Raw genomic sequence first — 70,500 nt, 5'->3', positions numbered from 1 at the left:
AGGAGATACATACAAAGTGTAACCTATGGTGGTCTTATGAGTCTGAATGCTTAGTTGAGCCTATGTTTAGTTGAGTGTTTGATTGACAAACCAAAGAAGACCTCCCAGTGGGCATTAAAGATAAAATCCAAAAGGAAGGAATAGCAAATTGAATGTAGCATTTTTTTTTAAATGGTGATACAGTATGACCAAATAGAACTTATGCCAGGAATGTAAGGATGGCTCAACATTTGGTAATCTAGTAAAAGAATTTATCACATGAATTACTGAAAAGATAATTCATGATCCTGACAGGAACTGAAAAGACATTTGATAAAATTCAGCTATCATTTCTAATAACTTGCTAGAAATTCAAAACTATTCCCTAATATGAAATCAATAGCAAGTATGATATTTAAATGGAAAATATTGGAAGCATTCCCAGTAAAATGAAGAAAATAGCAGCAATGCTTATTACTACAAAAAAAGAAAGAAGGAAGGAAGGAAGGAAAGAAAACAGAAAGAAAAAAGAAACAAGACATGGTATTCTAAAGGAATTGATTGCAGCATCAGGGATCAGCAAACTTGGGCTGGCTGCCTGTTTTGTTTTTGTTTTGTTTTGTTTTTTGCCTGTTTTTCTTTTAAATAAAGTTTTATTGGGACAAAGCCATACTCATTGATTTACATTACATCTATAGCTACTTTTTTGTTACAACCAAAGAGTTCAATAGTTGCAAACAGAGACCATATGGTTTACAAAGTTCAAAATATTTACTCTCTGGATGTTAAAGAAAAAGTATAAGGAGAACCATTATTTTCAATTGGAAACATCAACTTAAGAAAAAGACTAAAGAGAATCAGCTGAAAATCATTAGAACTAAATACCATTAGAATATCATTAGAACTAATAAGGGGTTCAGTAGTTGGTGGGTATAAGATAAAGATATAAACATTAATGAATCTATTCTGTTAGATTGCATCATTTGGCCCTAATTCCTCAGTCCTCCCCATAGCCAAGTTCTTTGCCATGTAATTGTTCAGTGTGCCCTCGCCATGGGCAAGGTGACCTTCCTCACTGATCACTGATCAGCTCTACGGCTTGCTTTGGCATTGGGATGTTGGCAGAAGTGATGCAACAGAGGCTTGAGATGAAACTGAGCATTGGCCTTACTCCTCTTATACTTCCTCCACTACCGTGAGCATAATGTTTCTGGATTATCTCACTGGTCTTGTGTTTGTGAGAGCTGAGATGCTCCGACCAAAACAGCTGTATCTAGAGTCTATCTTCAGGCCCAAAGCCATACTTTGATATACTGATTGCATTCAGTGGACTTGAAATAAAGTCTATATAGTTGGGTCAGCAGAAATAGAGATTGATATATGGCATAGCGGACAAGAGCACAGGCTCTGGGATCAGATAAATCCAGTTCAAGTTGCTAGCTGTGTGATTAAGGCAAACCTCTTAGCCTCTCTGAACTTTAACATCTGTAAAGTGGGGCTAATAAAGACTGTGCAGAAAGCCAAGAGATATAATATATATATAGTATGTAATATATTGTCTTGCATATAGTAAGGGTTCAGCAAATTCTAGTGCCTTCCCCAATGTGATCCAAAACAGGAGTTCTCATCCTTTCTAAATTAGATGTACACCAATAAAGTGTCCACTGCAAGCAGGGGAGGGCAGGGTCCCACAGTCTCTAAGAAACATAGGGGCAGGTTTCAGCTGATAATGGGCTGTATCAGTGGGAAAATGTAAAAAGTGCATTTACAAGGATGGCCTGGATCGTTACTCACTGGCGGTGAGGAGGAGCAGAAGCCGAGAAGAGAGGAATGAGCCCAGATCTTGGAGCTCTGGAAATTGCTTGGAAGCTAAACTCAGAGCAGTGGACCCCGGGGCCATGGGACCCAGAATGTGCGTCGGAGGAATGTGAGGGGAGAGGTCCAGAGCACCCACCTAGAAATCACCCTTCCTGGGGGAGAATCCCCTGTAGGGATAAGTGCATCCAGTGGGGCTTGCCCCTCATGGTTGGTTGGGAAATAATGACTTCGAAATAACTATTTGATTAAGAAATTAGTGCTTGAGGATTCTCATAACTAGTTATCTCCTGGCTCTTTAGAGGAAAAGGCAGAATGGGTTTTACTTAGAAATTTTGTGTCTTCTTTTGTGTGTCATTTCATGCTGTGGCTTCCTAGAACAAATAACCATGTTGTTTTATTCCTAGAGCTATAATCCATGACACATGGGTGTTTAATCACAAAACAAAAATGTCAAACTTTATCTTTGAAACAAAATAAATGGTTGAGTATTGTATTTTCTCATGTATTGTAAAATATGTTATCTACACTGAATCTTGGTAAGCATCCCACTCTCCAATCTTCTTGATATTTAAAACAGGTGAGTAACTAATTTCTGAGCTTGGTGTATTTCCTCTGTAGGAGATCATTTGCTTACTCACATTCTGGTATCACAATAAATCCTGAAAGCTAAACCTCAAAAGCTGTAGACTTTGCTAGATAAACATCTGTTGTTGTAATCGTGTTTTAAACTGCAGAGCTGCCATTTAAATATTCTTAATTCTTTTCATTTTTATCACTGAGTGGCTGGGAAGGTAGAAAAGAACTGTAAAGAAGAGTCACCTAACTCTCTCCCTCTCCCTGTTTCTTCCTCAACACAGTCAGAGTTCCCACACTTGACATGCCTTCTTCGTGTAGTGACTGTGAGAACTGGAAGGGAGAAGAGATTGAAAAGCTCTCCAAAGTTCTGAAGGGACTGCCCCGCAGGAGGGTGTATTTTGTTGATTGCTTACTCCCACTTCAAATGCTTTCCTTACTCAGATTTTGTGAATGTTATACCTGTTCTTTGTTACTGATCTACTGGGAACATGTCTTGGTCATTTTATAAATAATATACATTAAATACATTTTTACAAAATTAAAGTCATTCATCTTCCATTCACTTAACCAGCAATTCCTGAGCGCTTAGTATAGACCGTGCCCTGGAAATACAATAATAAACCGGAGTCCAGCATCATATCCTTCACATGGAACTCAGTCCTACTTCGAGGAATAGACGCAAGACAGGATCGTGCAGATTGCAATGTCTACTGTGGTCATGGAGGGCCTCATGGAGGAGGTGGCATTTGAGTTGAAGCCTGAAGGATGAGAACAAGCCATACATGGAAGAGCTGAGGAAGAATATTCCAGGCAGAGCTTAGCAAGAACAAAGGCCTGGTGGATGGAAATAGAAAGCAACCAATGTGACTAGCGGGTGGGAGGTAAGAGGAAGAGCAGAATATGAGCATAGTCTGGACCAGACCAGATCACATTTCCAAGTGGAAATGTGGTTCCCTCTTGAGGAAGCATCGCAAATTGAATACCCCTGACCTTCTATGAGGTGGGACTGAGTTATCCGCCCCAGATTCCTGTCTGGGTGAGTGTTGGAGATACGTGGATGCTTGGAAAGGCTAGGTAACCTGCCCAAGGAGCACTGGTGTCACTGATGACATCTCCCTGCAACAGTACTTGGGGGTAGATACGAGGGTGGGTGACCCAAGGCCGGTTGGTCAGGCCAGGATTTGGCCCAGAGAGAAAGGAATGTTAATTCACCCACTTTTCTCCTGACTTCAATATGTGGGTCTCTTCCCATAAACCGGGACCTACCTGAGATACCGTTGATGGTAGGTACCTGACTAAACCAAGAGAAGACCTTCGGCTCATGGGGCCAGGAAGCTCAGGAGATGATGGGCCTCCAGCATTTCAGAGAACATGGCAGCTGATGATTCCAGAGCTTCCCCTGCCCTGCCCTCCGGGGGAATAACCGGAAGGGCAATGGGAAGAGAGACCCTCAGGCCATTAACTCCTAGCTTGACATTTCCCGGGAGGGGATGCTCATAGATGATGTCTGCTGAAAACGTGGAATGTGCCGTGGGAAGTACGCCAGGCGCAGACAGTAAGTCTGACATCTACCAGACAGTAAACATGTTAGGCTGTTCTTTGTTAATTATTTTTCATTCAACCCTTCAAAAAGGTTAAAAATGATTCTTGATTTGTAGGAATTACACTGGATCTGGCCAAGTGGCTATGGTTGGTTGACGTCTACACTGGACTACATGGTCCCATCAAACATCAAACTTAAGCTCTGAGGAAACATTTCTTTCAATCTTTACAAGACTCTTCTGAGGTAGACCTTACATGACAACCGCAATCCCATCCCCCTCCGCATCCTCCACATCCACATCCTTGTTTTACAGTCAGGAACTAGAAGGATCAGAGGCCAAGCAACTTACCCACATCCATATGGCCAGCAAGTGATAGATGACTGGACCCCAGGCAGTCTGACTGGAGGGTCACGGGTGTTAACCACCACACTCTCTCATCCCCCGCTGACAAATGGACATATGGCTTTGGACGAGCCTACTCTTCTTTCCGGGTTTAGCCTCTATCTGTACAGTACGAGGGGCAGCACACTGTTTTCCTCAGGGTGAGAGGAACACCTGAGGCGATGGGAAGTGACTTCCATGCCTCACGTGCTCGGCATTAAATAATACTGATCTACACAATGAGAAGGGGATGGCTTTTCAAGTCTCTTTTGGGTCTTCCAATGATGTTAGGGAAAAAAGGTTCAATCGGATGCTGGCACATCTCTGACATTTCTCTAGTACATGCCAATTTCCATTTCTAGAAGAGATATCCATTTTTACTGAGCTTCAAGATGCAGGGTCTCCCGCAGGCAGTGATATCTAGCTAGAATTTAGTACCGCTATTGTGGTCTCATTGTCACCGTCTATCGTTGCTCTCATGATTTTATTTTTCTTGGTTTTTTATGATTATTTCTATTTCTGTAAAGTGTTTGCGTTGCTATTGCTACAATTCTCTTGTCCGTTCCTGCATAGTTATGGCCTCAGAAGCTCTTGCCATCACGTCCACGCTCAAATTGCAATAAGGGTGTAAGGGCAGGTCTCAGCTGCTTTTGCCTCCTGTTAACTGGAAAAGCTAAAGAATTCTGGAGGCACTGCATTGATCAGAACATGCCATGTGGCCCCCTGCAGCAGCATAGCAGAGAGACTGAAAAAGTGGGTGTTTGACTGCGTCCATTTCCACCCCGAGCTAGTGAGGGTTCTATCAGCAAGCAAAGGGCATCGCTACCAGACTCTGTCATCAAAGTGCTTGCCGTAGGCTGCTAGGCCTCTGCAACTTCTTCTTAGTGCCTGCAGACTACAGGCGTGGAGCTGCAGGAGGCTTTGGGCAAGTTGCAAAAAGCCCATTTCTTTTTCCCTTGTTTGCTCCCGAGAGACCTCCCTTCCCCATAATCCGTCACTACTCCTAAGGAATGGCATGAACGGGACAGCAATGTTACCACACTCAGCACTGGTGACAAAATCCTATGAGTTGGTCCCACTCGCTAGTATGGCTCAAAGTGCTAAGTGAAAGAATCCCACTTTCTCAGTCTCTAGTGTGTGGAAGATGCATTTTCTTAAGCCCACACACCTCCAGACACATGCCCCAGAAACGAGATGGGAAACCTTATAAAATCATAGTTTTTGTGTATCTTTCTTACAATTTCAAAAACTGCTTTTCACATTAATGTCTTGAATCAACAAGCATTTAGTGACAGCCCACTGTTCCTCAGGGGCCTGCCCAGGTGTTGAAGAGGTAAGGGTGAACTGGATACATAGGGGGCATACATCCTGGGGGAGAGGCAGACAAAAAACACGCAAAGAAGCAGGAGAGCAGGGGTATGAGCTGAACCTGGGAGCCAGCCTTCTGGGCTTCAATATGAAATTTGTTTCCTGGCTGTGTGGCTTTGGACAAATTATTTGCGTCTCTATGCCTCAGCTTCCCCATGTATAAAACAATGGGGATAGTCATAGTACTTATTTCATAGGGCGACAGTGAGACAACTTTCTGGCTCATAGTGATAAAAACAGCCTCATCCAAGGGCCAGGAAGCTAAGATACAGTGTTTTAAAAGATTAAAAAAGGGCTCAGGTCATGATCTCAAGGTAGTGCAATTGAGCCCCACTTCGGGCTCCACACTTAGCAGGGAGTCTGCTGGAGATTCTCTCTCCCTCTGCACTTCCCCTTACACACACGCACACTCTCTCTCTCTCTCAAATAAATAAATAAATCTTAAAAAAAATAAAAGATAGGGGCGCCTGAGTGGCACAGTCGTTAAGCGTCTGCCTTCGGCTCAGGGCGTAATCCCAGCGTTCTGGGATCGAGTCCCACATCGGGCTCCTCCACTAGGAACATGCTTCTTCCTCTCCCACTCCCCCTGCTTGTGTTCCCTCTCTCGCTGGCTGTCTCTCTCTGTCAAATGAATAAATAAAATCTTTTTTTTTTTTTAAAGATTTTATTTATTTAGTTGACAGAGATAGAGACAGCCAGCGAGAGAGGGAACACAAGCAGGGGGAGTGGGAGAGGAAGAAGCAGGCTCATAGCAGAAGAGCCTGATGTGGGGCTCGATCCCGTAACGCCGGGATCACGCCCTGAGCCGAAGGCAGATGCTTAACCGCTGTGCCACCCAGGCGCCCCCTTTTAAAAAATAAATAAATAAAAGATAAAAAATGGGGATGACAAATTAGTATCTACCTCATTTGGTGGCGGTATGTAGTACATGGCTTAATTCCCATCCAGGGCTTAAAATGGTGCCCTGTAGGCAGTAAGTGCTCAATAAATGTTAGCGCTTCCCCTGTTTCAAGCACCGAGTGTTGACTGGGTGCTGTGCCGTGCTACATCATTTCCCTGAAGACACTAAGGAATCCTCCAGGCCCATTTTAACAGACACTGTTGCTACAGTCTTGCAGGTACAGCTGAAGAGTTCCTCGTTTAAAGGATACTCGCACAAAATTGCATTTGTATGAGGTGGAGAATCTGGCCCCAGGCATGAAAAACACTGCTCAGATTTGCGACTAAAAGTATAGTAAGATTAAGGCTGCGATGACTTCACCAGCGTGAGCTTGCAAAACCCTGACAGAGCAGCTCGCAGGCACGATTTCTCATTCTCCCGCCCCCTCCTGGCCCTTCATTAGAATACCCCTGACTGGCTAATATATCAGCATTTCCAATAAAGTAAAAAGGGGAAAATACAGACCTGGGCTTTCATGGAAAATATTCTAACTCTCACAACTAGAGTATCTGCCTTAAAAAAAAAAAAAGTACGGTTTTAAGATCTTTAACTTTTCCTTCAGCATCTCGGTACCCAACTTTTTGAAAAGCATCTTTTCTGGGGAATGACATTTCTTAGCACAATGTCACATAGTTTTTGCCAAGTGACTCAGTTAGATGTATACATACTTTTTTTTCAGTGTCAAGTGACCCAACCTTACGTAGAAAAAGTGGGCACCTGGTATCAGTTTGATGTCAGGGTTTTTCCAGGTTTGCAAGGGAGCTTTAAATACGACTCGATTTCAAGGCATCGGCAAGCCAACTTGCACCTCTGTGTCAAGATGACCCTGCCCACCGTGGTCCTTGCCTCTGTCCTGCTCCTCTGCTCCGCGACCAGCCAGAAGTGTACGACCTTTACAGAGATCCTAGACGTCACGTACCTCATTGACAAACTGCAGGTAAGTTGCGGGGGGGAGGGGGGGGCGCCAGCGCCGAAGACAACTATTGCAAATTTAGGTGAAACATTAAGAATCAAAAACTCACCACCCATTATGGGCTCTTGTTTTTCTACTTACTTTAGGAAGATTCAGCTTCAAAATGCAACTGCACCGGCACCAGTGTGAGTCAATGCTCTTTTAAGAACTTTTCAAACTTATTTTCATGTTTGCATCTGACATCTCCACTCTGGAATTTTTCTTTTGCAGGTGACCAGTTGTTTGTGTCTGCCCATTCCTTCTGTAAGTAGACTGAAAGAATATAATCTTGACGTTGTATTCTTTAAACGTTTTCAAGTAAAAACGAATTGCTCTATTTGGTATTTTAAGTAAGAAAATGTTACTCGATTGTAATTGTTACAGTTCAGTGTTCCCTTTCAAAAGCAGGCTCCTGAAATTCTATACCATATACATCACTTTGTATTTAGTCGGCTTTATGCCCTTTCAGAGTTTGAACACTACTCAACACTTTAAAAAGAATCTTGTGTGTCTTTTTTGATTAGTGGCCATGCATACAATTAAATCACACTGGAGCTGAGAATATCAGAATATAGCTTGTATCATATTGCTTACTGATTTATTTCCTAAAACTCTAGGGTTGCAAAACGAGTACGTAAAATTAACTCTTCTTTCCTCTTGCATAAATTATCCAGGTGCTGCTATACCTTCTCTCCCCTTGCCTCCCTTCCTATTTGTCTTTTTAGCTGGTCTAGTCTTGAGCAGTTTGAGTGCTGGGAGGTTAGGGTGTCTAAGGCAGAGGGAAAGTGGATGTAGGCAAAGACGAAGTGTGGCAGGAACTTTTCTGGTTTAGGTGAGGAGGGAGGTGCCTCCTGCATTATTCTCATCCCAGGCAAGGCCTGGGAGAATCTAAGCTTCTCACCTTAGCTGGGGTCAGATGTCACACCCCATTGTGGTGCATCCCTTAGATGAGACGAGTGTGGGGTGCCTTCTGAGGAGGGACCACGCATCTATGACCCAGGCCAGCCCCTCAGTTTATGGTCCACGATTTTAGCTACTGCTGAAACACCAGCTCTATTCAATTGACACATCCCAGGAGACTGGTGTGAGAAGGGATTTCCTTTCTCTCTACTTTGGAACTTACTACTACAGGACATAGAACAGACGAACATCAGGTGCAAAGGAGACTAGGACTAGTTGTTTTCCAGCATCCATAGGCTTTGTGTTCCTTGGATGGAGCATACTGGAAATCTCCAAGGAGTGTCACTGAGGAAAAAGAGCCTCTCCTTGAAGTACTGAAGATCATTTCCTAGACTGGGAAGGGACCTGTCTAAAAATAGTACCAGTTCAGGTTACATGGGTTAAATTAAAATAGTGTCTGAAAGCATTCTCTTTGTGAATCTTCTCACTGTGGTCTTCAGGGTGTTTCTTTTAATAAATTCGTTTTATTTACCAGGACAACTGCACCACGGTATGCTTCCAGGAAGGTCTGTCCCAGATGACCAACTCCACAGCGGAAACAAGATATCCCCTGATTTTCAATCGAGTAAAAAAAACAGTCTTAAAGAACAAGTGCCAGGTGAGTTTGTTTTTATCTGTGATATGCTCTGCTTAGCTGTTTTTATGCGAGGGTCAATGACAACTCTATTGAAATGAAAAAGGATGGTAAAGTGGGAACTAGTAGTTCAAGGTCAATAAGAGACCTCTAAGAAATTTACTCAGAATGACAGTAGTAAATTGAGATCTGCCCCAGATCGCCCATTATTCCCTCTAGTTTAAAAAAATACATCCATGTTGCCATTCACTTCTTTCCATCCTATTGAATAATGAAAGCATCTGTCCTGATTGTAGTAAGAGACTGAAATCCAGAGGATCAGAGCTGTGCCTGGAAGGATACTAAGTTACACTAGGGCATGTTCTCTTCTTCAGCATAGGCCCTGGTACCTGGAGGGAAAGGAGCCCGGAATTCTTCGGGAATTAGCATCTCCACAGGTGTCCCCAGAAGGCTGAGAGCCCTTCCTTCAGCTCCTTAACTGAGCTACTTACCATCAGCAGCGTGTAGTTCTAAATGCTTAGAATTTACTGTTTCATTACAATAACATTTCAGTAACAATTGTTTCAATGATCATTTATCACCCTCACTTTATGAGAGGAGGAAACAGATGATCAGTGAGCTTAGCCAATTTGCCTAAGGCTAGATACTTAATAAGATAATAAGAGTTGAGATCAGAAGTCTGGTCTATCTGACCCCAAAATCCCACTCTTAGCCACGACCCTGGAAGGACAACCAAATAGGATAATAAAATGTTAGGACTCAAAGAATCCTGAGTTTTTCTCTAATGAGATTTAGGACCATTTGATAGGGGTGTGTGTTTGTGTGTGTGTCACCCCTGAAACAGTAGCAGAAAGTCAGCCATTTACACTGTCTACACAACATGCTAGCCCTGGACCTTCCCATGCATTTGCTCTCTGTCTCACGCCCCTGCTGCCTGCACACCCCGCCCCACCACACCCCTACCCCACCTCAGGGCTGCAAGCAGGGTGGTTCTAGGTCCACACTGTTTTAGTCACTCTGTCTTTGCTAACTTTTCTCCCCACAGTTGTTTTCCTGTGAACAGCCATGTAACCAAACCACAACAGGCAACACGCTGACGTTTCTGCAGAGACTCCGGGAAGTTCTCCAGAAACAAAGGGCAATGGACAAAGTATGAAGATGAAATATTATTTATGCTATTTATTGAATGAAAAAAACCTCCTCTTTAAGTTGGGGCTATTAAAAAATCAAGTAAAGGTCATGCTAAATCAAACTCAGCTGTAACAACTTGTTTAAAATCATATGTCTTTATTTTGGAATAAATATATATGAAGAAAACACAATCTGGTCTCTAGGTGCTTATTCGCGTTCCTTGCTGCTCAGGAAAAGAGCAAGCTACGAACACCGTTAAGGGACTGAATGGATCAAGGACTCCTGTAATAAAAAGATTCCTTATCCTGAACAGACTGGGAGTCCCACTGGCCATGCCTGGTGACATAGAGGGGGCAGTCTGAGGGCTGCTCTTAGGGAGGTTCAGGGCATGCCTGCCGGACCCCTCCCTGTGGGTGCTGGGGGAGGGATGCTCAGGGCACTGCCAAGGAGTGCAGGCCACTGAGAAACCACCCATGTACCTGAAACGGGAGAAGCCAGTGTGGTAAGCCCAGGAGGTGGGAGCCTGCCCAGGAATGTGGGCACCAACACCCAGAAGACAGCAAAGTACTTGAAGCAAAGCCGGGGGAAGACCCACAGGGCAGACCCTCTGAGTCAGGTCAACCTTAGAATCGATAGTCATTTATTCACCCCAAAGACCTTCCTCTAGTACCTGCCACATGCTGGCTGAGTGCCCGGCTGGGGTGCAGAGCCTGATGGGGGCTATTCCAAAGGGATCCTTGGACTAGGTTGTTGCCTTGGCATGGTGTGGCTGTCTCTGACTGTACATTTGATCTGTCAGCTTGACCAGGCCACAGGGTGCCCAGCTACTTAACTAAACATTGCTTCTGGGTGTGTCCGAGGGTGTTTCTGGATGAGATTAGCATTTAAGTGGGTGGACTGAGAAGCTTTGCCCAGTGTCAGTGGGCCTCATGCAAATCCACTGAGGGCCTGAGAAGGCAGAGGAAGTGTTGGCTCTCTGTCTGACAGCAAGAGCTAGGACATTCTTCTGCACTTGGACTGGGACTTACACCATCAGCTCCCTGGCTCTCAGGCCTCTGGACTCGTATGATTACCACACCAGCTGCTTTCCCGGCTTGGAGCTTGTAGACAGCATCATGGGACTGCTCAGCCTCCTTAATCACATGAGCCAATTCCTTCTTATCTATCTGGGTATCTGTCTCTCCAGCCTATTGGTTTGATTTCTCGGGAGAACCCTGACTAAGAAACTATCTGTCTGACTCTAATATTCAACCTGCCACTTTCCCCAAGACCCCAGAGACTGTCTTCCATTCCACAGTACTTACTGCCTTCTAAGATGCTCTGGCATTTCTGACATTCCCATGTCTGTCTCTCCCTGCCCAGATGCCAGCCCCCTGAGGGCAGAGAACTTCGTTAGCTCACCCTTGTTGCCCAGATGCCTATTCTGAGCCTGTACTCCTCCTACACCAGAGCAGAAACTCCATAAATACGGACTGACTGAATGAAAGACATCCGAGATGCAGAATATGAACTGGTCTGGAGGTTAGGAACGTCTCACCTGGGGAAGAGATGGCAACACACTACAGATGCTCAGAAAGGTGAGGTCCCTTCACAGAGCTCCGGGCTGGCCCCAAGCTGGGGGTTCACACGACCTGGCCACCTGGGAGGGGGTCGCCCGCTGGCAGCTTCCTGCCTGGCCTGCCTGGCTCTGTGTGATTGGCAGGGTGGAAGCAGGGTTAAGGCGAGGGGTTGTGCTGGCCTGACAATCACAATCACCCTCTCCCCCATGACCTGAAGGGTGAGAGGCTTGAGAAGAGCATACAGGAGTCTACCGTGGGGAGTATTTTTCCAGGTACTGTCAAAATTAGAACTGCTTCTCCTCCCTATTGAGCTAGAGCACTCTGGGTACTTTTGATCACAATAATACAGGAAGGTCAGAGCATCAAGAGTTCCTCAAGGAGCTTTGTTTGGCTTTTTTTTAAATCGGTTATGATGCCAAGCAATAGCAGAACTGACCTGTACCTTATTCTACTTTTTTAAAAAGATTTATTTATTTTAGAGAGAGAGAGAGAGAGTGCAGGGAGGGGGTGAAGGAAGAAAGAGAGAGACTCTTAAGCAGACTCTGTGCTGAGCATGGAGCTAGACCCAGAGCCCGGCACAGAGCCCGGCACAGAGCCCGGCACGGAGCTCGATCTCACGGCCCTGAGCTCACAACCTGAGTCACCGACACCAAGAGTCGGATGCTTAACCACCTGCACCACCCAGGTGCCCCGGGGGTGACCTGTACTTTAAACGGCCAAAGGTAAGGTTCTCTGATACTCTAAGCAGCCCTGATCCCGGAGTCGGGCAGACCCTTTAGGGATGGGCACAAGTTCGGTGCTGCACCTGCAGCCAAGACCCTCCTATCTGGGGGAGATGGAGAAGGAGTTTTAGTGAGGAGTGCCTTGGTCAGGGGAGCCCAGGCTATCTTCTGGGGTGCAGAAATTGTGGGTCCATGGGGACATCCAATTGTAATTGTCTTAATCTGAGTTTGCACGGAAACAAACAAGTTTCTCAGTGATTTATTTATAGTGACATGTATATGAAAGGGCAAAAGTTGGATTTTCTCAGTCAGGAGACTTTCAAGAGACCCATGGTTTTAGCTTTTTCCTCTCTCAGTGACAAAGGTATTTTGTAGTGTACACAGACCTTAAGACAAATAGACAGTCATCACAGCCTGTCACAACAGGTACCCACCTGCTTCCCAAGAGAAGTGAGAAGCATCATGTAGCAGTGGTGGGCGGGCGGGCAGGTGGGCCGGGGGCATAGGTTCTGCCAAGGAGAATTTCTGAGCATCTCCCATAAGAGTAGGGTACCAGACTTCATGTTCCACTATTACTGTTTATAGTAGTGTTTCCCAGCATCTGCCACATGATTTCTTCCCTGACACTGGAAGTCCTGAGCTAAGTGTCTTTAGCGTCCTTCCTCTTTCTGCACAGGGCTCCCCAAGCTGGGGCCTGTTCCTGCCAGGCGCCCTGAGCACAGAATCCAGGTGTGGCTATCTGGCCTGGCTCCCTAGGTGGTCTGGGGATTCCCATGCACAAGGCACCAAGGAAAAAGGTCTATCTGGCTAGTACATACATTATTATCTATTCATATTAAGCGTGTAATTACTAAGCACTTACTCTGTATGCACTAAACATGCATTATCTCATTTAATCCCCTAATAAGCACGGGAAGTAGGGATTATTATTTCTGTTTTATAAGTAAGGAAATCGAGGCTCTGAATGGTTAAAGACTTTCCCAAAGCCCTATACCTAGTGAGACCTAGAGCACGACCCCTGTACCAGTGTCTCATCCCAAACCTACTGCTCTCTGCCCTCTGTTCTTTTCTTATTTTGTGTGTATCAGGCGTGTTTCCTCTGACTACAGTCTGAGGGTAAAACAGATTCATAACAATATAGGTCCACACTCCCTGATTGCAAAACCTGAGGACCAGATGGTTTTCAGAATTGAAACCATTTAGCTTTCTAGAAAGGGACACATAGCTCACGTGCCATCAGTTACGTAATCCCCAGAGCAGGGCCTGGAGCAGGATTCCGTAATGAAATACATTAATATTCTGAAAACACACACACACACACACACACACACACACACGAGCAATCACAGAAAGTAGTCTGGTTTTGTAGCCAAATGAGTCTCAACAAATCTTGGGCTTTCAGAACTGTTTGGATTTCAGAATCGCAATATTTCCCTAGTTCTGACCCCAGTTACAGAAGGCGGACACTCTCCCCCAAGGACTCATCTGGGGCCGGGCTGGGCATCTCCAGGCGGCACAGAGTCTTCTGTAGCTCCCTGGATGGCCGCCGCGTGGCCTCCCGGGTCTTGGCCACAGGGCCTCCTCTCGTCCCCTCCACTTGGGCTTTCTGAATGGCCCCAGATACACGTTGCCCAGTGTGGTTTACAGCCTGCGGCAACGGGGGCTGCCACCTCGGCAGAACTCACCCCGTGCGGGGATCAGAGCGAGGACAGATGCTGGCGGCTAGTGATGGTTTCAGAACACAGCCTGGGGACACAACCGGCTGCCAGAGAAGATGGGCCCGGATGAGCTGCCGTCCCCTGTCACAGATGAGTCACCAGTGTAGCCTGGTGGTTTCCCTCAGCTGTTCTGCAAAAGTCTCATAACCCACAGGATACACCCTTGCAGGCCAGCTCAGCCCAGAGCTCTCAGCGCCTGTGATGAGGTGCACAGCAATTACTCTCCTGCCTCTGTCAGGCGAGTTGAGATTTATCTGAAAAGCACCTCGGAGAAAGCAGAAGGAACATGTATTGAGTGCTTACTGTGTACCAAGTACTCTGCTAAGCATGATTTATGGAATACCTAGTTGGATCTCTACAAGAACCTCATGAGGTAGATATATAATTTTTGTATATAATTATTCCCAGTGCACAGATGGGGAAACTGAGGCCCAGAGAAGTTAGTATAACTTGCCCAGGGCACACGACTCACAAGAAGTGAAGCCAAGGTTCCGACTCACATAACTGGCTCTAGAGCCACATCTTACATCTAACCAACAGGAGGATGGAAGCTCTCAACACAGCCATCTGCCGTGTCCAGGTTGCCCAGCCCCAGGTAGAGTTGTTTCCAGAAGAGTCCAGTCCAGGGCACAATGATACGGACCAAAGCCAAGCCCATAGGTTACTGGCCATGACCAGTCTCCATCTGTCTGTCTGTCTATTTGCCCATCCATCCAATTATGAAGCAGGAAGATATGGTGAAGGCTCAAGCCTACCATTCCTTTCCTAGCCTGCTCCCTCACCTAGTCTAGACCAAGAACTCTCTTCCGCTGCAAAGGGAGCCCTCAGAAGAAATGTAAAGACCATCCGCCCACTTCAAATGTATAATTCAGTGATTTTTAGTGTCATTACAGGGCCGTGTGACCATCACCACAGTCTAAATTCCAGAACACTTTCTTCACTCCCAAAAGAAACCCTGTACTCATGAGCAGTCATTCCCTATTCTCCCTTCCCCCAGCCTTATCAACCAATAATCTACTTTATAATTCGCCTCTTCTGAATTTTTCCTATAAATGGAATCATACAATACGTGTTTTTCTATAACTGGCTTCTTTCACTTAGCATGATGCTTTCATTCATGTTGTAGCAGAGATCAACACTTCACTTCTTTATTGTTAAATCATGTTCTGTTGTGTGGGTATACTGTATTTTATTTATCCATCCATCAGTTGAGAGACATTTGGGTTGATTCCACTTTTCGGCCATCATATGGTAATTCTTTTTTTTTTTTCTTCAGAGAGGAAGAGAGAGAGGGAGGGGAGAGGGGCAGAGGGAGACGGCTCCATGCCCAGTGCAGAGCCTGATGCAGGGCTCGATCTCACAACCCCGAGATCATGACCTGAGCCAAAAGCAAGAGACGCTTAATTGAACCACCCAGGCCCCCTATGTCATATGGTAACTCTATTTAACTTTTTGAGGAACTGCCAAACTGTTTTCCAAAGTGGCTGCACATCTTACATTTCCATCAGCAGTATATGAGGGTTCCAGTTTTTCCACATTCTTGTCAGTGATTGATATTTTCTGTCTTTTCAATTATAGCCATCCCAGCAGGTATGTGGTGGTATCTCATTGTAGCTTTGGTTTGTATTTCCCTAATAAGTAGTGATCCATCTTTTCATGTGCTCATTGGCCGCTTGTGTATCTTCTTTGGAGAAACATCTATTCAAATACTTAGCCTATTTTTTGGGGGGGTCATTTGTCTTTTTATTGTTAAACTGTAAGAGTTCTTTGTATATTCTGGATAGAAGTCCCTTATCTGATATAAGATTTGCAAATATTTTCTCCCATTTGGGGTTGTCATTTTATTTTATCAATGGGATCATTTGTAGCACAAAAGTTTTTAACGGTGGTCCAGACTGTCTATATTTTTTTTGTCACTTGTCCTTTTCACTTTTGTCACTTGAAACCTCCGCCAAATGCCAGTTCATAAAGATTTATTCCTATATTTCCTTCTGTGAGTTTTATAGTTTTACCTCTTACGTCTAGGTCTATGAGCCATCTTGAGTTTATTTTCATATATTGTGTGCAATAAGGTCCCAATCTCGTTCTTTTGGTTTGTGGATGTACAGTTGTCCCAATACCACTTGTTGGAAAGACTCTTCTTTCTCCACTGAATTGTCTTGGCACCCTTCTCAAAAACCATTGACCATAGATGTAAGGGTTTATTTCTGGACTCTCATACATATCCCATTAATCCATGTATCTCTCCTAATGCCAGCACTACACTGCCTTGATTACCGTAGACTTGAAGGAGGGAAGTGTGGGTCTTCCAATGTTATACTTCTTTATCAAGACCATTTCGGCTATTCCGTATCCTTTGCACTTCCATATGAATTTCAGGATCAGTTTGTCAATTTCTGTACCCCTCCCCCCCAAAAATGCCAACTGGGATTTTGAGAGGGGTTGGGTTAAATCTGTAGATCAATTTGGGGACTATTGCCACCTTAACAATATTTAGTCTTCTGACCCATGACATAGAATATTTTTCCATTTATTTAGATCTTTAAAAGTTTCTCTCAACAAGGCTTTGTACTTTTCAGTGTATAAATCTTACGCTGCTTCTGTTAAAATATGGCTAGATATATCTTTCTTCAAATGACATTATAAATGGAATTGTTTCTCTTAATTTCATTTTGGGAATGTTCATCACTAAGGTATAGAAAAATGAATGATTTCTGTTGTTGATCTTGTATCCTGAAATCTTGCTGAAAGTGTTCATTGGTTCTAATATTTTTTCAATGGATTCCTTAGGATTTTCTATGTACAAGATCATATCATCTGCACATGAGGTAATTTAGTTCTTCTTTTCAATCTGGATGCCTTTTATTTCATTTCATTGCCAGTGGCCCTGGCTAGAACTTCCATACAATGTGGAATGGAAGTGGTGAGAGTACCCCTCCTAGTCTTGTTCCCAGTCTTCTTGGGAAAACATCTAGCCTTTCACCACTGAGTGTGGTGTTGGCTGCGGACTTTTCATAGATGCCCTGTATCAGGTTGAGGAAATTCCCTTATATTCTGTTTGTTGAGTGCTTTTATCACGAACGAGTATTAGATGGATGTCAGAGAGGACAGAATGACAGCAGATACTGGTGAGGGCTCCACCCGTAGGGGAGCCGAGGGACAGCAGTGACAGGACTCCGGAGAGGGGTGAGGACCTGAGAATGGAGGGCTTCTGGATTTCTTGTCCTGGGAGACAACATTCTGAAAAGAGAATGCCTCCTGCCATCTAGCACATGGTGTGGTGCAGGGAGCCCCAGCAATAGGCCTGATGTAGGCTCTTGAGTAGTCCCAGAGGACAGAGAGGGGCCAGGGGCTTGGCAGATGTGGCTGTGCATGGACCATGTGGACAAGACCAGACAGGAATAAAAATGCTACCACAAAAGCCACCGTGGAGGGACGGCCATGCCCCTGGATTAGACGGGAAGAATGCCAGCATAGGATGGGGCACCTCCCAAGAGCCAGGAGCCTCTCCCTGTACCCCAAACCCCCCAAATCTAAAGTCATCCCCAGGAGAGGGAGGAGAAGGAGAAAATCCTGAACTGCCTGCCTTTAACTTGAAGTTTCTGAGTTTTACCATGAAATGGCAAAATTACTCTTTACTGCCATCAGATGGAATGGAGGCCCGAAAAAAACTAAATTTAAAGAAAGATTTTAAAAGGCTTCATGTATTTGTTGTACACCCGAGGGTACGGTGGAATCATTCAGCAGACAGCAGTGAAGCAGGCAGTGAGTGGCAGGTGCTGGGCTCAACACACAGGTAGGATACAGGGGCGTCTTCCAGAACATATGGGTATGGACGCGCAGGCCTAGCTGGTCCCAGCGCTGCTGGGAGGCAGGAGGCACAGGAGCTGGGGACGGGCCCTAGACTGGCAGGGGTGGCTGATCTCAGAGCATTACGGCCCCTCCCCACTCTCAGCCATAGGAGAGAAGCAGCGATTCTCTCGATGGTGTTTCTAGCTCTCAGGGACTCATGGGCTGGACTCCTCTGCTGGACCAATGTTTCCTGGAAAGCCCTTTGATGTCAGCCTGACAGCATGGGGCACTGGAAGTGAGCATCCTGAAGGGCTTGCCTCCATGGTTCATCAGACATCCTGGGCGTCAGAAGAACCACATCAGTATCTGTATCCACCCTACCCCAAGCATGTGCATTGGATGTCCATTTGGAGGTCCAAAGGCCTAGGGGCGAGGCACCTGTGGTTCTAGGAGTTTCACCTGTAGAGACGAGGTCTAAGAAACATCACTGAAGCCACTCTATGTTGCAAACAACCCAGACTCACAGAAAGGAAGGGAGGTCAAACCAAGAAACCGGAAAAATCAAATAAACAATCTCCTCCCCTGCCTTCTCAAACTCCCGTTTTTTTAACTTTATAATTTACAAAACCATGTTTGCATTTGATTCTTACTGAAGCCCTAGTAGGTAAATAATGAAGACTCATTGTTAAATCCCCCATTTTACAGATGAGAAAACTGAGGCCCAGTGTAGGCAAAATTGGGCCAAGCTCACAAAGGTAGTCAATGATAGTCTGCACCTGGAATGCAAGGTGGAATTTTCTCTTGTCTGAGGTTCGTTACACCACAGAGAAGTAAAAAGACAACAACAAGGTAGATGGCGAGATCCCGAAAACAGGAAGAGAAATGTCACGGGGCTCAGATGCTCTCACCACAGAGGACCCTGGTCACAAGCTACCAGAAGCTGACGTCTGTGGACGGTTCTGTTGACCTCTGCTGCCACCACGTGGTGATTCTGCAGTTCCTCAGCCGAGAGAGCCTTCGGGTGACTGATTCTTTCGGTAGTGCAGAAGGCAACAGAAAAATCAAGGAAAATACTCTCAAAGGGGAAAGGAAAAAAATCTAAGGACATTTTCCCCACTGAGATTTAAGCTAAGAATGGCAATCTGTGTGCGGGTTCTGCGGGACGGTAGTGGTTGCCCAGGGCCCTACTCTGGGGATTCCAAAGCGGCATTTAGTGCGTCTGGAAAAGGCTCTATGACTGATCAGGGATGCCCATTGTCGGCGCAGAAGTGAAAGTGACGTCATGGACACGTGCCACAGCACAGCAAAAGAGCAGTGGCCCTCGCATGTGGTTCTAGAGAGAGAGAAAATTCAGAATAATGAAACCATTCTGGAAACCAGACTGTGGACAAAATATTTTATTGTGTTTTGTTCTCCACCAGACAATAAGACCCAGAGAATGTCCGTTCCAGCATGCTCGATGCCACCGCCTCCGAAGTGCCTCTCAGCACCTGCCACCACTCCCATGGGGAGGCCCTTACAAGGCTTCCTGTCCCTCCACTGCGCCCTCCCTGCCCACCTGTTGCAGCTGGGCAAGGAGAGGCCTGACTGCCCTCCTAGGTCTCCCTTCTCACCTGCACAGAGGGGCTCTGTGGGCCAGCGCCATCCGCAGGGATCTAAACAGAGAGAAGAATGAGGGTGGCCAGTGTCCCCTGGGAGCCAGGCAGAAATATCTGATTCAGAAATGACTTGAAGAGGTTATTGGTGTTTTTATTCGGAAGTGTGGCGACAATGGAGCTCCTCCAGGAACTCCCAGCGAGCACACAGCTGGCGTGGGGGCAGGGTCCCCGTTACCCTGCTTTGTCCCACAGGCCAGGACGGATCAATAAGCTGGTGTCAGTCAGTGGTGCTCCACTCCCTACCCGGGCAGCAGCTGAGTGGCCCCGGCCAGGAGGGAAGGGCCAGAGTCCTCGGAACGAGGAAAGAAGGGATTCTGAGGTCAGTGCCGATGGCTGAATGCCCACCCGGCCCAGAGCATGAGTGGAAGGGCAGCCTTCCTTCTCTTCAGTAAATTCACTCCCATGGGTTTCCTAGATGGCTGCCTTCAGTGGTAGCAAAATGAGGCTGTGGTCAGAAGACCCCAGCTCTGGCCAGGGGACACTGGCCCTGGGGAAAAAGGATGAAAAAATAGGGTTTTCATCTAACCAGGGTTATCAGTCAGCAAGGCCTAAGGGTCAACAATCCCCTGAGAAAATCGTTTCTGTGAAGCAACCGTTGGCAGAGTCTCACCAGGAGAACAGATGAGAAGGGAGAGGAGGTTGTCTGGGGTTATTCCTAAATGTTCAAAAAAAGGGTATTACAGGAAGAATGTATCTTCTTTCCTTGAAAATGGATTTTCCAGGAATTGAAAGTAGATCAATGAGGTTTGGAGCAAGAAGGTCACAGCAGGAGGCAGACCTGCATCACTCCAGGAAGCTTCTGGGATAGTGGATCGTGGTCGGTGGGCATGGGATGGTCCAGCTGGAATCATGGGCTTCCAACAAGCCGAACAGTTGACTGCTGACCAGGGTTGGGACCTCACTTCTACCAACAAGGGTCATCTTTCTCGTGCTGAGTCTGGTATCTCCCTGTGAACAGATAAAACTAACCACATCCCAAACCACCACATCACGTGGCATTCACTGGGTTTCATCCGGCCCTTGGGTCACTCGTATGTGGTATCCTGGGGGAGAAATAACGGAGAGGAGGAATGAAAAGTCAGCGTTTTCCCTCCATGGGACCTGCTGGGGGTGAGGGAGAACTCTGCCTCTGCTTGCTGGAAGGAAGCTGGAGGAGCTGGGTCGGTAGCTGCTCCCTGCAGACACTGGAAAGAATCCCGTGCCATCCCACCACCTACACCGAGGGACGCGAGAGAGTCCCCATCCCACCCCCTCGCAGGGCCTGCGGGGCTCTGTGTCTCTCTAACGTCCATCATGTCTCGCCCCGTCCCCAGGCTGGACTCCCAAGGGAGGCACCGGTTTCCACATCTTCAGAGACTGGATGCTATTGCCGCCTAGACCATGAAGTGCCCGTGAACTCAGAGCTACTTGGTAAATTCAGATCCAGGACTTGATAAAGGGCCTCGGAAGTGTAACTCCTTGTGTGAGACTTGCTCAGGATGAGGCTCCAGAAAAGTCACTGGGAGCCTTCTCTTCCACTGAAGAGCCACAGCCTCCTGGCCCACACCTGCAGAGCCAAGGCCAGCACCTATCTCGGCCTCCTATCCAGTGAGAAGACGTTCAGAAAGAGGGGCTTCCAGCTGGGGTGGTCGCTGCTCGGAAAGGCCAAATCCAGAACCAACAGAATGTGGCTTGCTAGAAACATCTTCCTTCCTCCTGAAGTAGCCAGTCTCCAGGGTGGTGACAAGTGGCTGGTGTGACAGCTCAGGCAAGTGTCCAGCCACTCCGAGTGCTGCCAGGTCTTGGCACTCAAGCCACCTGGCTGCTGAATATTTAATCACATAGAAAGACGGTCCTGAACTATTAAATGGGAAGAATGAGGAATAAAATATTGCATAAAATTGGCATTTTATTTTGTTCTTTTTGTTTGTGTTTTCCGTTCTTTCTACGATAAAGAGGCACTGACTTTATTACAGGATTTTCCGGAAAGCCACTTTCCTCCGTTCACAGGGGGGAGCAGTCGGTATCTGAGCACAGCTTTGAGAACCAGACCATTCTTCTGCCTTGCCCCGGACAAAACCCAAGGAGAGTAGTGCTTCACTCAAGATGTTTAAGTATGCAAAATGTGTTACTCCTCTTTTCCTTTTGTAAGAGAGGGCAAAGCGCCAGGAGAGCAGTGAATGTGGGTGCTTCAGTGAAAAGCTAAAGCACTGATGTAAAGCTGGCGGCCAGGGCTTGTCCTGGGCTCAGTCTTGTCGGCCTGATCCATCCCTCCCTGCCCCGGGTCTAGGGTCTGGCCCCATCCACACATGTCAGCAGGCCGCTGCTATTCCAGGGGAGGCAGCAGGCAGGTTTGCTAGACCTTTCTGAAGGGCCATCCTTCTTGAGAGAATTGGCGGTCACCAAGGCAGAAGCAAAATGGTTTCTTGTTGACTAGAAAATTCGGTGACTCATCCCCCTTTGTCTTCTCAGCTCTGTGGGTTACCAGTATTGAGCCAGAGAAGGAGAAATGGGAGGAAAGGAAGAGAAGGAGCTGAGGGGATACTGGAAGTTAATCGTCCGTCTTCTCAACGATGTTTCTGAGTGGCCATCTCTGTGTCAGGCTCCGTGTGAGGCACCAGCGATAGAGAAGTGAAGAAACACTCACAGTTCTCCTGGGACCTTCATGCTGGCTGGGGAGTGAGGAAAGTCATCAGGCAGTTATGATGCAAAGGGATGTGGTAGGGGCTGAGCAGGGGCTGCAGGGGAGAGCCTACAGCAGGCACAACTCATCTTGGTTGAGGCATAAGTGCAGGCTTCCTGGAGGAAGAGACTTCTAGACTAAAGCCTGGATGACAAAGAGGAGTTGGTGAAGCCAAGGATGGGGTGGGGGGAGGGGTGACAAGATGGTGTCAGGCAGGGATAGCATGTGCAAAGACCCAGAGGCAAGAGCAAGAATGTTATCTTCAGGATGCTGGTGATGACAGGGTTGATTAGTAAAGCTTGACCTAAAGGGCAATGCGGAGCCACTGAGGGCATTTGACTAAGGGAGTCACTTGCTCAGATTTCTTTTCTTAGATCCCTTGGGCTGCAGTGCTCTTTTACAATAAGAGAGGGAGAGAGAAATGGTGTGGGGGGCAGGGAACGAGGGCCAAGGCTGTCCTCCAGGGCTTTGGGAGCCCATTGGTGGCCCTCAGACTCATGCTCTGAGTCCAGTAGGGAGGTGAGGAGATGGTGCCCTGTTTAAGTCCTCATTTCTGGGCCTGAGCCATTGAATTTGTATAGGAAAGTGAAATACACATCTCTTCAGGGTCTGTTGAAGCTGCTGGATAGGAAAACAGATTGGTGAGCTCACTATCAAAGGGTAAATTCTGTACCGATCTCAGTTACTGGGCACCCAGCTCACCACCAGTCACAGGTGGGCATTTCAGAAGGGCCTTCTGATGACAAGAAGGGTGGCCATTGTGGCCCCAGAACTGACACAGATTAGATAGGAAATGAATGACAGGGTCATTTCAGAAGGTCACAATGTGTTCATGGCAAAGAAGAGAGTGTCAAGCTCCAGGGAGGTGCAGCTGGCTGGGAAGGAAGCGCACTGACCTGGCGCTCAGGGGCTGGTCACGGTGTGGTCCCCGCGGATCGCCTGCAGCGAGAGCTCATACCCAAGGAACATGGCGGCGCTCATGGGGAAGCCGCGCACAGTGTTCACCGTGATGCCTCTGAAAAACACCTGTGGCAGGAGGCAGCGTTATCACAGAGGACTGACCCAGACCCTCTGTAGTGTCACCACTGAGGCACAGAGAAAAGATTGGGGATGTTGCCACTTGTCCCAGGCTGGACTCCACAGAGCCCAAAGGACCCTTGTGAGCCAAAACCACCCCGGATGCCCCAGTCATGCCCCTGCCTCGACCCACATCACCTGTGACTGGGCTTTTCCTCCCAGGCCTGGTACGCATACACTAAAGACTGTGGGCAAACGCTGACCATGAACACCACATACACTTGCTTAATTGCTGCTCTTTCTCATGTATATACCTGTATGCATGTGTATACACACACAGACACACACAAACACATGCACACACAAAATTCTCTGGAACCTGGAAGTCCGCGCTCTCCACTGACCAACCATCTTGATAGGTGCGTCACAAAATGCCCCCAAGGGGCAGAGTGGGGAAGAACTCAGGCCATACTTTTAAGACTGTAGACACGAAGTTGAGACACAGCTTTGGCATCTAATAGCTGTGTTACTTCAGCAAGTGGCAAAGTCTATGGAACTCAACTTCCCAACTGCAAAATGGGGGTAACAATACTATTGAGCTGATACAGCTGCTGAAGGAATAAACGAGATGATGCTTTCAAAGCTCTTGCCCTGTGCCTGTCATGCAGCCAGTGCTCATGACCTGCTGACGGTCCCATCACCCTCATTATTATCAGGAGCCATCTTTACACAGAGTGGCACTCAACCTTCCATCATTAGTGTAAGTGCCGAGGAGGACTGGCCTGAATCGATGAGCTGCTTAACTCAGCCATTGATAAGAGAAGCCTGTATTTGTCTTCCATCCCTCCCATCACTAGGGCATATGATAAGATGCTTCACTTCCTCCCCGAATCTTCCTGCCCAGTGCTGGGTAGAAATTGATCAATGTAATGTGGTTCCAGCCTTTGCCCAGTTTAAAACCTACTAGGGGGAGATAAGCCCCACGTGAGAATAATTATAATATGATCTAGAATGTGATGAGAACAGATCAGGGCTTTGGGGAGGGGGGGAGGGCCTGTCCTTGAATGTTTTCCCTGGGAAGAGACAACACATCTAAAGGAAACCCTACTCAAGCATAAATGACCCGACAACTGTCAGGAATATGATGTACACCTGTTAGCTCACTCCTGTATATTTACTAAGTGTAATAAATAGAACTGGTACTGTAATTTTGAGGAAGTAGAAATCCAGCCCTTTTACATTTCCCCAGTTTCCTCGGTTGTGAGGCACTGTGGTGTCAGGGTAGGTACAGGCCACTGTCGCCAGCCAGGATGTCAGGAGGTCTTCCTTCAGGAGAGACATCTGCACCTTAGCACTCCATGGCTGCCTGCAAGACATAGCCTGGTTGTATGGGGAGAGAATGGCCTCTGTGGTTTGGGGGGAAGCCTTGGCCCTCACAGGGAAGGGAGCTGACGGACAAGGATCCCCAGAGGGGAGCAAGTGGCTCAGCCAAACCACGGAGTGATCCAGGCAAGGGGTAAGCAGGACACTTGTAACATCTAATGTCTAACCTTTCTGGAATTCCCCAGGCTCACCCAGTGTGACTGAATAATAACAAGGAACTGGCCCAAGCTCTAAAAGGAAAATTCCATGCTGGGTGCCCATAAACACTCCCCTGTGGGCCTGGGCTTGGCTCTGCTCTGTGAGGCCGAACCAGGCAGGGCCCAACTTGGAGTGTGGTCTCCTCTCCCACAACTCTGGGTCCTGCGGGAACCACGGAACATTTCAGACTTACAGACACGACCTCTCTCCAGCAGCACTGGCCTGCTCTGCTGTGAGGTCCAAAGACGACAAAGTGCAGACCTGCTGGCTCTTACCCTGAGCTTTCGGAACACGAAACCACCAGATCTAGTCTCTCCTCATGAAGCCTCAATAGCTCTCCACTGCCCAGGGAAGTCTACACCCTTCCCTGGCCTGCCAAGACTCCTATGCTCGGGCCCTGCACTTTCCCTGGGCAGCCTCTTACACCTGACATTCTGGGCAAGTTAACAACCTGTCATTCCTCCAAGGAACCATCTCTCTTCCACTACTGTGTCTCTTCTGTTCCATCTGCTGGAATGTTCCCCAGGCCTGGCTGCACCCTCTAGCAGTCTTCCCAGGGCCACCCCAAGCTGGACTATGGCCCGTTGGCTTCTGTGCACTCAGGATCTCTGCCATCACAGCACTTCTCACACTGTCTCTAACTACCCAACATTTGTCTGCACCCCTATTAATAACCTCAGTCAGGGTAGTGAAAGCAGGGATGTGTGTGCTTGGAACCCCCAGCATCTACACCTCTGAACCCCCAACATCTATGCCTCAGAACCCCCAGCATCTAATACTTTTCTTGGCCCAGAGGGCTCTTTATAAATTGTACTAAATCCATCAGTGGACGGGTGAGTGGATGGATGGAATGAACAAATTCCTTGTTGTGAAAAGGGAACAGTCTCCAAGCTGAAAGAGTCCTGCTGGTGTTAGTGGTAGTGGGGGACTCCGAGAGTGGAGGGAGGGCTCCAGTCCCCAGATGGCAGAACCAAAGGGCAACCAACTCTGCTGCCTCGGGAATTGCTCTTCCTGCAAATGTTCCTCTCCACCTCTCTTAAGAGTCGTTCAATCTCAAGCCACTCTCACGAACTCCCTCACAACAGCCACTTCCATGCAGCTGAAGGATACCAAGTCCCTTCTCTGGCCTCCTTATCTCAGACGGTAACTCTCCCAATATGCACGATGACCCAAGTGGCCCATGACGAATGTCACAGCAGGCAGAGTATGGACTCACAGCACGCAGAGAATGGACTTCTTTTTTGATTTGAGAGTGCCCCCAAAGTCCTAGACTTCTGATTCCCTTTATCAAAAAGGCTGCTTTCCTGGTAATCATTAAGCAGGTTACAAAGAACTGCCAAACTTGGGTACCATCACCATTATTCTACTCCTTCCCAAGTCTTCATTCTCACTGAGTTCTCCTTCCATAGTGAAGTGGGGACAGGTGGGCTCACCCTGCCTCAGTAAGCCACAGTAAAAAGTGTCTGGGAATGGAAGCTCCGCAGAGTCAGCCCCACAGCCAGCTGTGACTGGAGCCAGCCACTGGGCCCCAGGAAAAGCCGTTCGTCCTGCTCCTGAGAGGGACTGTGAGACAAGCCAGTCGTCCAGGGCTATGTGGGACGTTTTCTTCATGTTACTATTTACGTTTACATGCAAACACATATACAAACATACATAAATAGAACTACCCACAAATAAGCCTGCACAGTCTGTGAATATTTTTGGAATATATTCTAAGAAACTCATAACAGTGATTGCCTTTGAGAGAAGATGGAAGACCAAGGAGGGACAATTAGACAGTATATCCTCTTACATCTTTTGAAACTTCCTATGTTCATATATTATCTATTTTTAAAACCAACTAATAAAAAAATTAAGAATGATTTTCAGTCACTGAGTGGTTAATCAAGCTGAATGCCATTAGCTCTATTTAAAACCTGTCGCTGAATATAAACTATGGACCAATGCTACTGAGATTAAGAAATTAATCATCTGACCTCAGTTGCCTTCCAGGACTTTGTTCTTAACAGAGCACAGTAATTTTTGGAGGAAATAATATCAGCAATATATTTAGCCTCTATAGACCATACAGGATTAGGACACATTAATATTTTGACACATTAATTTGAGTAACTTGACACATTAATATTTTAATTAATAGCAGACAAGAACATCTCGAATAAAACAGCATCCTGTTTGAATCTCTCTTATGTGTCCCTCTGTACTTGCTGGTTGAATCACAAACTGTGCTTCTGCTAAAACAATATAAAAGACAAGTGAGGTGAGGATTCTAGGAAGGTGGCAGAATACAAAATTCCAGAAATCTGTTTCCTTACCTAGATAAAAGTTGCACTGATGGAATCTGCCTGATGTAACTGTTTCGGAATTCTGGGGTTTACTGAACGCTTACACCTTCCAGGAGAAGTTTGGACAGTAAATCTGGTTAATTTCAGTCCAGTTTAGCTCTTAGCCAGGTAGCAGCTACCCATGCCCCACCCCCGGACCTGTGGCAGGCAGGTGCACACACGCTTGGGAGCAACCTGCACACACAGTTTGCGGAAGCCAGAGTGGGCAATAAGGACCCTGGCTTGCAAATACTGGAGATCTGTGTTTTCATCACTGATTGCTGAGTCTGACCACAGAGATGCAAAGAGGAAGGTAGCCACTGCTGTTTCTTCTATCCCCACTGATGCAAGTCCCCCCTACTCTGGCCAATGCCCCTTTCCCCCTTCATTTTTCTCTCTTTCCGCCTTTGGAAGCTAGATATTAAAGACTAGGATATTCAAAGGCAACAGCATTATGGGAAAATTGGAAAGTAACCGTGTATTCCCAAAGAAAGGCTCAGAAAAGACCTGAGAAGACCTTACGTTTACACTTCAGGTTGATCTTTGGCATAGAGACAGCCTACAACAATCAAAAAAGCAAAACAATAAACAAAAATAACAACAAAAGCCACTAGACACTGGGGGAGGAGGGGAGAAATCTGATTTCCAGAGTTACCACATAATTAAATTCAAAAGTCTAATTTTCAATAAAAAATAACAAGGCATAAAAAGAAACAAGAAAGTATGGTCCATTCAAAGCAAAATAAATCAAGAGAAACTGTCCCTGAAAAAGACCTGATAGCAGACCTACCTGACAAAGACTTTAGAACTGTCTTAAAGATGCTTGAAGAACTAAAGCAAGATATGGAGAAAGTCAAGAAAATGATACATGAACAAAATGAAAACATCAAGGTGAAATAGAAAATCCAGAAAGAAAGCAAACAAAAATTATGCCACTAAAAAGCACAGTAACTGGAATGAAAAATTCACTATAAGGATTTAAGCAGGCAGAAAAGAGAATGAACAAACTTAAAAATAAGATAATAGAAATTATTGTGGTTGAGAAAAAGAAACAAGATTGAAGAACAGTGAAAAGAGCCTAAGGGATCTGTGGGAAACTATCACGCAAACCAATATATGCATTGTGGAAGTCCCAAAAGGAGAAGAGTGATAGGGGCAGAGAATATTTGCAGTAATAATGGCCCAAAACTTCCTAAATTCAGTGAAAGACATGACTATAAACATCAAAGAAGCTTAATGACTCCAAGTAAAATAAACTCAAAGAGACCCACACCAAGACACATTATAATCAAACTTTTGAAAGCAGCAAGATAGAAGGAACACATTACATACAAAGGATCCTCAGTAAGTTTAACAGCAGATTACTTATCAGACACTTGAGAGACCAGAAGTCAATAGGCCAACATATTCAAAGTGCTACAAGAAAAATGTCAGTCAAGAATCCTGTATCCAGGAAAACTATCCTTCAAGACTGGGGGAAAGATTAAGACATTCCCAGATAAGAACTTCCCAGAGGGAGTTCATTACCACTTGATCTACCCTGCAAGAAATGCTCAAAGGAGTCCTGGAGGTGAAATGAAACAGCACTAGAGAGTAACTTGAATCTGTATGAAGACATAAAGATCTCAATAAAGGTAAATACATGAAGAGAGTGACATCAGCATCATGGCAGTACAAAATGTCCCTATCCTTCCCCACCTCAACAACAAAAGTTGGGCATCCATCCATGCCCGGGGCCTCTGTGGGAGTTGTGGGATCCAGCACCCCATGGCAAGGGACCGAAGAGTCCTGCCCACCTGTTTCAGGTACTAGGCAGAGAGACCTCAGTACTGGCAGTGGAAGCTAGAGCAGCCTATGAACTGGCCCCAGACCCTCCAGCTACAGTCTGGGAGCACCTGGAGAATAAGGGCTTGGCCAGTGTGTGTGAGTGTCTGTGTGTGTGTGTGTGTGTGTGTGTGTGTGTGTGTGTGAGTGAGTTTGGATGCACTGGAGTGGGTAGTTAGTAAAGACTGGAGGGCTGGGGATGAGGCAGCCATGTGAGGAAAGGTCCAGTGTCCAGTAGTAACATTAACACTAGTAAAACTACTAATACTAATACTAAAGCCAATGACAAGTGGCTAACTCTTTTTAAATATCCTTTGTGGGTTATGCATGAAGCTAAGCCCTTTTTATATGCCTAATTTAACCTCACTAACAAATAGCCCTGTTGTTCATGGTAGGGATGTTTAGCCTAGGAGAAAGTGAGGCCCGGAGGTGAAACAACTTGCCACGAGTAGCCAGGCTGGCTTTAACTCGAGTCTGCTGATGTGAAGGGGCAAGCCAAGAAAGCTGGGGGCCCACTGGAGGCAGAGCACACATGAGGGTTTCTCTGGAGGGTACTAGGGGGTGTCACGGGAGGTAACGTAGACAGGGATGATTTTGTTTATAGCCTTGGATGCCAAAGTTGGAATTCTGGTCATCATCCTAGGACAGTTGAGACAGGAAGAGGCTTGGATTTAGATGAGCTCTTTGCATGCAGGGAGGCAGAAAGAGAAGGGAGACAAGGTCAGGTTGCAGGCTGCCTCAGAGCTGAGCCAGAGGTTGTGGGCTGTGGACTCAGGTGCGGTGAGGGAGAAGAAGACAGGCTGGGGGAGTGGACGTTGTGAGATGTGATGACCGATGTGGCCCTGGGACCCCCTACTTGGAGGAGAGCGAGGCACCGAGCAGTGAGTGAGGAAGCAGCTCCCAGCCTTTCCTGATGGGAAGGTAAGATTTGGTGACACACAGATGTGGGTCCAGGTCCTGCTCTGCCATGCACCGGCTGTGTGACCTCAAGTAGGTTACCAGTCCTCTCTGCGCCTGTCTTCTCCACCAGCCTGGGGCATGGACTAGATGAGACAAGGATCTAAGTAGGGCTTGATGTGTAACCGCCAGTACTTCGGTTTCCTGATTCCCCTCTCTGCAATCTCATATCCCCCAAAATGTCTGGCCCACCTTCCAGAAGACTGACACTGACCCCGTACCACTGCTTGGGGCTTACTTTAAGACCTTCCTTCTGGTAACTCTGGGAGATACAATCCAGGACACCTTTGTATTTGTTTAAATAAACCCCGTCAGCCTGGAGTCGACTTTTCACGACATCCATAGGAGTCGCTGTCCCCCAAGAAATTGCTCCTGTAAAGAGAGAGACAAACAGGTGTCAGGGACTGGCTGGTTGGGGTCTGGAGGGGACGTGGCTCCCTGCGCCTTTGCACCATCGATCGGCTAAACAAGCTGCTGGGGGAAGTAGGAAGAGCTCAGGCAGGATCTGTGAAGGCCATCCCTGAACTTCCTTCACCACTCACTGTGGAACTTCATACAAGTCTCCTCCTCTAGGCCTTGAGTCTGCCATCTGTAAAATGGGGCAACAGTACCTACCTTCATAGGGCCACTGTTAGGACAAATAAACAGATGCACATGGAGCGTTTAGCACAGAGCCAGGCCCAGAGCCAGCGCTTTGTCAGCGGATGCCTTTATTAGCAGCTTTTACTGGAGAAACAAGAACAGGCCCCCCAATACTTTGTAGTGCCTTTCCGGGGTGCCAAGGGCAAGAGCAGCAGAGTGAGGGCTGAGGCGGAAGACCTGTGGCTCCGCAGAGACAGAAGGGACTCTGAATACAGAACAGCTAAACAAACACTTGCAGATAGGCTGCTTGCCGACGAAGGGCCAAGTAAGGACTGAAGACAGCAGGGGCAGGGCTTTACAAATCTTGTCACTTTTCCAGATATCTCAAATAGAAGCCTTGGGACGATGTAACACTGGGTCATCCTCATTGGAGAAGCTCAGGTGCCCTAGTTTGAGCACTTTTGTAACTTTAAAGGACTCTAAGGAAACAAAGCCAGGTTACTGTATAAACACGAAAATTGGCACATCCTTAGGAAGAGAAAAACAAATGGATGCCAAAGTCCAAGGCAGCTGTTGCAAGGTTTAATAATTGCTGCCTAGAGATTCCCAAAAGAGGCCTTAGCCTGTTCTGGACCCTCTGCCCAACCCAGCATCCAGCCCCTGTGGCCTCCTGCCCTTGATCCTCTGGGAACCCTCTACACCTCCCTTCCCTCTTGCCTCCTGCCAGGATAATGGGGTTGCTTGCCCTGGAGTCTGTCCAGGTACTGCCCTGACATCCTCCCCTGTTCCTCAGCCCAAGGGCAAGGGTATTACAAAATGTGGTCTGCCTACCAGGCCACTCATACCTGCTCTCATCAGAATTGAGAATGGACGGGGCCTTGTTTGTCCTCTTGGCCAGCAAGTGCTTACTAAGTGCTTACTAGGAACTGGCACAGGCCAGGCCTCAGATACATGGGGGCAGAGGGCAGACACTGGTGTTCGGTGGCTAAGATATGGGCTTCGTTATGTGCTTGCTGAGTTTCAAGCATAGCTAATGAGGAGGAGGAGAAGGAGGAGCAGGAAGAAGTGGAGGAGTGACAAGTTTCTCCTCTCTAGAAGATCTTTCCCATCAGCATCACACATACTGTGTTACCAGCTTTCTTAAAAAGCAACCCTCTATTGACTTCCCTACCCTGCTCTCGCTATAGCTACATACCTCTCTTCCTCATCACAGCACAGTCAAACCCTTTCGACATATCGTGGGTCCTTGGACTGTCCAATTTCCCTCACCCCATTCTCTCCTGATCCCACTTCTGTTGGGTGTTCACACCCTTCACCAAAATGGGTCCTCTCACAGTCCCTGATGACCTACATATTGCTAAATCCAGGCAGCAGGCACAGCGAGTGCAAAAGCCCTGTGGTGGGAAGAAGCCAGGCATGGTAAGGGTGCAGCGAGGAGACCAGTTTGGCTGGAGCAGAGCAAACAAGGGGAGAGGAGCAGAAAAAGAATGCAGCAGGGTAACAGGCAGCTGGATCATAAAGAGACTGAAAACCACTGTAAGAACACTGATTTTTACCCTAAATGAAGTGGGGATGCTGCATGGTTTCTGAAGTATGAAGGATTAAGTAACCAGTGCATGGTCACCAAATGAGTAAGTGATGATTTGAACTGGGATCTTGCTGAACGCAGAGTCCCTGCTATACTGTCTTCATTAGCTGTGTGCCCCTGGGTTGGTCACTTAATCTCTCTGAATCTCAGTTTTCTCATCTGAAAAATGGGGAGACTGATTCCTCCCTTACAGAGTTAATGCAATGCTCACATTAGAAAGGTTTGCTGTGTCAACATTCAAAAAAGGTGAACCCCAATAACAGATTTCCTTTTCACAGCTCAGTAATACCTGACACAGAAGAAATGGTCAGAATACATCTTCTGACTGAAGGTTCAACAATCCCGAATAGGAACTTGCTGTTCCCACAGGTCCAGAGGGAAGGAGAGGCGAAAAAGAGGAAGACCATTCCCATTCCCAGCCTCTCCTCTGTCTGGCCAGGTCTGGCACATAGGAGGTGCTGAACAAAGAACTGTTGGATGAGTGGCTGGATGAATCATGCCCTTCCCTGGGCTGAGAAGGGCACAGTAGGCTCCCCAGCCATCCCACTACAGGGGTCAGCCCAGGGACAGGGGTCGGTATGGCTGTCCTTACCTGCCATGCCGCCGGCCAGCCACACGGCACAGGGGCTGGGGCCTGTGCAGGCCTCAGGTGTGATCCACTCATTCAGGAACACATAGGGGATGAAGTAGAGGCAGTAGCCCGGGACATCCCTCAGCAGCATGGCACTCACGCCCCGGTACATCCCTGCCAGGCCCTCGGTCCGCACGATGGTTGCGATGCAATGCACAGGCCCCTGGTAGACTGGCTGCTTCCCCAGAGCCACTGCCCCGGGTTTCAAACCAAGGGTGGCTGCAAAGACAGGGAGGAGAGGATGGCAAGTCACCCAGGGGGCAAGAGACTGGCCTATCTCCAGCACTGGAGCCAGCCCGGCCCCTTGACAACTTCCACTCACGTGGCCTACTGCTTTTTACCAAAACTTCTGACCTTAGCAGCTTGAACCAAGATTCTCAAGTCCCAATGGGAAGGCCAACACGCGCAGCCAGCTGTGCAGCCAGACTGGAGACAAGGCCTGCCGGGGGATAAAGCACCAGGTGCCTCAGTGCTTTCTGGTCAACCATCACTATGTCTTTGTAAGCAGCACTGATGGCAGACTGCCCAAGATCAAAGATGAACAAGCCATACCAAACTCTTTCCTGAAGCAGAGGTTGCAAAAGCACTGGACTCTGTGTGTGTGTGTGTGTGTGTGTGTGTGTACACTTGTGCATAGTGTGGTAAAAAAACATATGAGATTTGGACCCGGACCATTCTCGTTCCAAATCCAGAGAACCCACTACTTAAAAACTTTTCGATCTTGGTAGGCCACCTTTTTCAGCCTTTGGTTCCTTAACATTAAAAAGAGAATAGGCCACTATTTATTGTATACAAAGTTGCTAAGAAAGTAGATCTTAAAAGTTCTCTACACACACACACACACACACACACACACACACACACACGGTAACTACAGAATATGATGAAGGTGTTAACTAACCTTACGCTGGTAACCACTTCACAATACACATGCATATGAAATAATCAAGTTGTATACCTTAAACTTACATGACGTTATATGCCAATCATTTCTTAATAAAGCTGAAAAAATTTTAAAGGAAAAAGAAAAGAACAGGTGAGTATACCTAAGATAATACCTCTAAAGTGCTGAGCACAGTGCGAGGAACACTGTAGGAGGAGAATAAGTTATCCACAGATTATTACTGAGACTGACCTGACCAGCATGAATCAGGAGGATACATGGGCTGCAGGGCCAGACGTGCTGTCCCTCCAGGCTTGGCCAGGCTGTGCCCTGAAATAGCTGTGGGGCAGCCCTGATACCACCGGCCACACAAAGACCAAGGACACAGGGCTGCTGTCTCCTTGTCTACCTCTGGGGTCTCTGCTGGCAGATCATGGCTTATGATGTCCATAGCTTCTTCTAGGGCTGTATGTAGCCAGCAAACGCTGACTGTCTCTTCCTCTCAATCTTTCCACCAGGCTCCCCTCTCTTTCTCTGATGCTGATCTCCCCAGCTGTGGACCCTTTAGCTCAGCATTGACTCATGACCAGGGAGGCCTCCCAGTCCCAGGACAGATGCAGTGGACTCCTATTCTCAACATTCCATTCTTGAAGAACTAACATGGTATGACCAGGAAACAGAACGAAGGTTGCCTGTGACACACACCTTTGTTACCACCTGGGTTTAGTTTCCTGTATGTGGCATCTCACTTTGGTTTTGCACCCGCTGACAAAGAAGCGGTAACTTTCATTACTGAACAGTTGAATTTCCAAGTTCCCCAAACAGTCCCACCTTTATCAGATGAAAGGTTAGGAGCAAAGATTCAGCTTCCTGATTCCATAGTCCAAACCGAAGATCTGAGAGTCAAGTGCAACCTGTCCTTTCGCTCACTCCAGAAGGAGGTGCGGTAGAGGGGGAGCTTTCTATTTGCCTGGGAAGTGTGCTTGACCAAATGAATCCTGTATTTTCTTTTTGTGTGGGGGAAAGAGACTAATCATTGCCTTGTGCATTCAGCCACCTACAGTGTGGGCAGGAGGCTGAGTCCCACTCACTTTCACAGCAGATCTCCCACGAAGAGAGCAAGGGTGGTGGCCACTTCTGGGGACAAAGGGCCCTCTGAGCTCAGAGAAAGATCTCTGAAAGCCCACTGAGATATCACTGCACACCCCTTCCTTTCCCAAATCCACTAGGATGCTGCCAGGGTCATCCTGAGAAATTCTGGGATGAGACAGAATAGACGTAATTGTTGCAACATCTAAACTTTACCTGGGTCATGCTCATGTCCAAGTAACAGTGACCTGACCCAGGAGTCAAGGTTTCTATGAATCAAGTATGGGTACGATGTGGCTCTCAGAAGTTACTGATTGAAGTACAGTGTCCTGATAATATTCTGCTTGTGTAGAGGTATAGATGCTGAAAAAACACTCGCCTAACCCCCAACATGCCTCGTCAACAAAAAACCTGTCCTTTTTTTTCCTTTTCTTCCCAGGATAAGTAATAAGGAACTTCTCTCATATTCTCCCAGGTTTGTTACATAAGCAATCTAGTTTTTATCGCTTGAGAATTGTCCATTTATAACTATTAAAGCAATATAATTGCCATGGGGACTGCCATCCTCTGGAACAGTGACATGAATCTAACCGGCAGCCAGTGTCTTCAGGACACAAAGCTCCTGGAAATCCTGCTAGCTCCCTCATCACCAGTGTTACAGCATGTGCACATACACACACACACACACACACACACACACTATTTGGAAATAATTTCAATTTGCAAAAAAGGGCAAAAAAGAAAAATTACACAAAGAGCACCCTTACATATCCTTTCCCCACAGTCACCTATTGTTAACATTTTACCTCATTTGTTTTATGGCTTGTGTGCACTCTTTCTCTCTCCCCTCCCTTCTCACGGAACAGATGCCCCTGTCCCAGTGCATTAACTTTGCCTGGGCTGTGTTCACCCCCAAGTAACAGTGACCTGACCTGGAATCAAGGGGTCATACCCAGTCAGCTATGGGTATGATGTGACTTTCAGGAGTTACTGATAGGAAAGTATCTGAAAAAAACCTTCCTTGTTTGGAGGTGCCAATGTTGAAAAAACATTTCACAAACTTTGAACCAGCCTTGTCAACAAGACCCAAACTTGTGCTTTTTTTTTTTTTTTTACCTTTTTTTCCCAAGGTAAGCAATAAGGAAGTTTTTCTGCACACACATGCATATTTTTTTTCACACATACATACATAACATCATTCTCTGAACCATTTAAGGGTTAGATACCAAATGGTTCCTTTACTCCTAAATGCTTCAGTAAGTGTTGCCTAAGAATAGGGATATTGCCTTGCTATGCCCTAACTGTCATAATCGATATTGACAATACCTTTACCTAATATACTGCCATTACTCAAATTATCACTTGATTCCTCCCCTCCCTAGTGCAGGATCTAGTCTAGCCAGTTACTGCCTTTAGTTGTCATGATTCTTCAGCTTCTTTTATTTTTGTATTTAGTAAGCTCCACACCTGATGTGGGGCTGGAACTCGCGACCCCAAGATCAAGAGTCACACACTCCACCGACTGAGCCAGCCAGGTGGCCCTAGTTTCCTTTAATCTGAAGCATTTCTACAGCTTTTCTTTGTTTTTAATGACACCAACATTTTTTATGAGTATGCTGCCTCCCTTCTTACGAATAAAACCTTCCTCGTTTGGGGTTTGTTTCGTGTTTCCTTGTTATCACATTGAGATGATGCATTCTGGGCTGGCCTTCCTCCCTGTTCTCATCTCTCTTCTCAAGAGATAAGTCTCTTCTTCTCTGGCCTATCCTAGTTTTTGCTCGTTTCCTTTTTAATTTAGATATAATTTACATTCAGTAAAATGTGTAGCTTGTAGGTGTGCAGTTGATGAGTTCTGACAACTGCACACACCTGGGTCACCACACCCTACTGAAAAAATGACGTCTTATACTTGAAGCATCCTATTTTGGTCACAGCCCACTAAGACACAGTGAAGATTCCAAGCCTACCTACCCTCTCTTGCTTGCTTTTCCAGGTATAAGAACTCTGTGCCATCAATGATATGTCACTCAAGAAGCAAATCTGTCAACCAGTCGATGGTTGTTACGGGCCCATCTGCATTAGCAATAGTGGCATGGACGATTCAAATGGGACCACAAAGCAGAAAACAGCAGCAACTCTTACCAGTTGCTCCAACCAAGAGATGCTCAGAGGCTGGCCCCGGGGAGGCAGCTTTGTGAGGCGTTGCCCGGGGAGGCGTGGCCCAGGGAGCTGGGGCTTGGGAGACAGGGTCGGGGGCGTGGCTTGAGAGGCGTGGCCAGGGAAGCACAGCTTAGGAGGCGTGGCCTGAGAAGCACGGCCCCGGGAGAAGGGTTTGGGAGACGGACCTAGAGGCGTGGCCCAGGCAGATACAGCTTAGGAAACGTGGCTGGGGGAGGAGGGGTTTGGGAGACAGGGCCTGTGGAGGCGTGGCTTGGCAGGTCTACTTAGAAATGAGCTGAATCAGAGTTCTTGGTAACTCCAGCTGTTTAAAACAAACTTTGATGACCTTTAAAAATGGACTTGGGAGGTTGCCGGCAAGCAGCTTTTGGAAATAGACACAACTGAAATCCGGGTACCTGCATGTTGTTTGTGCAAGGAACCCAAGGAAGGGGGTGAGGCGCTGGGTGAGTACGCTGCTCACAGGGAAACACCAGCTCTCAGCCTGTTGTTGCTGAACTTTCAGGGCTTGGGTTGGTGGTGTACACGTGCATGTAGAGATTCACACTGGGCATATTTTCTTCTGGGACAAAATGTATTTAGTTTCTCTAATTAGAATTTTTTGTTCTAAAGTGAGGATTCAATTATGAATAAAATTTTGATCATTTTTTATCATGAGTTTTTGCTATTGACACCATTTTTTCTGTACTCTAAATGAAGACCCTATTACCTTTTACTATGATACGTATGTATTAAAAACCTGAAACACTCAGGATGCCTGTGGTTTTCTTTGTTTTCCCAAATTCGGTTAAGACCAGTTCAAACCCCCTAGATCAGGACAGGCAAGATGCTCAAAGTCAATGAAACTGGCCCCTATCCCGCTCCTAATATTCATCCAGGAGCAGAGGAGAGCCTATACAGTTCTAAAAAACCCCTCTTCTCCAAGCTCCCTCACCTCGACCAGCTGGCCTACCTGGTCCGTGCTACAGAAGGTAGGGTAGCTGGGGACCATCATTCCTTAGACTACATGATGTGGCTGCTTGACTTCACTGCTCTGCACCAGTGTAAGGGGTCTTGTTCACTGGCCCCTGCCTGGGCCAGGAGGTCCCTCTGAAGGCAGGTGCCTCTGCAGGGGGTAGGAGTGTCCAGGTTTGGCCAGTCCTAACAGGTACCCACGCAGCCACCTCTTGGGAGTTCTCCCACTTCAGAGGGGCTGAACCAGCCTAGAGGCAGGCTGGGTCCCCACAGATTTGCCTCTCAGAAGTCAGGGGTATAGCCACAGCATACTGCTGGGCCCTTCCCACATACAAACATGAAAAAATTTCATCTCTTTCCTTTCTCAGGTATTGCTGTTCAATTTCTTCAATGGGCCATAACTGTGGAAACAGGAAAGTCAGCTGAAACACAATGTCTGGTCAGCCCCCAGAAACACAAAGGCCTGGCCACTTCCTGGAAGGGAAAGTGCCATGAGACCTCTTCTGTGTATGTATAGTCAGGTGTGGGATGAAAACACAACATTATTTCTGAACAGGTTACTTTCTACAGAAAATTCTTAATAACTAAGCCATCCACAGATGAAGTCCTGTGGGTGCCCAGTCAGGGATGTGCAGGGTTACCACGTTTTTTGTGCCTAAATACTTCTAGGCCAGTGGACTCACAAATTGAAGTTGGAAGCATGGACTTATTTCAAGGGACCCACAAACTGGTAAGCATTATAGATTCACAGGACTCCTAAAATACCTCACGTACATGTGCAACCATTCTTCTCCTATGTGTAGGTGCTATTGTGGGGGAACACAACAAAAATTTACTTAAATGTACTAATTATCCAAAGTAACTTCTTATCGCATGTGGTTTCTTAATCCACAGACACTTAATGTACAGCTGCTATTCTATGGGTTGGACCCCATTTAACGTATTTAAAAGGTATTCTTAGGAGAAGCTGGGATAGCCCCCACCCCATGCTAGCCCAGGCCAGAGGCTCTACCCCCTATTATAAGGTCTGTTCTGGGTGCTGTTGGCTCTGAGCATGTTGCTTTACCCTAATCCATGCGATGAGTTTCCTGATGACATGAGTAACACACTGTGGCTTCTCCCAGAGCACTGGGACCTTGTGCCTGACACCATGTCCCATATGTGCCTCAACATCCATTCAATAAACACTTGAGCATCTGACAAGGCAACTCTCAGGACTCGGGCCTCCCAAAGGTTCCCTCCCGTGCTTGGCATTCTTCCCAGCCTGGTCCTGTCTGGTCCTTGTGCCAGAGGCTGCAGATACTAAAAGCAACTCCCAAATCATGGTCCCAGCTATTGCACTATTCCAAAATGCCATGGAAGCACTGTGATTTGGGTTTGAGTAGGTTGGTCCAACTGCTCAGTTCACTTTCTCAGAAAATTACTGACTGGGAAGCTCTTGCCCAGCTCCTGCTTCCAAACAATCCAGCAGTTTCCTTATGATCCGAAGGGATCATCATAGGCAGATGGTTTAGCAGAAAGAGCCCTGGATCCGAAGCAGCTGGGATTTGCTTTGCTGCTCGGTTGCTATTTACTGTACGACCTGTGCAAGAGACTCCAGCACACTGGCCCTCGGTTTCCTGTACCACTTGCAAAAGGGGAAGAATAAATAGCCTGCCACCTCTTTTGGCTTTTGTGAAAATTGAGTGACAATGTTGGCAAATGTACTTTACTTGAGGCAAATAGTCATTCCTATTTTTATTACCCCTATTCTGATATGACTCCAGATTCTGGAAGTGCTGGGACTGCCAACCTCAGGCAGCGGCGGCCTGCAACCAAAACTCCTGTGGGAGGTTGTGGATGCCCACGCAGGGCCAACAACTACCAGTACTAGCGTCGAGGCCCCAACTCAGGACAATACTTGCCCTCATCAGTTGATTTAAAGACCAAATGGGTTTGTCACCTGTGTATGTAACCCCACAACAGTGTAGGAATGGCTAAATGCCTGGCCTCTTCACAAATTTCCTCCCTTCACTTTTGGGCTGCTATGGCTCCAGCCCTCACTTCCTATTGGCAGCCCATAGCCTACTTGACAAGAAGGCTCAGACTGTATGGTCCTGGCTTGTCTCCAGTCTCTTATCATGCTCCAGGGATTCCTCCTGTCCTCCCACATAGGCTCTCTTCTTCAGAGCTAAATGGAGCAACATTCAGGGAGCTTAGCATCGGTTATTCTCGTCCTGCAATGGGAAAGTCTTGAAAAATCTGCTGTCTCAGAAGGCTGCTCCTCCCCCAGGCCAACCTGCCTGGAGAAGAGTGTTTTTCTTGGCAGACACACATCTTTATGGTAGCAATAAAACTATGCTGCCAAAGAGACAAACTGATGTAGTCAGGGCCTCTGAAGCAGAGTTGGCGACCTTCCCAGCCAGACATTGCCGAAGATTCAGAAAAATCAGAGAAATGGTTTCACCCCATCTTGTCATCATGTAGATCCTTGGGTTCAGACGGGCTCTGTGTTCTGGTGTGTGGTGGATGATCTCGTCCGCCCACGTCCACCCCTCATGTGGCCGGCCCTCTCTGATGTTACCAATCCAGCCCTATTGATCTCGCCTAGGCATGCTTAGGAATTAGGACCTTCTTCTCCTCAAATTCTGGCCACACTCTGTCGCCTTCATTCTGTTCAGGTAATCTTGAACACGGTAGAGCCAGGCCTTGTGGTGAGGACTCCCTCAACCTCCTTCCTGTTGTTCTCAAAATTCTCTCTGAATTGTCTATTTTGTTCTCCTCTCCCAACCCCGAAATGGAAGGTTTTTTCCTTCCCCAGCCCTTGGTCTCTGTCCCTAGTGTCACCTCCCACTTCAGCCATCCTTCCCTCTTGATTCCCTTTTGCCTACTTTGGTGACAGGAGTTTCCCAGGACTCTGCCTCCCGGCGCAGTGGAGGTGGACGGCCCGGGGCCATGCCCTGTTGCAGCATGTCACACCTGAGGGAGCACGGACATGTCACCCAACCTGAGCCTCAGTTTCCCCATCTGTAAGATAAAGAGAATGATGGCACCTCTTTTACCCAGGTGCTGTGATGACTTAATGCAGGTGTGTGTTAGCACAGCGTGCATGGGGTGGTCTCCTACCATAGGCTGACCACAACCGCTGATGCTGCTGGAGCTCCTCCTCCCTGAGCTCCTTCACGGAGCCTTCCCCTTCATCTCCACCTCTGCCCTTCTGCAGCTCACCTTGGCATCTGCACCTAACTCATGGCCTCAGCTGTCACGTCTCTGTCACACCCCGACTCCTCCTCCAGCCCTGACGTTCCAGCTGCGGTACCTCGCACACGAACCGAGCGGGACTCAGCATGTTCTCACTCAAGCCTGCCCTCCTGCCGGCCTCCGAAACAGCCAGTGACCGTAAGCATGAATGGATCACCTGCCCACACCAACTGCTGCCTCACACACTTCGCCTGCCACTTCGTTCCCTGTGGGGGGCGCTCCTTCCTCACAGTCACCCAACTGTGAAGTCCTGGGTCATTTCAGACACTTCCCTCTCTCCTGCTTAGCCCACTGATTCTCCACCTCAGAAGCCTCCAGTCGGCCACTCCGCTCCATTCCTAAAGCCCAAGGCCCTGCGGCCCCTGCTCCCATTTCTCACCTGGTCTGCGGCAGCACCCCCAAATCAGCCTGCCCACCTCTTCTTCCCTGACCCCTGCCACCTCTCCTGAAGGCCGGATCCACTTTCCTCCCACGCAGTTCTGCTCAGGTCACTCTGCTGTCCAAGATGCCTCACTGCCTGCTGAACAGCACCTTAGCCCACCCTCAGCTGAGAAATCCAAGCTCTTCCTAACTCCCTCTGCGCCTTCCCCTCCCTGCATTGCAGTTAGAACTCCGACGCTGTGCCTACAGGGCTCTCCATTCCCATGGGCCCACCTCCAAAGCCCAGCCAGTATGCCAACACCCCATCAATGGCCACTTCCTCTCTGGAGTCTTCCTGACCTGCCGAGCCAGACTCTGAGGTTCCAGAGCCTTCCACGGGCCCTTCTCCTTCTGCTACGTGTCTGATTCTCCCCCAGATGGTGTGCTCCCCGATGTCTGACAGCTCTAATTTATCGACTCTGCTGGGATCCGAGCAAGAGCTCAGGAAATGCCAGAGAGTGAGTCCCAACAGGTGTCAACACTTAGCCCTCTGCCTCCAGTGGGGCCTGGGGCAATCACAGAATGGTCAGCACAGAGTTAACACTGAGTCCTCCTCCAGTCCCCAAACTCTGCCCTCCCGGGGTGTTGAGGCCTTTGTGATTTGCATGTTAATTAGGCTCTCAATGAAAACACAGACCTGAAAGCTCCCAGACTGAGGACAAGTGAGTGTCACTGGCCACTGGCCTCCAGGATGTGACTTGGCCCAGGGCAGCGGAGGGACTGCTGGCCTCTGGGACCATAGCCCTGGATTCCAGTTCTGGCCCAGCGGGGCACCCAGAGAGACTCATGCAAGCACAAAGGGTGAGGATGACTTCCAGAGGGAGGGTTTCTTCACCGGTGCCTTACAGTGCAGGCCGCAGCCAACTGAACCCAGGCCAGCCTCTCCTGGCTGCCAAGCGGCAGGGGCGCCAGGAGTAAACCTCCGCGAAGTTGCAACAGTTTTCACGAGGGCTAACCGCTGCTTGGTATGCAACCCTAGTCAGGCCCAAATGGAACTTCCCTCCCAACTTCAGCAACTGCAGGTGGAATGTGGTAAAAACACTCTTCTGTGTAACAATTTCACAGTATGTGCCAAGAATCGTAAAAATGACCAGACCCTTTGACTCATTCATGAAGCAAAGAGCCCACACATTTAGGGAAATAACCCTACAGGAAAGCAACTCCGTAGGGACAGATTTCCTGATCACATCACTGTGTGTAAAAGAGGACGAACCAGCAACAACGTCAATGTCCGTGACTAGGAAGATGGAGACCTGAGTGCAGTATTACAGCGAATGTTTATTGTAGGTGTTCGGTGCACCAGGCATGATGCTCAGGTTGTCACGTGCGATCCGTCATCCTGTTCCATCCCGGTTATGAAGTAGCTACCGTGGTTACGTATGCTCTGCAGGCGAGTCAATGGAGGCTTTACAAGAGTTACCGAGTTCCTGGGCTGTGGTGGAGGGAGGATTAGAAGCAGGCAGTCTAACTCCAGAAACTGAATTTTTGCCACACTCCATCATCCCTCTCACAGTGATGGAATACCACTCATCTATTTTAAAATTAGTCGTCTATTGTTAATAATTTTAAATGCCATTTTCAGAACATGGAAAATGTTATAATACTGAGTTAAAAAGAGGATATGAAACTATGAGTACAACTTCTTAACATATTTAATCTATGTATTTAGACAAGGAAAAGGAACCACATGCATGTATTAACAGTGACTGGATTTGGGTGGATGGACATTTTCTCCCTCCACACTGAATGTTCTATCCTGTGTACATTTTCAACGACAGGTCACCACTAGTAGATCATCAGGATGAGCTCACTGGCTTTATATTTGCAAGCCTTCAGTTAAGCTGACGTCTTACCTCGATGTGGCCTCCATCCTACCTGTCACATGTCCCAGAGGAGAGATGCCAGGGGCCTCCCGCCCCCAGCTTCAGTATATGGGGGCCGTCCCATACGGCCCATCGTCTCCACTCAGGAAGCGGTCGGGCCGTTCTGGGGTAAAGCCACAAACCACAGACAATCCCACAGTCTGGATGAAGCCTGCCTGGACATGCCCATTTCAGCACAGTCACCCCGCAGAGCAGGCCTGACCCAGGACCGAGACCACAGGCTTGCAGCTGGCACTAGCCCCACACTACCTGGGCCACGCACTGCTTTGGGCTTCATGGTGTGGTTTGTGTCTGCTTTTGTTCTTAATTAAATTATCTGACAGTTTCCAATCCAGGCCATGTGGAAACTGTGACCTGGAATGGAGTCGAAGCCACCTCGGACAGGATGTGGGCTTGGCTTGCCACAGTCCCTACCACTCCCTACTACCTTCCCAGCACCAGAGCGGACCCATGCTGGAGCCACTGCTTTGGTAACAGCAGAGTGAGAGGGAAAGTGAAACACGTTCTGTGTCCACATTTCAGTCAAAAGGTGAAAAATGAAATATGGGTTAGCAGGGCTGTGGCTATCAAGATAAATGGAAGAGGGTACATTTTCCAGGCACCTCTGCTCACTCATGTTACCTCCCTGGTCCCAGTGAGTCTTTGAGGTTTCTGTCTCTGGCCTAGAGGATCTTTGAGGGACAAGTAAAAGAAAACCACATCCTTCCTCCCTTCCTGGGGAGATTCCTCGCCAAAAGCACTGCCTGGCGACCCACTGCCTGCCTGTCCTGCCCCAGCCCCGGTAGTGACCCTGCCCAGCCACCAAAGACCTTCCCCCAAGCAGCTGGGGTGGGAGGTGAGAAACAGTGGGCAAGGCAGAGAGGGGCTGCCCAAAGCCACAGAGTTCAGACCCGTCCCTGGGAATCCATGAGCAGTGCCAATTACTTGAACAATGTTATTTTGGAGACATGCTCCCAGCCCACCTCCCCCCTCAAGTTTGAAGCTGGATTTGTGATGAGTTTTTGCAAAGGCCCAGGTATTATCAAAGCTGCCGTAGTCTCAGTTTCTACAAAATCCCAGGGCAGAAACAGAAACAGCATCAGTGGGCCCCGAGTCAGAATGTGTGGGGCTGCGTCCTGGCTCCACCTCCCACCAGGGGAGTGACCTGAGGCCAGCTACAGAAGCTGCGGATGCCTCGGGCTCCCCTTTGTTAATGTCTAGGAATTGGGTTGCTGGAAAGATTAAACGCTTGCAGAACTCTTAGCATCGCGCCTGGTGCAGGATAAGGGCTTGGTGAACACTGGCTGCTCTGCCCCCACTGCTGTGACCTGGCTCTGCCCAGATCAGAGGCTTGAGGAGCACAGCTCAGGTGGACCCTCCAATCTTGGTTTCTACCCTCCCTGCACTTGCTCAAGTAAACTGTCTTTGTCTCTGTACTACCAGCTAAGCTCCCAGTGCTAATGACTTAGAACTTTGCAGGGTTGAGAAACCCTGGCCTCCAGGAACCTCCCTTGGCTTCTTATTGAGAGCCTTCCCCGGGTTCAACCAAGGCCAGTTTCCTGGCACACTGAAAAGGACAGAATAAACACATGTTCATTTTCTGTTGCTGCCTCAAGGGATCGACTAAAGAGAACAAGTTTCCTTCTGGCACTACGATGAGCTGACAACCTAAAGCCACGGACACTGTCCCACCCATACCGGAGCAGGGCAGGAACTCACCCTCCTCAGACACTGTTTATGCCTCCTATGGTGGAAAGGTCAGGCAGAGCATGCTGGACCCCATGTTCTCACTGCTCAGAGAGCTTATCCAGCAGACAAGGCCCCAGAAGGGTCTGGAGGGCAGCTGGGGAGAACCCTAACCTGGGAGAGTTACACCTCAGGCTCTCACAGCCCTGGCGAGCAGGCAGGGGTACCCCTCAGTGCGGCCCTGACCAGGTGCACAGCCCTGATCGCCAATGATCCCTCTACCCTCCTATGACCTGCCCCAAAGCCCTTCCTGATCCCCAGCCTGTCCTGCTCCCTCCCCCACCACCACATTTGGAGTGGCCAAATTCCTGTCTGCTGGAAAGAGCACTACAGGAGGGATAGGATGTAGACTTTTGCTCACCACTACCTCCCTAGCACCTAGCTCTGTGCCTGGCACACAGCAGGTGCATATGTAGCATGGTGGGTAAATGAACAGGGCTAGCAGCCCTACGGACCTTATAGCACTGCGGTGGGTATTAAGGGAGTGACGCACACGCGGTATCAAGCATACGGTGGTGGCTTGGCGGCTTTAGCAACTGTTGATGGTGCAAACCCACACCCAGCCTTGGGACCCTTCTTGGGTCTGCCCATTCCTTGACTGCCTCTCATCCTTCCTTCAAGCTCCAGAGGCTTCCAGCCTAGCCTCAGGATCCCCTGGATTTCAGGCCTTGGTCTGCCAAGTTAGTTACCATTCTAGCACCCTCTGTAGAGAAGGGAGGGGTGAAGGAGGACAGAACAGAGGATGGAATCAATTCATTTGCCTCCAAATGTCCCGGGTGTTTCTAAGGAAGACATTTTCTGAGAAACAGCTCCCTTGGTGTCTGGGCTGGCTGGGCCTCACCTCGCCCAATATATAAATGCATACCTTGCCCTTCTTCCTCCCCTTCCAGGGTCAAAGTACCAGGTTGTGAAGGAAGCAGGTCTGCCCCCAGGAGCAGAGGAAACCCGTCACTGGTAATTCTTCTAACACCTGGACCCAAAAAGTTTGAAGACTTACAGAGAGATTTCCTCTGCACCTGAGACTGACAAAAGCTTTTCCGAGAGAGAGGGCTAGAGCCCAATGCCAGCCTGGGGGCCAGGCCTCCTGGCTCTCAATCTGCTCACGATGCCCTTCATTCCCCAACATGTTTGCTTTTGTCCCTGGGACAGGACCCGATCAGCAAGCTTCAAACATTTCTGTGAGGTGCCACCCTTTGATGAAACGAAACTGTACCAAGACATGGCTCGGCATGTCAGGGAGATGGAGGTGGGACCCCCTTGCCCTGTATATCTCTGAGTGGCCCCAACGAGGGTATGCTGCAACCCTGAGGATAAGCAGGCCTGCTGTCATCCTGTATCACCCCACATGCTGACAGTTATCAGGGGCCTTGGGGCACTGAGCATCCCCCAGGCATGACCCAACTTGTTAGGGCAGCCGGTGCCAGCCAGTCCCTCTCCACGGGCCCCAGTGAGGATACCAGCATCATGCTCAGGGGATGTGCAGTCTCGTCCTGGATCCCTCCTCGGCTGGGCAAGATGTGCAGTCTGAATCAAGGCACCGGGGCTGGAGGCAGGAGAGCTGCTGGGCAGCAATGCTCCCAAGGGCTCTATCAGGGCTTTGGCTGTGGAGCCCAGCTGAGCCCAGCCTCTGTGGGCAGAGGGCTTACGTGCCAGGCCATTGAGAAGGCTGCCAGCGAGAGAGGTCTTATCCAGGAGAGCTCTCAGCCCAGATCAGATATTTGGGCTATCAGGAAGGACCACAGATCCAGCCCTTCCATCATGTAGAAAGGAGACGGTGGCCCAGGCAGGAGCAATATCTTGCCAGAGGAGACAGAGTGACAGCAGAGCCAAGAACCAAACCTGGATGTATTGAAATCTGTCTAAGACCCCAACTCATCCCTCCTCAAGAGCTGGCACTTGCTACTCTGCACAGCAAATGCCTTCCCATTCTTTCCACCCTCCTTTATCCAAAGCACTGCAAAGACACCGACACTCCTTTCTCAGGAGGGAGAAGTAACAGACTCAGCATGTGGTGCAGGAGGGCTGTCTAGCACACCGAGAAATGAAGCTTGAACCAGAACGTCCAGGAAAGGAAGAGGAGCGACCCCTCACCCCCTGCCACAGGTGGTGCAGGGGTGAAGCCTCCTGGCGGCACTCCCTGGTGTTGGGGACAGGTGTGGCTTTGATACCTGTGAGTCCCTCAGGGCCCCAGGCCTGCCTGATTTAATGCTCTGGGTTGTTCTTCTAAACATCTTAATAATTTTTGAACAAGGAATCCCCCGTTTTCCTTCTGTGCTGGACCCTGCAAATGATGTCGCTAGACCTCACCCACCAGTCATTCATTACCTGTGTGGCCCTGTCTAAGTGTCTTTACCTCTGGGAGCCTCAGCTTTCTCCTCTGTAGATGGAAACAGTAATAGCACCTGCCTTACAGAATTGTTAGGAAGATCCATTAAGAGAACGTACACAGAGCTGTACGCAGGTGCCCGGCACGGCGTAGTAATTACTGACAGTTACTACTAGAGATCAAGACGCTAACTGCAGACTCTTACATGACAACGCAGATGCTCTGCTCAACGAAAAGGATATTAGCAACCACATCCCTGATCTGGCAGACCAGGAAAGGGTCACAGGTGCCCAGACACCAGGCCCCGTCCCTACTCTTACCTTCCCGAAATGGCTGTGTTTGCATCTGCAGCCGAATCTTGATGAGGTCCACGGGCGCCCCCAGCCCGACAGAGACCACGCCGGCCACCATGCTGGCCAGGAGAAGGTCAGACAGGGTGCGGGACCGGCTGGCCTCGGACTCCCTGCCGTGGTGCTGGCTGAGGAACCTCTGCGTGTTACTGAAGACCCCAAACACCACCGAGTTGTAGACAGCGATGCTCGCAAGGGGAAAGGACATGCCCTTGAAGAAGCCGAACACCTGTGGGAAAACCAGGGGGAAGGAGCATGAGCGCCCAGGGCTGTCTGCAGGCCAGGCACCAGGCTCCATGCACAGCCCTAAGCACAGACCTGCCCTCTTGGAGCCTGCAGGCTGGTGAGGTGACACCATGGGAAAAATAAATCATTATGTCAGCAAGAAGAATAAAAAAAGGATACTGATGTGATGGGAGGGACCAGGTGGGTGAGGAGTTGCCCTCTATTCCTAGGCAGGGCATATTCTGGCCTGGGGGAGGAACCCACTTCTGTAGGCAGTTTCATTTCCTGAGTCGGGGTGTCCTGGGCCTGGAACCCATATCTGCCGCCAGAGTGGCAGTGTTCCTGGGCTGGAAAGATATGAGGCTGCATGGAGCCCTCGTGGGTAGTGGGTTTGCCGAGGACCCCACATACCCTCCTCATTTGCCACTCAAACAAAAGTGTTCTCTAAGGCACTTGCCATGTGCCAGGCCATGGGGACAACTCTGAGAACAAAATACTTGCTGCCCTCATTGAGCCGGCACTCTGGGTGCAGGAGAGGGGAGGGGGGACAGATAAACTGACAGGTGACCAAATTCAATGTGCTAAGTGTGTGGCAAGGGTCTAAGGGGAGGGGAGCTCCCAGAAGGTCAGCCCCAAGAGGCTTCTTCTGCACATAAGCAGAGACCACAGCAGAGGGTGCTGGAGGCTGAGAGGAGAGGGTCCTTTCCACACTGCACGCTTGGGGAATATCGCAAACACTCCTCTGAAATCTGGAATATTCCACAGGCCCTTGGAAGGAGTCAGGGCAGCACTCACTTTCAGCCCCGTGCCAAAAATGAAAAAGTACCAGGAAGCTGTTGTACCAACTCCAGGACGCACACAAACCTGCTAATCCTGACCTGGGTGTGTGCACCCTATTTGCCGGGGACAGGACACGTCACAAACACACATGCACCCACGTTCACACACACGTGCATGCATACACACATGCACACACACACCCCCCACCTCAGGTTCTTCTTCCTAAACAAGCCCTCAGATAAAGTGGGGACATCACTTAGCCCTGAGGTGCCGTGTCTCCAAGAAACACCTGCAGTCCCCACAAAATGCCCCGGGGTTGGGACTGTGGCTGGCAGGCACTGTGGAGAGTGTGTGCCTAAAAGGGGAGTTAATGGCCACATCTCAGGGAACTGAGGAATCACACATCACCCCGAACAGCTTGAACCAAGTTTGCAGTCCATTGTAAAGCAGCCCAGCAAGAGAGTTCGAGCAACACCCTGACATAAAACATGCCTCTGAGGAAAAAGTCACAGTGCAGGCAGGAGGCTCCTGAGCCACGGGGCACTTGCCAGGATGCAGGCTGTGGACGGGGTCAACACTAGGGCCACACTTCCAGGCACTCAAGGGAAAGCCCAGGGCTGCTATCGACCATTTCTTTAAATTGTCAAGTCATTTCATCGTCAATTAGAAAATGTATTTTAAGTTCCCCAAAGCAGGGCCTTAGAAAGTCTTCTGAAAACATGGTGATTCTTAAGAAGGGCAACTGACACATCTTCCACAAAATATTATTCAGGTTTGCCTCTTTGAAAAGGAAAACCTTGGGTCCCTTGGTTTCCAGCAACCTGAGGGACAAGCCAGCTCTGGGCATCTGGAATCCCAAGCCCGGGCTCCTGCCACCCCCGGAAGAACGGAAGCCTGCGAGTCCATGGTTTACCGGCCTCTCCTTTGGCTGTGAAAACTGACAGGTCACCCTGTTTCTGCAGGAATTTTCCACTCTGTGATTCTAAATTGCTCAGAATCTCTCCAGAGAGGTTCCACAAGACCAGTTTTCCCCCAATAACAGCGCACAAGATGGCAGGGTTAAGTTAGGTGACACACAGTACTTGAGGTGTGATGTGAGCCGAGGACGGAGGAGGCAAAACTGAGCCAAAGATGATGGGAAATGAACAGGGCTCCGGCCCGACGGGCGGGTGTCAGGGCTATGGCCACGGTGCTTGGGCCCCAGGTGGGCTGCAAGCTATCTGCCGGAGGCCCTGAGGCGGACGGCCCCAGCCCCCATCCCAGAGGCACTTACGCTCTCCCTCCTGTACACTGTGCGGATGCAGCTCAGGGTGTTGCCATAACCGACGCCGGCCTGCAGGCGAGTCTGCGGAGAGACGCAAGGAGGTGAGGGCCCAGGCCGAGACGATTCACAGCCCCACTGCCCACAGACACGAGGCTTGTGGCACCGAGGCCCAGAAAGGGGAGGGCCCTGCCCAAAGGGACCCAGCCAGTAGGGAGGGCTGGGTCTCTGTCCCCGCCAGGCTGGTGCTCTGTCCTCTGCCCACACTGCCTCCTTCAATGTCCCATTCGTGCCTTGCTGAGTGCGGCAGAAGTCCTCTTGGTCTGAGAGAAGAACAAAAGTCCATTTGTGGTTCAAAAACGATGCTTGTTGGGAGACATGTGATCCCTGCCTCTCGAGTACAAACACTACTCCGGGGCTCTGCCCTGTCTGCTACCCATCACTCTGAGTGACCTGCCCTTCGTGGCTCCACAACCCCTCCATCTCTCAGCTGGATGATGGGCTGGTTTCCCCACCGGCCTCCTGCTTCCCTCTCACTCCTTGGCCTGCGTCTACGCAACAGCCACACTGATCTTTCCTGATGACAGTAAATCGCATCACTGCTACTGACAGCTCACTGGTGGCTTCCTAAGAGACTCAGAGAAAACCCCACACTCTCCACCAGCGTCAAAGAGGCCTGCATATGGGGCGCCTGGGTGGCACAGCGGTTAAGCGTCTGCCTTCGGCTCAGGGCGTGATCCCGGCGTTATAGGATCGAGCCCCACATCAGGCTCCTCTGCTATGAGCCTGCTTCTTCCTCTCCCACTCTCCCTGCTTGTGTTCCCTCTCTCGCTGGCTGTCTCTATCTCTGTCAAATAAATAAATAAAATCTTAAAAAAAAAAGAGGCCTGCATAGGCACCGAGCCTGCCTCTCACCCCTGCGTGTCCTCTCCTCCATGCCCCTGCCCCCTGTGCCCACCACGTGGCACATCCCCCAGTCCTTGACCTCACTTACCCCCTCCCCCTCCCTGCTGATCTCTCCACCCGGCTCATCCTCCCCCCAGAAGGCTCTTCCTTCAGCTCTTGCTTATCTCTCAGGTCTGAGTTTAAATGTGGCAATGGTGTCATCTCTGTCTGTTTACTTTGGGTTTATGTGGGCTCCCTCCCTATGGCAGGGCTGTCTCCTATTTCCCTCTTGTCCCCATGCTGAGCACGTGTCCCCTTTGCACCGGCTAACTGGGGGGCTAGAGGGGAAGACATGGGGTCCTCTGCTGGAGGCTGGTTTTGGTGACCAGGGGCATCAGTAGATAGCCACAGAGCGTCTGACGAAGCTCACAAAAGTGCCAGGGCACCTCCCTGAGCCTGGTAAGAAGGATCTCTGAGAACCACAGGAGAAATGACCGGATCCTGCCCCCCCCGCCCCCGCCCAAGAACCCAGGGTCCGGTGAGGACTAAGACCTAAGGCACAGACTAACAAGTCACACTAACAGCCTAAGCTCAGTGTGGAGACGAGTAGCAAAGACCCTGGCAGAACACACATCATAAAAGTGATGGTCTCAGCGGCGCCTGGGTGGCTCAGTCGTTAAGCGTTTGCCTTCGGCTCAGGGCGTGATCCCAGCGTTCTGGGATCGAGCCCCACATCAGGCTCCTCTGCTGGGAGCCTGCTTCTTCCTCTCCCACTCCCCCTGCTCGTGTTCCCTCTCTCACTGGCTGTCTCTCTCTCTCTCTCTCTCTCTGTCAAATAAATAAATAAAATCTTTTTTTAAAAAAAAGTGATGTCTCAGAGGTGAAAATCATGGGCGATATTTTTCTACACCGAATGGCGTTTCATTTCTGACTTTCCTATGACAGACAGGGGTTACTTTCATTATTTTCAACTTACATCATTTAAAAATAATTTTAAGTACACCACTAATATGAGAATAAATTTGCTGAATAAAAAAAAATTCAACATTCTCCCTGCCCAGTCCACCCCCTGAACTAATCGCCATGGTTAACAGCGTAGCTGAGAACATGACAGGTTAGAGACCCAGATGGCCACGGGAAATCTGCAGCCCTCTCTCAGCCACGATAGGTAAATGGTATTGTATGTTTTATAAGTGTTATGTTCATAATCAAAGAAATGTAGTGGTTGACTTATTCAACCAGCATGATTGAACGCCTGGTTTCCAACAGCCACTCTTCCACACTCAGGAAATTCAGCGGTAGAGGAAACCAACTTCCCAGCCTCATGGAACTTAGAACTAAGTAGGGATGAAAAAAAAAAAAAGTCAATAAAAGGTAATTCCCAAGCAAATATCTATGTCTGATGATGACAAGTACCATGGGGAAAAACAGACTCGGGGGGCAGAAAGTGTGAGCTGGTTGAGGGAAAACACAGTATTTAACTGTTTGGAGGTAAAGACAAGGGGGAAGGCGCAGTGAGAGGAGAAGTGGGCTTTGATGGTTGAGCAGACCATCAGAGCTCTACCTAGGGGTGGGGTACCCCAACCAGGACAAGAACGTAGGCGAGGTGACGTGGGCACAGGCCTCCTTCTCTTCCCCCATTTAAGGCTGATATGGGGGTGAATGCTCTCTCTGCTGGCCCCAGTGCTGACAGGGCTGCCTCTGGGACTGAGGCCACAGGCTGAGTCTCCAAGAAGGATCAAGATCCACAGAAAAACTCAAGTGCCCAAATCATTCAAGCAAACTGTGCATGAGGAAACTCAACCCTGGAGTCAATCCCAAATCACAGAAGAGCCTCAAAACCATGGAGCAATGGTCTCCCAGCCGTGCTGAGCACTTGAGGAGGCTGCCACAGGGGCCAGCAGCACAGCGCACACCTCCAGTGCCTCTGTTAGAACAGGGGCTGGAATTCAGTGTGTGACAATTGCATTCCTGAGGAAATACTGGGTCTCTTACAGAATTTATCTCACGGAATCCCACAAATGCCATGCGACCTGGATACTGTCCCCATTTTACAGATGGAGAAAGCTGACCTCCTGTATTAGTGTCCTAGTGCTGCTGTAACAAGTTACAACAATTTAGCAGCTTATCACAACGCATGTTTATTCTCTGACAGTTCACCAGCTGGTCTAAAAGCAGCCGAGCTCTGATTGGGAAACCCGGTCACACTGCATCAGACATACATCTGAAATGCACCAGCTGGGCAGGCAGTCAGGTGAGAATCGGGATCCCAGCTTCATGGCCACCAAGCAGCGAGGGGCTGGCTCTCTCACCACTGACAAGGCAACCATGGGCAGGGAAGGAGCCTCTGATGTAGGGTAACAGCCCAGGTCCTTTTAGCTCTGCTCTTTCCAAGGCAAGCCCTGGGACATCAGACAAGTCACAGGTCACTCGCAACATACAAGCATGTGTTCATCAGGATAGGAACAGCTCACTCACGACTCTGCTCAGTGCCACAGGGGTGATCTTCACAACAGCCCTGCCAGGAGGTGCTTTGGCCATTTTTCAGATGAGGACAGCAAGGCTCAGGGAGGCGAAGTGCTGCACCTTGGTCACAGTAGAGCAGGTGGTTAGGCTGAGACTGTACTCCAGATTATTCCCACTCTAAAGCTCTTGCCTGGACCTTTCTCAGGCAGGGACTCCAGAGAAAATGTCAGCCAGAAGAAAGGAAGGAAGGAGCACGTTCTCGGGAGTAACGAAGGCCCTGAGTCACATCCCTAGGCTGGGCCCAGGCCAGCCTTGTGAGCTGGCATCACCATGCTGGTACCCTGAGCGAGGAAGTTCTCAGGCTGGGCAGAGACTGGATTTGACTATCAGGAAGGGTTCCCTCAGAAGCTCAAGGGGCTGAGTGGACAGAAGGAGGAGTGCTCCAGCCTTTCCAGGTGGCCAGCTTACCCATGTGGGGAAGGGGCCCTTCCAACAAGCTCCACCAGTCCCTGGCCAAGCTGGGGGTAAGGGAAGGATGCTCTACCAGGGAGACACAGAGGTTGCCTGTGCTGGGAATGTAGCCGGGAGGCCCCCGGGGGCAGGGCCTGGATTTGCTTTGTTTACTACTGATGCCTTGCTATCCCCATACTGCCTGCACACAGAAAGTGTCCAGTATGCATTTGAAGTATGAGCAAAAGGCAGGGCCCATATGGGGGACACAAAGAGCCAGGAAAGATCTTTAACTATTTAAGACAAATAGGCTGATACCCCATCAAGAAGAAGGCAGGCTTGGGCTCTGACATAGGAGAAGCCCACTGTCCTACAGGGAAGAAGACGGGGGGAAAAGTGATTGTAGCAGCCACTTGGGAAGAGCCTGAGAAGTTCCTCTTAGTGCACGATCCAGGCAAAGCTTTAAATATGAATGTGCAAGTCAGGGGTGAGAAGGCACTATTTGCGACCGTGCTCCCAGGGGATGGCTCTCTAGCCCTGCTCACCACTGGGGACGGGGCAGGAATGGGGGTGGAGTCAAAGAATGTCCCTTTGTAGGGTGCCTCACTCCCTCCCTTCTCGATACTTTCACTCCTGGTATGACCTCATGCAAGCCCTTCCCTTTCTGGGCAAGTTTCTCCATCTGTGGAACAAGGGGCATGGATGGTCCCCACGCCAGATGGCCCTGTTGAGTCCTCATATGTCCTGTGCTTCCTAGAGTTATAATGGCTTCCTATTCCCAGCCCAAGTCCGCAGTCTAAACTGATAGTGAAGGCCTCCCAGGATCGAGTGCTGACCCACCTTTCCTGGATTCTGATCTATAGAAACCTGATGCATCAGTCAAACTGGCCATGCTGGCTCTTCCCCAAGCGTGACCCCCACACAGTGTCCCCACCTCGATGCCTTAGCTCTTGCTGCTGAGCCTGGAACATCTTTTCTCATCACCTGAAACCCAACCTTAAATTCTGGCCACCTCATGATTGAAGCCTTTCCTGGTTCCTTAGTTGCATGGAGACTGGCCGGGGATACTTACCATTGCCTTGGCCCCCTCCCCCACAGCCCACGAGAACCTGGAGGCAGAAATGTGGCATTCACAAAAACAAGATCCCTGCCAAGTAATGAGAGGACAGCGAGGATTCCAAACCAGTCCTCCCGGCACCCTGGCACCCCACGCCCCCAGGGTTGGCGCAGAGACTCTGCCCTGGGCTGGAGACTGTCTTGGAATCAGAAACAGCAGACACATTCCTGGAGGCAGACTCACTCCAGGCCGCTTTCCAAGAGGTAGTGGCAAACATGGCTGCAGTACCTTGACCGTGTCTAGAGGGTGGCCGACGATGACGCTGGCTGCCCCTGTTGATCAAAGAAGAAGACCTGGTCACTGAGCCCCTGGGCTCCTCACGTGCACAGGCCGGCTCTTGGGATAAGAAAAATGGCTCGGGCACTCACATTCACTCACTCAGTCAATGCCCAGTTACCAGTGGGCCCCCCCACCCGTCCATGCAATGTGCTAGGTACTAGCCCAGGCACTGAGGAAGGCAAAGAAAATGAAGTAAAACCTGGGCTCTGCCTCTAGAAACAAGCACCCCCAAAAAAGGACAGTGAAGGTGCTGGGACAACTGGGTATCTGCATGCCTAAGAATGAAGTTAGACCCCTACCTCATACCATACACAAAAATGAACTCAAAATAGACCAAAGACCTTAATGGAAACACTGACACTATAAAAATCATTTACCAAAACACAGGGGAAAATTTCACGATCTTAGAATGGCAATAGATCCTTCTATACGTTACCAAAAGCACAAGTCACAAAAGAAAAAAGAAACTGTGTGTCATACAAATTAAAAACTTGTGCAGCAGAGGACACTATCAAGAAGGTGAAGACAACCTATGGAATTGGGAGATATATCTGCAAATCATATATCTGATAAGGGTCCAGTATCCAGAATTTATAATAAATACTTAAAAAAAAGTATTTTTTTAAAGTAGGCTCCACCGCCCAACACTAGGTTTGAACTCACAACCCTGAGATCAAGAGCCACACATTCCACCAACTGAGCACCCAGGTGGCCCCCCCCCCGATTTTTTTTTTTAATGAGAAAAGGAGGTGAAGAGACATTTCTCCAAAGAAAATATACACATGGCTAATGTGTACATGAAAAGATACCTAACACCATTAGTCATTAGGGAAATGCAAATCAACATCACAGGGAGATTCCCCTTCACACCCACTAGGATGGCTATAACTGTTTGTGTTTTTAAAGGCAAACAGTAAACGTTGGTGAGGATATGGAGAGATTGGAACTCTTGTACATTGCTGGCAGGAATGTAAAATGTGGCAGCCACTATGGCAATGGTTTGTCATTTCTTCAGGAAGTGAAACAAAGAATCACCATATGACCCAGCAATTCCATTCCTAGATAGAGACCTACAAGAACCGACCACAGGCACTGGAACAAGTACATGAACACGAAAGTCCACGGCAGCACTATTCGCCATGGCCAAAAGGTGGCAACATCTGTCAGTGCGTGAGTGCGTAAATACGGTGTGGTAAATCCCTGCCATGAACGTCGTTGGACGCTAACGGGAAAGAAGTGCCGACGCCCACTGCGGCGTGGGTGAAGGTTGAGAACCGCACGCCAGGTGCAAGAGGCTGGACACAGAAGGTCCCACAGTGTCTGATTCCAGCTACTCGAATTATCCAGAACGGGCAAATCCACAGAGACAGAAAGCTGGTTAGGGGTTGTCAGGGCTTGGGGGGAGGGGAAATGGGGGTGACTGCTTGATGGATCCAGGGACTTCTTTGGACATGAGGAAAATTTGGAACTGGACAGAGCCGACAGATACACAACACTGTGAGCACACTAAATACCACTGAAATGGATGCTTGGAAATAGTTATTTCTAGGTTATGTGATTTTTGCCTCAAAAAAAAAGGGAGGGAGGGTGTGAGGAGAAAACCCAGAACCTTTTCAGTTACCTACAGGTTACTTCACTTTTTCTAGATGTCATTTTTAGCAGGCGAGGTGGGAGTCATGCTAGCACCTACCTCACGGGTCCATTGTGAGAATGAAATGAGCTAATGAAGGTCAAGTACAGCAGAGTCCTGGCTCTAGCTGTCACTATCCAGTTTTAGTTTTGTCTTTTTTTTTTTTTTAATTTGTTTGTTTTTTACAAAGACCTCTCTGACATGGTGATGGATACTCTGGATTTTTCTTCTCACAGAAAAATGACCCTCCACACACAGAGTCCCAAGGCCCGAACAAATTCCCTGCCATGCTGATGAGGAATGAAGTGTCTCTGCTAGCAGGGGTAATTTAACCAGGTAGGGCAGTCCTGGAATATGAGATGGTAGAGGCCCAGAGGAACCAGCTAACCCCAGAACAGACATGTGCTCCATCTAGAACCTCCAGACCCCTCTCAGCCCCTCCTTCCCACAGAAGTGGGTGGAGGCAGAAAGGTGAGAAAGAGAGAAGCTGGAGTATTGACTCTCCAGGAGCTCCTCCCAGCAGGGGAAGAAAGGACTTCTGGTCCCCGGACTCTAGTTGCTTCACTATGGGCATCCCTTAGCCCAGGCAAGCAGCCTCGAAGCCCATCTTGGATGTGTATCTCCTCGGCCATTCATCAGCCCAAGCATCTGAAATCAGGGAATGCAAAGATCAGAAATGGGACAATCAGGTCAGTGGTTTACAGACCAGTAAAACTTCAAAGAAAATGTAAAGGATGTCATGGTGGAATTTTATTATGCAAGTTCATTAAGAAAGAAAACAGCTAGAGATGAGTACAGGGGTTACAAGGGCCCTGGTACCAGGCTGTCTAGGTTGGAATTCCAAGCTAGAAGCATGACCTTGAGCAAGTCACTGAATGTCTCTGTGTACCCATTTCCTCATCTGTAACATGAGGATGTAATAATTGTAACTACCTCACTGGGGCTACAAAGAAATATACATCAATAGACATGAGACCATATGATTCAATTTATATAAAATGTCAAGAAAAGGCTAATTTATAGAGCCAGAAAGGAGATTCATGGTTGCCCGGAGGGAGACGGAAGGGATGGAATTTTTTTTTAAAAGATTTTATTTATCTATTTGACAGAGATAGAGACAGCCAGCGAGAGACGGAACACAAGCAGGGGGAGTGGGAGAGGAAGAAGCAGGCTCATAGCGGAGGAGCCTGATGTGGGGCTTGATCCCATAACGCCGGGATCACGCCCTGAGCCGAAGGCAGACGCTTAACCGCTGTGCCACCCAGGCACCCCAGGGAAGGGATGGAATTTAACTGTGAGTGGGCATGAAGGATCTTACCGGGGAAGAAAATGTGCTAGAATGAAGTTATGGTAATGACTGCACCACTGGTAAGGTTGCTAAAAATCACCGAATTGTATACTTGAAATGGATGTGTCTTATGATACGTAAAATAACCTCAGTGGGGTTGTTTTAAAAATACCTGTGGCACTTCAACAGCACCTGCTACAGACTCAGTATCCAGTAATGACACTCATCCTCACTTCACGGAAGCAAGAAAACTCCCAAACCGAAAGACAACAACAAAATATTAACATCAACAAAGTAAGGATGATAGATCACAGAATAAAGGACAATCCACTACTCACTGACTTGGGGAGGGCCCTGGAGTCATCAGAGACCTGCAGCTACTCGGATAGCATTACCCTCAAACCGAGCCAGGGACAGCCCTACTGAAGTTGGTCTGGCTACGTAAGGGGAAGCCTTAAGTAGGGAAGGCTCTCCCCCAGAATTGCTGGAGATTGTCCAAAGAGAGGCCTGCCCCCCCCCCACCAAGGTAAAGGTAGGAGAGGAAGATCTAGAAAACCTATAGAAAAGAACTGTTTATGGTGAAAAGGACCACCTCTGCTCATGACAGCAAGAAGCAGGGGCCCTGCAGTCACCTGCTGGGGGACAGAGGTGGGAGCGGCCACCAGAAAGGGATCCTGGCATGCTATCTGGTCTGTTGCTCTTTTTATTTGTTTCATTTTCATTTTCCTATAATCTCCTGGTCTTCATTCACAGAACATTTGGTGGGGCCCAAACACACTAATTATAGCCTCTGTCTCAGCACCTCTGGTTTTTGGTTTTGTTTTTGCTTTTGACTTTGGGCAGGGGTTGCATTTGCCAACATCCCTTTCCTGATGATTCTCTTAGATGGGGCCAAAAGAAAGATACTATTTTACAACAAGCGCTAGTGCTTCTCAAACCCTCCCCAGACCCTGTCAGTAGCTGACAAAAGTAGAGAAATAAACCTACTATAAAGAGAAGACCAGAGAAGCAAGGACTTGGATGCAACTCTTGCCCAAGCAAACCCATCCTAGGCCCAGCAGAGGGTGGCTCCAGCCGCGGCTCCAAGGGAGGAGCGGCTCCAAGGGTGCCCGGAGGAGAAACCCGACAGTAGATAAAGGCTGAAAACAGGACGGGTTCCTCCTATCCGGCAATGGGCACCTGCAGCCAGGCACTGGGCTCCCAGCTCTACGCGTCCCGCACCCTCCAACCGGGGCGCCCCCTACGGCCGGCCCGCTGGCGAAGTCGGGCTCCCCATCCCGCGCCCGGGCCAACCGCCACCCTCACCCACAGGTTCCTGCAGCCGCGTCCCCAAACTCAGGCGCACACCCGGTTTCCGGAGGGTGTGTGCGCGCCTGGCCGCTCTATTGGCTGTGGGCTTCAACAGCCGGTTTAATAGTTACCGGGGCCGGTTCGCCGGGTGGTCACTGTGAGGCAAAGCCGCAGCTCAGGCGGAACCCGGGACGCTGGCGGGGTTGCAGGCGAGGGACCGCGAGGCCAGCGGCCGCGGGCGGCGGGGCACTCCGGCAGCAGGCGGCGCGCACCCCGAGCGCGCGGTGGAGGCGCACCGGCGCGGGGCTCCCGGACCGACCACAGTGCGGTCTGTAAACTTGCCCGGTCGCTCTTTTTCTCCCTGGCCCGGGCGTCTCTCGCAAGCACACTCACCTCCCGGGGGGGCTCCCTCCCAGCCAGGGTTGGGCTCACCTCCGATCCAGCCTGCCGCGAAGTCTTCCAGCTGGAAGCTGCCCATGGCCGGAGCCGCGGAGGCTCGCGCTGCCGGAGCCGGGTCGGTGCCCAGTCAGAGTCGGCGGCGCGTAACCCGCGACCCGCGGGTCGGGGGAGGAAGTGGGAGACTCGAGCGCGCCTCACGTCCTCCCGCGAGCCCCGCGTCCCAGCCGCACCGCAGGCGAGCCTCCGCGCGCACCTCGCCCAGCGCCCGAGGCAGCCGCTAGCACGCCCCCAGCGGACCTTAAAGGCGCCGCGCCGCTCGGGGACACAGGCCCGGCGGCGCGTTCGCTCAGCCCGCCCCGCTGCCATCGCCCACGCCGGGCCGCCTCACACCCTCCACGCCCCTAGGCGAAGGCGCCAGCCCTGCCTGTTCACACTTCCTCCGGGATTCTGCAAGTGATGGCAGTTTTGCCATATGCATGACAAGAGGTAGAAAGGGAGGCTTTAACCCAAGTCGGGAAGAACCTGGTGACAAACACCAAGAGCCGTCTGTGATAGGATCATTTAAAACAGAGCTGAAGGCGCAGCTCACAGCTTAGCCCCAAGTCCTTCGTTTTCCAAGGAGCTGATGGAAAGCTAGAAGCCAGTTTCACTATAGAAGACACAAGACACACAAGTTTGCAGTTCCTTTCTGGAGGTTAGGGACTCTTTCTTGGCCACACCCTCCACACCTCTTCGGCAAGCCCCAGGCTGCAGAACCCTATCTACTCTAGAATAACTGAAAGAGCATGTGGAAAGCACCTAGCCCAGAGGGAGGCTCCAAGTCAGCTCCAAATAAATACTCGCTCTCTGGATGTCTTCAGGCCAGAGTCCGCTGAGGGCTCTGTGCGCGATCCCCCTTCCTCCTCCCAGCATCTGTGAGCAGCAGGCATTAGTACCACCCCCATTGCCGGGCAGCTTTATGTGTCAGCTTGGAGGCGCAACAGTCCCGCTGATTCCATCAAACACTAACCTGGGTGTTGCTCTGAAGGTATTTCTATAGATATGGTTAACATCCAAAACCAGGTGACTTTCAGTATGGGAGCTTGTCCTTGATAATCTGAGTGGGTCCCACCCAATCCGTTGAAAGGCCCTTAAGAGCAAAAAGGAAAGGCATCTGCCTGGAAAAGGATGCACTCTTGATCTCGGGTCTTGAGTTTCAGCCCCTGTCGGGCATAGAGAATACTGAAAAAAAAAAAAAATTAGGGGCACCTGGGGGGCTCAGTCGCTTAAGCGGCTGCCTTTGGCTCAGGTAATGATCCCAGGGTCCTGGGATCAAGTCCTGCATGGGGCTCCCTGCTCAATGGAGAGTCTGCCGCTCCCTCTCCTTCTGCTGCTCCCCCTTGCTTGTACTCTCTCGCTTGTATGTTCCCTCTCTCTAAAAATAAATAAATAAATAAATAAATAAATAAATAAATAAATAAATAAATAAATATTAAAATAAAAAAAATTAAAAAGAGCAAAATGGAAGTTTCCCTGAGGAAAAAATAAATTTTGCCTGTGGAATGCAGTGTCAGCTCCTGAGTATCTCCAGCCTTCCAGCCTGTGCTCCAGATTTCAGACTGGCCTGGCTAAATCCCACACTTAGGTAACATATACATGTCCCCTACTGATTGTCCGGTGGAACCCTGTGTTCACCTGACACAACTCTGACAGCACTGATTCCAATCAGCTGTGGGCTTTCTCTTCCATCTCCCAGCCCCGGGAGCTGACGCTTGCTGCCATCCCAGCCATGTCCCACTCAGCACCTGGGCAGTCAGGGTTGTGTCTAATTTTTAGGTACAGCTCTCCAGGGGCCCAGCTCCCCTTAGGCCCAGGCTCACCACATTCTTTCTACCCTGGGCCACCCAGGAACGTTGAGGGGTAGTCCTTTGTCCCCCAAATAGCCTCTCTGTTAGTAGGATCTGCACCCGGCCAGGACCCAGCTGGAGGTCCACGCTCACTGGGGCACGTGGCCTGGTGGTGTGGAGGTGCTCTTGGTGCAATGGGAGTTCCCTGGCCTCCTTCCAAGAACGAAGGTGATTTGATGCTAATTTCCAGCAGAAAACTAGCCTTGGCACTCCAAATGGTGAGGGTATGGTCTAGAAGAAGGGGTCTCTCCTGGGCCTGCCCATCTCCCACTGACACATCTGTGTCACCTCATCCAGGCCATCGTGCAGCAGCCACACAGGCCTCCTTCTTCCAAGGCAAGACAAAGTCTGACCACTGAGGCTTGCTGATAAGGGCCAAGAAGGCTGCTGAGGAGTTGGGGCTCACCAGCAGCACTGACCCCCAAGCTGTGCCCTCCTACCAGGTCTGGGGTATGTGTTGGGACAGTTCCAAGAAATGAAAGGTCTCCGAAGAACAGCCCTTTTGTGAGTTCATCACTGAGCAAGTCAACAAGTGGAAAGGCCCACTCTCTTGGAGGACCCCCTAACGGCTGCCAGGCCGATTGTCAAGCCTCAGTTCCACCATGTCAGCAGTAACTGAAAGGTCCTGGGTTGGCAGGCAGTGGCCCTGAAAGCTACTGCTTAAACTGCTCATGAGTGCAGCAGTACGGAAGGGGTGGGCTCCTTTCCAGAATAAGCCACTGTGCTCCATTCCCAAATGTGTGCCACAAATCTGCCCACGAGGCACATCACCCGACAGGCAGGGGGAGGACCCAGCTCTAGTGGCAGTCAGACCACTAGGCTGGGGGACCTGGCAGAATGCTCCCTTGGGGGAGGGGGTCTGGCCTGTGGCTTACTCCTGGCTTCCCTGCTTGGGAGCATCGGGAATGCTGCCATGCACATCTGCATTCTATCCTTGGGAGGGAGCGGGTACGGAAACTGAGGCACAGAGAGATCAGCAAACTGGGTGGCTAGGGCCAGAAAAATCCCCATTTCCTTTTTCCCTCCACTCTTCCAGAGAGGTACCCTCCCGGAGCATTTCCCGCTGCCGTGGGGTACGCACGTGGGATGCGCTGCTAACATCTGACAACCAGCGGCCCACTTCCCAGCTCTCGTTTGCCTTTTCAGGTGATGTCTTTCCTGAGCCCCTGCTAGGGGCCAGTCTCTGCTCTTGGGAGCTGTCAGAGAGGCGGCAGTTTGAGTTGCCCACAGGGAGGCGATAGTGAGAGCCCTGGGGAGGGAGTTGTGTGCCAGGCAGGTGTCAGGGTAGGCCCCAGGCCTTGAGTCTCCCGGCTGCACTGAGTCTATGCAGCCTCATGGCTCCACTTCCTCAAGGCTCTCCCCACCAAGCCCTCCCTCCCCACCTGCCATGCATGAGAAGCTCAGTCCTGGGCCAGCTGCTCCCGCCCCATGGCCTGTGCCTGCGGCCCTGCCTCCTGCTCTCTTGCCTTCTGGAAGCCCACCCCCACTCAGCTATTCTCCCCTGCTCTGCTGTTCCGCTCTCCCTCCTTGGTGCTTCCTCTCCTGTGTGGCCTTCCATACAGGGTGCCTCAGGGCCCTCATCGCCACCCTGTCCCAACCACACCCGCATCTCTCCGCTCACAAGCTCCACCGCTCATCTCCTTCTCAGACCTCACTTTTGAGCCCACATGCCTTTCCTTACTCAACACCTCCACCAGGGTGGCCCCACGTCATCTCTAATGTGACACATCGCTGGATGAACTCTGTAACTCGCCAAGTATTCCTCTTTCCCCACCCAGCTAGTCACCCAAGCCAGACCCTGGATTCTGTCTGTGATTCCTCTCTCTGCCCAGGCCTCATCCCTACGTGGCCACTGCCTGCCTGGGTCAGGGTAACAGAGGCCCTCTGCCCCGTCCCCTGGCTAGCCTCCAGCTGCTGCCGCAGTGAGCTTCAGAAACCTTCATCTGCTCCAGCCCTCCTCTGTTGAGAGACCTCCAATGACTCCCCACGGAGTCACTGAGCATAATTCTATCTCCCCAGCTCAGCATGCAAGGGTCCACGGGCCTGGCTCTGGTGGCCTTTCCACTTCTTCCTTCCTACCACATCCCCTCAGGCTGGAGCCCCAACGGGGCAGTGTGTCCTCCAAACCCTACCCGCTTTCCACCTGCAACTGTGCATTTGTGTTCCCTTACTGCAAACGCCGTCTCCTCTGCTTCTCTGGCTAACCCCTATACCTGACTCCTTTGAGACTCAGCTCAGCTCCCACCTTCTCCTGACACACCTTCCGTGAAGCACTCACCACCCCACTCCACACTGGATCTGCTCTCCCTCAAGAGCGTTTCCAAAATATCTCTAGCATATCCATATCATGGCTGCCACCCTCTAAAGGTTAGTCTGTCTTCCTGAGAACAGTGCAGTGCCTTATTCTGGCACAGGCCTGTGGACAGTCACTGCTCAGTGAGCCTTAAATGGGGAACGCTGTGGAGTAGAAGTCTGAAGGGCCTGCTGACTGCCAGCAGCCAAAGAGGGGGTCCAGATACAAGGCAGAGCAGATGAGGCCCTGGGCCTTTCTTGGCATGTCGCAGAAGCCTGGCTCCTTTCAGGCCCTCAAAGCTACCAGATGTTTTTCCACCTCAGGATCTTTGCACTAACCACTCCTGCTTTGGCTACCTCCTCTTGCCTTTCTGGAGGGGAGTTTCTACTTCCTTCAGGCCTAAGGTGAAACATCTTCTTCATAGAGGCCTCCCCAGACCCCTGGGCCAAGGTCAAGCCCTTGCTGTCCCTCTTGAGGCAACCCTGTTTCTCATTCCGCCCCTTACCATGTTGGTCAGTCCTCCTGCAAAGCCCAGGAGGCCTGGGAGAGTCTTCTGACTCATCCACCGCACTGCATCCTAAGCCTCAGCTATGGAGCAGATGAACAGGAATTCCTGGTTGTTGAATGAAAATGCATGCGGTGGAAACATATGTGTATGTGGTCTTTATATTTGGCCATTTGCACCTGCTGCATCCATCCTGCACTGGCCTCAGAGAGTGGGAGCTCTCTGGTCCCTTCCCTGACTCTAATGGAAAGGGAAAGAGCATACGGTGATTTTTAAGGTGCTGTTCGAGCTTCTCATTTGGGGCAGCGTTCCCTCCTTGATTGACAGTTCTTTGAGAAAGTCTATTCAGAGCATGTTCAGACTGTATTTGGTCCAGCATTGATTCAATTTGATTCCGAGGCAAGAAACAGCTGCAGGGCTGTGAAGGGGGGGCAAGGCAGCCACTGGGAGACTGGGGGGCCTGGGCTCTGCTTCTGGTGCTGCTGCTGCCTCCCTAGGCCCCATGGGCAAGTCCAGACTTCAGTTTCCCCTTCTGTCTTTTGGAGAGTACAGATGAGTTCCATCTTAGGCAGTATCTAAAAAGTATGAATTTCTGGGCCACAGAGATACCGGCTATGGGTGTCTTATCAAGAGGCACCAGCAGAGTGCGCTGCTGTTCAGCACTTGGGACTCCCAGGAGGAAAAAACCAGCTTGGCTGGCCCAGAGGGAGTTTCCCGGCCCAGATTCCTCTGCCCCGGGGCTGGCAGAGCATACACTCCGGCAGTGAAAGAGCCGCTGACCTGGGAGGCTCAGGAATCTGAAGATGCCAGAGGGCACTTCCGAGGGGATTGAAGAGGATCCATCTGAGGCTTTTCGGAGCTGACTGCACTTGCAGGGAGAATGCCCCAGTAGAGAGAGATCACACCCCCAATCTCTTCACTTGCCTTGATTGATCAAGACCTCAAATGTACCAGGGTCTTTTTTTTTTTAAACCAGGACTACAAGCTGGCCCAGTCCTATATGCTCCACCTACAACATCTCATTGTGTTCTGTGAGGAAATTGCCCATTTATAGGTGAGACGAATAACGCTCAGGGAGGTTAAGCAATTTCCCCGAAGCCACGAAGCCAGTGAACGGAGGATTACACACCTGCTGTATGACTCCAGGGCCCAGCTCTCGACCAAGGTGCTGCCTCTTGGCCAAGACTCAGAAAGTGGAGGTGACTTTCTCCAAAACCCCTGCTTGCCCCCCTCCCTGCCCTGGCCCATCTGCACAACTGTCCTAAACTTCTGCACTTTAGTTTCTCCACCATCAGTAAAATGGTATGAACATTTGCCAACCACACTCATATTCTTAGGGCTTCTGGAGAAAATGCCCCAGTAATCATGGGGAATGCCCTGAGATACCCTCTGTCCTGTCCTCCCTGGCAGACTCCCATGGGCCGAGTTGGTTCTGTGCACGTCTGAGAGCAAGGAAAGCCTGGCTCACCTTGGGCTTTTCTTCACAGCTGACGGACATCAGGGGGCTGGTGCCAAGGACAAGTGGAGGCCAGGGAAGTCAGGGGGCCAGGTAGATCTAGATGGGTTTCTGTAGGAGGAAAGGGGCAGGGGAGGAGGGATGGAAGGATCCAGGACAGCAGTGGAGACCACATTCCAAAGCCCCTGCAGAACACCTACTGGGGACCAACCTGCCGGGCATGCAGAGGGCTTGAGATGCTGACAGCAGGAGGGAAGTTTGTGTTGAAGATGTCTGCCCCAGCTCTGTCATGTGGTGGGTCTCCCCTATCATGTGTTCTTCAAACAACAGCTACAGGGCCCTGGGGGGAGGCCAGGAAACCCCATACTCTGGATTACCTGAAAAGAATACAGGCTAGGAGGGACAGAAGAAAGCCTCGAGGACAGACTCAGAAGCCTCAGGAAGAAGGTGACATCTGGGCTGGTCCTAAAGAGACAACCTGGATTTTGACCCATGAAGGTAGTAGAGAAGGCCAGGTGGGCAGAGGGAAGAGCATGGACAATGCCAGCCAGGGAAGGCAGGAGACCCTGAAGAGGCTCCTTGCTGTGGGAGGGGAGGCTGAAGGCGTGGGGTCTGATGGTGGAGGACCTTGGCCAGCAGAGTGACTGTAGGTGGTCCTCAATCTTCGTGCTGATCCCTGTGAGTGGACAGAGGAGCTGTCTTGCAGCCCTCTGCATCTAACCTAGACAAACCTCCCTGGCCCACGCTGAGGAGGGCTTTAGCTCCTTACAAACCAGCTTTTGCTCTCAACAAGGACCTGGTCATCTTGTCCCGGGAAAGCGAGGCCAGGCTAGTCAAGACTCTCAGAAAGGCTGTGGTCTCCCTCCCTACACCTGCCTGGGCAGTTCACCATCACCCCAGGACATGCACGCCTGAACACCCTCTGCCTCAGGGTGGTGGCCAGGACTGTGGAACGGGGTTGGGGGACAGGCAGGCAGGTGTTCGAACCATCCATACCTTCCACTCCCAGCGACAGCACAGGTCTTCCCACTAGCTGTGCGTCACCGTAAGGGAAGACACAGGGTGTGACAAAACCCCCAGCTCTGAACCCACCCAAATCCCACTGTTCTCTGCTCCAGGGTCCCTGTGAACGTGGCAAAGAGCAAACTTCCCATTGGTAAGAGAGGAGAGATTTTAAAGGACTCCAAAGACATCTCAATTTTATACAAAGTACAAAGGAAAAATTTAAAAGAACAAAATCCCCAAACCATATGGATTAGATTTTCTCTAAAAGAGAGATCTGCTAAGTGACAAAAGCTGTGGCCAGGGAGGGGGCTCAGGAGAGCCAGCCTCAAATGAGGTACAAGGCCCCTTGGGGCAGGGGCAGAAGGGAAGCCATGCATTGCCCCACGGCTGCACGGTCCTGCGGCAGCCAGCTCTCCCGAGACGTCAGCCAGCTGCCTCTCCTCTGCAGGGGGACTGCAGGCCACAGCCTCAGCTTCTCCCTCCTGCGTGCCAGCCTCGGTGAACGAGCACGCTCCCGCCCACCCCGTGAGTCACCAGAATGGTGCTCTGTATCTTGTAGGACAGCATTTTGGTAGCCAGTGCCCAGGACGCCCCCAGCGCACTACCATTCCTGCCCTTGTGAGGTCTGTTTGCACAGAGGACAGCTCATCCGCGTGACCAATGGAGCACACCGAAGGTAACCGCGACTCTTGAGGCTAGGTGGGAATAGGCATTACAGCTCTGTCTCGGTCTCTGGGATCACTTGCTCTGGGGGAGGCCAGTCACTGTGCTGGGAGGCCGCGCCAGCGGCCCTGTGGTGAGGCCCACGAGGTGAAGGACGGAGGCCCTTTCCCAAACCACAGGCACCAATTTGCCAGCCGTGTGAGCAAGCAAGCAGAGCCTCCAGCCCCCGTCAAGCCTTCAGAGGACCGCAGCCCTGCCCAACACCCTGACCGCAACTTCACGAGAAACCCCAAGCCAGAGCTGCCCAGCCAAGCTGCTGCCAGGTTCCTGACCCTCACAACTCGGAGAAAATACGTGTGTGTTATTTTAAGCCACTAAGTTCTGAGATAACTTATTACAGAGAATTGGAGATCTGATAGAAGTAACGTAAGCGTAATGTTAATGTTTATTATGATCTAAGCGTAACGGTCAAGAGCATAGGGTATAGATGAGATACGTTCACAGCCTGGCTCTACTTTCTGGCTCTGTGTTCTTCACTCGGCCATTTCATCAACCTGTGCCTAGACATTCTCATCTGTGAAATGGGAGCGCTAATCGTACCTAAACGAAGTCATTCTTAACTCATCAATACGCGTGAAGTGCTCAGCCCTGTGGCGGGTACGCGGTGAACAACGGAAGATGGTTAGTGTTTACCCACGTGACGGCCTGTGTCAGCATAGAACTCCCAGCCCATGCCAGCTGGACCGACGAGCAGCAAAAGACTGCTCTTCCGGATTAGCCCTTTCCCTCACCTGGGTCCTCTCCGGCCCCAGATCCTTCCTGCAAACTGCTCGCTCCAGAAAACTCTCAGGCCTGAAACCCTGGAGGGTCTTTCAGCGTGCGAGCCAGTCAGGTTCGTCCAGCTCCCTCGGGAGCCCTGGCAGGTGGCCCTGCTGATGCTTGGGAGGCCACTTGCATGGAAGAGGAAGCCACATGGCCAACCAAACTTGGACTGCACAAGGAGAGAATGGCCCCCATTTCCAACATGCAGCTGGACACTTGCCAACCCAGTCCATTTCTCTGAGGGCAGTGAGGGCCCAGGGACGCCAGCTGGCTGGACCCAGCCCTGTGGAACAGGAAAGGAGAAAGACCAGTCACCTCTCCAAGAACAAACCCAAGGAGTCTTCCAGCAAAGGGCACATAAACATCTTTACCATACTGTCAACCTAGCCCAAACAGAAGTCATACGAGTGCCTCAGAAATTGTTTTTTAAAGCACATTTTAAAAAAGAGATTCTTGGATGTAACTGAAGTGAGACCACCTGATGCCTCTCATGTGTTCTCCCAACTTTGCCAGGTGAGGGGGTCCTCCTGGGTGGAGGAACAGGATTCCAGCCATCAGGGCTGTGTGGGTCAGAGGGAAGGGGAGGGGGCATGAAACCAGTGCCACGAGGCAGAGTGGCTATGAACGTGGGTATCGAGAGACTGTTTCAAACAGGAGCCACGGTTCACAGTCCCAGGAGTGATGTGGTGGGGGAGCGCGTGCTTCAGCCTCAAGGCCATGTGCCATGGTGTGGGGTGAGCCCGGAGTTTAGGGTCAGGATGGGGCACCAGGGAATGTTATCCCCAGAGGTCAGGGAGGCAGGTCTTCAGTAGACGTGTGTTATGTTGCTCTCCCTTGCCTGCTGCTCCAAAGCGCAGTGAGCCAGGGATCGAAGGGGGGCAGGGAGGGAAGGCAAGGTGGGATGACCTCCAGGGAGCTTAACAGGTGGCAGCTGGCTCTTTCCTTGCTGTGTGAAGTCTCACTGAGGAGGGGTATATAGGAAAGGGTTTTAAGTACTCGGGCCCCGAGGAAGACACACCCAGGTATAAATCCAGCTCCAGTGTTTGTGAGCAGTGCGAGCCCAGGCATTCAGCTTACCTCTCTGAGCCTGTTTCTCCACGTGGAGAATGGAGTTGACACAAGTGCCTATCCCCAACCCTTAGCAAATGCTCCGTCAATGGAAGCTGCATGTATTTCTCCAAAGCATCACATTAGTGCATGAATTCCAACCCTTGTAATCAAGTGACTTAGTCTCTGGTCTGTACCCCTAGGTGGTTCTGTTGACCCTGCTCCCTCCCTCTGAGCTTGGGCCAGGCTAGAGCAGAACCAGGACGGTGGGGAGGTCTGAGTGCTGGGCCAGGCTGACATCCCCTTTGTGGAGCCCCTTTGGGCTGCCGCTCTCTGTTTGTCATCAGGCAGTGTTTCTGGCTAGGAGGCCAAGGGAGCCCCCAGAGCTGTGGGGTCACTTCCTGAGGCTGTGGCCACATGGAGGCATGGGCTGAGCATCTCCCCTCCACTCCTCGAAGAGAAGACAGCCCCCAGGCCTGCTGAGTCGGACACTGGTGTGGAGCTACACATTTGCAGGGCACAGGGTCCCCTTGTTTGCCCACCCAAGTAGACTGAGAAGGGATGGAAGGGCCTGCCAGCATTTGGGCTCCTCCTGCCAGCTCTTCGGGTCACAGGCAATGGAGCAGAGTTTGGAGAACCTCACCCCCAGCCACCTTCACCTCTTGCTGATGAGCAGGTCCTGGGGCCCATTCTTTGGTGGCTCCTGCTGCTCCCAGCTCCTGCTCCCTCACGCTGTGGCTGCACCAGGCCTGGGCTACTCCCCTGTGGGCTCCCGGCTCCCTGATGGAGAGGAAGGAGGTCCAGGGCTGGTGTGCAGCTTCTCCTCAGGGGTTCTGTAGTAAGGCACGAATCCCGAGGCACAAAGGC

At 49.9% G+C, this 70,500-nt stretch overlaps 2 protein-coding genes across 14 annotated transcripts; one reads left to right on the top strand and one right to left on the bottom strand.

Moving 5' to 3' along the window:
* Nucleotides 1–7,426: 7,426 nt before the first annotated feature.
* IL9 (interleukin 9) lies at nucleotides 7,427–10,248 on the top strand. Its single transcript, XM_044387271.1, has 5 exons — nucleotides 7,427–7,543; nucleotides 7,666–7,704; nucleotides 7,790–7,822; nucleotides 8,994–9,116; nucleotides 10,138–10,248. Exons 1-5 carry the CDS (start codon nucleotides 7,427–7,429, stop codon nucleotides 10,246–10,248), a joined length of 423 nt encoding a protein of 140 aa, XP_044243206.1.
* A 9,148-nt stretch (nucleotides 10,249–19,396) lies between these two features.
* Nucleotides 19,397–60,232, bottom strand: SLC25A48 (solute carrier family 25 member 48). Of its 13 annotated transcripts, none has more exons than XM_048220949.2 (8): nucleotides 59,990–60,232; nucleotides 55,299–55,342; nucleotides 50,165–50,236; nucleotides 47,857–48,115; nucleotides 32,800–33,057; nucleotides 30,276–30,409; nucleotides 23,231–23,360; nucleotides 19,397–22,319 (listed from the first exon to the last, which is right to left on the bottom strand). In XM_048220949.2, the coding sequence occupies exons 1-7, from the start codon at nucleotides 60,033–60,035 to the stop codon at nucleotides 23,238–23,240; spliced, it is 936 nt and encodes a 311-aa protein (XP_048076906.1). In that variant the 5' UTR covers nucleotides 60,036–60,232; the 3' UTR covers nucleotides 19,397–22,319; nucleotides 23,231–23,237. The 13 variants fall into 13 exon arrangements, 10 of the variants coding, with proteins under 10 accessions (XP_048076906.1, XP_026363819.1, XP_057163175.1 ...); XM_026508034.4 differs by having other exon boundaries at nucleotides 19,397–22,323; nucleotides 59,990–60,217; XM_057307192.1 differs by having other exon boundaries at nucleotides 19,397–22,478; nucleotides 55,254–55,342; nucleotides 59,990–60,208.
* Nucleotides 60,233–70,500: the final 10,268 nt, after the last annotated feature.

Source organism: Ursus arctos, unplaced genomic scaffold, assembly GCF_023065955.2.
Source record: "Ursus arctos isolate Adak ecotype North America unplaced genomic scaffold, UrsArc2.0 scaffold_5, whole genome shotgun sequence".
Classification (NCBI taxonomy): Eukaryota; Metazoa; Chordata; class Mammalia; order Carnivora; family Ursidae; genus Ursus; species Ursus arctos.
The sequence above is the reverse complement of the archived record's forward strand: the minus strand, read 5'-3'. Positions and strand labels throughout refer to the sequence as shown.

Bases quoted from the DNA above. Each gene is read 5' to 3' on its own strand.
- IL9 (XM_044387271.1), top strand. From the start codon at position 7,427: ATGACCCTGCCCACCGTGGTCCTTGCCTCTGTCCTGCTCCTCTGCTCC. The intron at 7,544-7,665 runs GTAAGTTGCGGG...TACTTACTTTAG, and splicing joins ACCTCATTGACAAACTGCAG to GAAGATTCAGCTTCAAAATG. The intron at 9,117-10,137 runs GTGAGTTTGTTT...TTCTCCCCACAG, and splicing joins TCTTAAAGAACAAGTGCCAG to TTGTTTTCCTGTGAACAGCC.
- SLC25A48 (XM_026508028.4), bottom strand. From the start codon at position 60,035: ATGGGCAGCTTCCAGCTGGAAGACTTCGCGGCAGGCTGGATCGGAG. The intron at 55,343-59,989 runs GTGAGCCCAACC...TTTGATCAACAG, and splicing joins CGCGGCAGGCTGGATCGGAG to GGGCAGCCAGCGTCATCGTC. The intron at 48,116-50,164 runs GTAAGTGCCTCT...GTTTTCCCACAG, and splicing joins CAGTGTACAGGAGGGAGAGC to GTGTTCGGCTTCTTCAAGGG.